The following is a 61,144-nucleotide window of genomic DNA, read 5'->3' on the forward strand; positions in this document are numbered from 1 at the left end:
GAACAAGACAATTTTTAGAAGTCTGTCGAATCAACTTGGAGCTTCCCTGCTTCGCGAATGGACAATTAGACGTCGTACATACAGTTTATGAGAAAGATTTAAATTAATTAACAGACAGTATCATAACAGTGTGTGTCTGTCAATATCAAATTTAAACCTTATAAATAGCCAATATTTCAGGAAAACTCTGTATCTAAATGAGCTTCTGACCCCCCTCTTAATATAACACATCTACACCACACACATCATACACACCACCTCTTCATCCTACACTACACAAATCATACTCAACACATTGGCATAATGTTGGTAGGTCTTGGCCGCTGGTTAGGTGAAACTCCTGCGACAGAGGCGAATAGTTACCGCCTCTCTAATATAGGTGACCGATCAAAATCCAGGCGCGACGGACTCAAAGTGAGCGGCTTCCTGGCGTTCACCATGTTAGGTGCGGCTGCAAATAAGACCGGTCCATACCGGGGCGCATAGGGAGTCCCTTAAAGCATCACCAGCTGTAATCTGGTGAAAAATCATGTAAAAGGAAATGGTGGTCTCTGTGATAACCAATATGGCTTTCGTAGAAAGCGTTCAACTCTTGATGCAATCAAGAAAACTTTCTTATAGCAGAAGGGGCTATTGAAGGAAACAGGTGGATGTATGGGAAAAAATAATACTGTGCGGTCGTCACATTTGATGTGAGGAACGCCTTTAACTCGGCCCATTGGCCCCATATAATGCGTGCATAAGTGCTCAAAAAAACACCGAGCTATTTGTTGTACGTCAAACAAAGTTATTTGGCCGGGAGGATCCTGGCCCCTCTACCGAAAGAAGTGCAAATAATTGGATACGCAGATGATATTGCTGTGACAATAGTAGCTAAGGAGCTCCATCAAATAAAAAGTATTTGTAGTGACACTGTACTGAAGATAAAGCAGTGGCTAACGAGTGCAAAACTAGAACTTGCCGGCCACAAAACGGAAGCAGTGCTTTATGAGCAGGAAAAACCTGGAAACCATTTCGCTTAACATAGACAGGTACATCATTACAACACAATCCGCTGTGAAATACCTTGGCGTAACAATTGATGCGAGGCTCAACTACAAAATGCATGTTGAAAAAGCGTGTGAAAAAGCGGCGCGTGTAAACATGGCCTTATCAAGAATAATGGCAAATATAGGAGGCCCGAAACAGAGCATCAGAGCTCTTCTGGCCAAGGTCAGCCAGTCAATTGTAATGTATGCGGCGCCTGTATGGGGACCAGCATTAATACATAAGACATACATATGCTGGAGTGGCACAATCGGTGTTCCGGTTGAGCGCTATCAGAATAGTCAGAGCATTTTGCACGGTTTCAGATGAAGCTGTTGGGGTTCTAGCAGGAATTATGCCTCCAGACATAATGGCTCTCGAACTTAAGCAAATATACGATAAAAGTAAAAGCGCAGGCCGGAGACTAACGGTGGCAGAACATAGAGTAGAAAAACAAGCCAGCTTAAACGAATGGCAAACACGCTGGGATAGATGGACATACCGCTTAATCGGTACAAGCATGGATGGAACGAAAACACCGGGAGGTAAATCATTACATGACGCAGTTCCTAACAGGACACGGATGCTTCAGGGAGTACTTGCATAAGTACGGTCACGAGGAGGGAGTAGCTTGTTCTTTCTGTGGTAGCAATAACGAGAACGCAGAACACATATTTTTCCAAGTCCAGAACAGTAGGTAATACTGACTGAGCGTGGTCCCGAATGAGGTGCTCCTAAAGCGGGCAGTATGAATCGTGCATATTTATATGTAAAACGACTAAATTCATGGGAGAATGAATAAAGAGAAATAGTATGCATATTCGCATTATTTCGTTATCATTTCTATATTTGCGCCAATAGAATATATGTATGTATTATTTCTTTGGCACATTTGTCTATATGTTTACGAAAGCAAATGCGAGCAACATACATATGTACATACATTCATAATAACAAGGTGTGAAAGCGAGGGACATGTAGCAAAAGTATGCACAAAAACACCGAGCTGCATGCTCTGCAAAGGGGAACATTCAGTTCTGAGTACACCTTGCCTAAAATAGGTGGAGTTGCTAAATACAATGAAAAAATGAGAATATTGCAGCTGAACTGAAACCACTGCGCCGCAGCACAAGCCCTGCTGCAACAAACCATAATAGAAAGCAAAATTGATGTCGCCTTCCTGAGTGAGCAATATGCCCAACGTTCGGAAAGTACTTGGATTACAGATATAAGTGGCAAAGCAGTAATATGGTCCTGCAATGGACAAGCATTCACGTCTTGCTGCAGAGTAGCAAAAACTGGTTTTACCTGGGCGCAAATAGGAGGAATTTACTACGTAAGCTGCTATGCTCGTCCCAGCGCGTCTGTCAGAGAATTTGGAGACTTCCTCCTGAAATTATCGTTAGAAAGCAGAGGCAAATCTCCGATAATAATGGCAGGTGATTTTAACTCATGGTCTACTGCCTGGGGTATCAAAAGTTCGAATCATCGTGGGCGCCTAGTTCTAGAATTCCTGAGCCAAACCAACCTCACAATAATGAATAGCGGCACAAAAAATACTTACCAACAAGGAAATAAAGGCTCTATAATAGACCAAATGTTTGCAAATGACGCACTAAGAGGACACATTAAGTGGGAGGTGTCAGACATGTTCACACATAGTGATCACATGGCTATCATAGCAGAAGTCTTATTCTCTCAAGAACAGGAACCCCCACGCAGTAACACTATACAAAAACGAAGCTGGAAGCAAACAGATTTTGATAAAGACTTTTTTGACACAGCCTGGAGTACAGCAATAGTGTCAGGCGAAGGCGCCATCCACTTAATAACCGCATTGCGAAAGGAACTGGTAACAGCATGCGACGCTACAATACGAAAGACAAAATGTCACAATAACCGAAGACCTATATACTGGTGGAATGAAAAAATTGCCACGCTGAGAAAGCTCTGTCATTCAGCCCGACGTCGCCTACAACGCAATCAAAATGGCGAAAACGGAAACCGTCTCAAAGAAGCTTTTAAAAGCCATAAGAAGCTTCTAAAGTCAGCTATAATCCGTAGCAAAAAAAAGTGCTTTGAAAAGATCTGTGAAGAAGCGAATATAGACCCCTGGGGGACAGCTTATAAAATATGTATGTCCAAATTCCAAAATAAGCGGCAGCAACCCAAATGCGCTTCGTTCATGAAGAAAATCGTGGAGGCATTATTTCCGACGCACGCACTGATTACCAGCGCTGTGCGACAAAACGAAGCTCCTGAATCACCCCTACTGGTTACAGAAGAAGAATTATTGGCCATAGCAAAAAAAATCAATAACAACAAAGCGCCTGGTATCGATGGCATACCAAATAGAGCTCTAAAGGTAGCCATAATTTCAAAGCCCGCTCTTTTCGCAAAAATGTACAACGCATGTATAAAAGAAGGGATCTTCCCCGATCCCTGGAAAGTCCAGCGCCTGGTTTTAATCCCAAAACCAAAAAAACCACCAGATGAACCCTCTTCGTATCGACCTCTGTGTATGCTCGACACAATGGGCAAAGTGTACGAAAGCATAATAAGAAACCGCTTGGAGTTTGCAATCCAGGAAGCCGGCGGACTATCAGAAAGACAATACGGCTTCAGGAAACAGAGGTCCACTATAGATGCACTAAAAGAAGTTGTCGACACTGCGAAAAGTGCAGTAAGCGGCAAAAGATGGAAAGGTGGTACAAAAGAATATTGTGCGCTGATAACCCTGGACGTGAAGAATGCATTCAACTCTGCTAAATGGACAAACATTTCTGCAGCCTTAAATGAAATACGCGCCCCACAGTACCTCATAAATATCGTTACGAGTTATTTTGAAAATAGAAGACTGTTTTACGACACCACCGAAGGCATCAAGAGCTACCCTATTTCAAGTGGAGTACCACAAGGTTCAGTTTTAGGCCCTTCCTTATGGAATCTAGTATATGATGGGGTGCTAAGAATTCCACAACCAAAAAACGTTAAGCTAATCGCATACGCGGACGACCTTATAGTGGTAGCAGTAGCTAAACAACTTGATGACCTGCAAAATAAAAGTAACGAATGCATAAATGGTCTGCACCAATGGTTTTCGTTCATGAGTTTGGAACTGGCTGAGCACAAAACGGAGGTATTGCTCGTAAGCACCAGGAAAATTGAGGAAAAAGTAACTCTCACTATAGGCGAGTGCGTGATTACTTCACAACCACAGTTAAAGTATTTAGGGGTAATATTGGACACCAAACTGAAATTCAAGCAGCAAATAAGATTTATAATGCCCTATCAAGAATGATGGCAAATAGAGGCTGTGTGTGCTCCAGCCGCCGACTTCTAATCGCAAAAGCGATGAGCTCAGTTATACTGTATGCAGCTCCAGTATGGATACAAGCACTAAACATAAAAGCGTATGCCAAATCAATAATTGCGGTGCATAGACTCACAGCAATAAGAGTAATAAGTGCTTTCCGAACTATTTCCAGCGAAGCAGCTGAAGTACTAGCGAGTATGCCGCCTATAGACATCCAGGGAGACGAGTTCGCGAGACTATATGAACTATCAGCGCCAATTACAGAAACCCAAAAGAGAGAAGAGCATAACTCTATGGCAGCAACGGTGGCAAACCTCAACTAAAGGACGGTGGACCCACAGACTCATACCTGACATCCACACGTGGATAAGTAGACAACATGGAGACCTGGATTTCCACCTCACCCAAATATTAACTGGGCATGGGTGCTTTAGAGGTTACCTATATAAATTTCAAAATGACGTCAGTCCGTATTGTTCGATTTGTACGGAGTCAATAGAAGACTGTGAACACGTATTTTTCTATTGTCCTCGGTTTCAAAAAATAAGGGAAAAGTTAGAAACAGCACTAGGTGGTAGTTTAATGGTGGAAAGTTTGACTGCACTTATGTGTCAGTCCTCTGAGAAGTGGAAAGCTGTTCGCGAAGCGGCAGTTTCCATCACGACAATATTAAGACAGGTACAGCGGAATAGGCGCCAGTCCATCTGTGCTGTAGAGGAGACGTAAAATGTCTTGTCACTCTTGTCTGGAGAGTCTTGAGTTGGGAGTAGGTTAGGTTTATCGGGTTAAAGTCCCGCACTTCGGCTTTCGATGCTTCCTCCTACTTAAAAAAAAATAATAATAATAATAAAAAATAATAACAAGTGTCGCACGCATCTTTCGCATCTCCGTTGTCACGGTCAACCAATGGCCGAAACAGGCGTTTTGTCAAAGAGTCAAGTGCGGAACACATTAAGCGTGACAGACTGCAAACGACATCTGTCAAATATTAAAATACTGTCTCCCTAAGAACATATGTATTCTAATATTCGTTTGCAGTCTGTCGCGCTCATTGTGTTCAGCACTTGTGTGATTATAGAAAATCCAAGCTGTGCCGAAAAAAATAAGCGAATGGCCGCCAATTGTCTCCGCTTCCCTTTCCGCTGTAACAGCTTCGCTCACAAACTAGCGTAAATATGTATGCATATGTATGAACTTGCAGACATATCGACGCAGATTTTTGCGAGTCACGGAAAAATATTTTAGAATGGACAAATATTATAAATCGACAACTCCGTTGTTGCCACTTTTCTGACTTCTTTCTGTGAAGAAGCATCAGAAAGTTGTCCAATTTATGATTTTTAGCTTTCGCCATCGTCGCGAACCGACGCTTGTAGGCAAAGGCATGCTCAGGGAGATGTTACGGCGTCTGTTTTTATGAATGACGCGAGGTCGTTGTAGAATTTGCGTCTGCGTTTATGAATGAAATCGTTTTTGTTGTAAAATTTACTACATTTGGGCTTCTCCAATTCGGCTGCCAAATTGACTTCCTGCAATTTGAGCAATTGTTGTTTTTGTAGAACAATACTTCAATTTTTTGTTGGCGACATATTCACATGTGTACGCATATGTATGTTTGCACGCTTGTGCCTTATTTGTTCGGAAGTGTATAAATTAGCACCAGCTAAGTTGAAACCAAAGCTAACACCAACACTATTGCGCTAAGTCAACAATTACAAAGAACTGGGAAATAGCCCCGGCGCGCGCTCAGCAAAATTGTCAATATCAGCAGCGCAATATCCGGCATGCGCCGATCAAAATTCTGGATCGACCTAAAAAAGGAATAAGCAAAATAAAACACTTGCAACAACACCCGGCATGTGCCGACCAATACCAATTGCTGACACAGGTAGAAATAGGGTATATTTAAGAGAGAATAAGTAGAATTAAGTTATTAGTATTAATGTTTTGGTGATTCAATAAAGGTCTTGCGACCAACGAAAAAATCTTTTTTTAGACTTGTACAATACAAGCCGATAACTGGCGCCCGAGTCAAATAAGCTCGGCGGAGTCTAGTCGTTGAAAGTGTTAAGAGCGTTGAAAGTGTCAGAAATAAACAAAGACCCTTTTTTTTAACGTGCAACAATAAAGTGCCACAAACTAAAGACTTTAAAAAAAGTGCCACATAAAAAAAAAAAAGCACCGCAGAAAGAAAGACTTTGAAAAAGTGTGCCACAATAAAAACGGCTCCACACAAAAAGTGAGATAATAACACTACAAAGAAATTTTTGAAAACAACATAAAATCAGCATAAAGGGGCGTGAAGAGAACGTGGAACTTCCTTGACGCCCCAACGACAGCACGACACCAGCCGACCCGGAGTAAAACAGCAAGGAGTAAGCAAGTGTTCCCGAGTACCGTAAAGAAAACAGGATATCAGCACACTTACTGGCATATCTATCAACAATGCAGCTGCTACTAATGTAAGAAAATAGATTATAAGTACTAATTATACCATATAAACCTTATTCTTAACTAAATTTAATGAGATAAAAATAGTTAGAGAAGGAATTTAGATATACGTCAGAAAAGTGAAAAATTTAAATAAAGAAAAGTTTTTGTGAAAAAATAGAAAATAGTGGAAAATTTAAAGAAAGAAAAATAAGTAGTAAAAAATTTGTTTAATAAAGGAAGTTTTGAAAAATAGGTACATAGCTAAAATCTAGAAATAACAAATTGGCTTGTACAGCCTATAAAATTAAATATTACTGAGGCTGCGATTCACCACCCAAGGGACCCTCCAGTGATTACTAAACAAAAATCTAAAAGGATAAATTAATTATAAAAAATAAAAAGCAGATAATAACAACAAAAGAAAATGGCAAATCCAAATAATTTAATAAAACCACCTGTGTTAGGGAATAACACAACTCCCCCACCTGCCCAACAAATTTCCCCAGACTTGGCAAACATGATACGAGCTATGGTTTCCCAGGCTTTAGAAGGCAGTGGACCAGAGCTAGTCAGGACTACTCTAGGCAATAACAATAACCCTATTATAAAAGATCAGACCATAGAAGAGCAATATAGGAATAATATGGCTGAAATGGATAAAGTCCCAGGTGTCGTACGTTCCTTGAGAGAATTCTCAGGAAACGCCTCTGAGTTCAGCTCATGGAAAAAAGTGTCGAGCGAATTATACAGATATATGGACCCTCAAAGGGCACCCCAAATTTTTTTTTTTTTTTTTTTTTTTTTTCATAGCGTTAGAATCATATAACACCCCCTTGGATTGGACAGCCATCTCCCGTTGTCTGACCACCCACTATGCCGATAAACGCGACATAGGCACTCTAGAATATCAAATGACGTGCCTTATTCAGCGAAGGTGCTCTATAAACGAATTTTATCAGAAGGTTTATAGTCAATTATCCCTAATACTTAACAAAATAGGATGCATGGAAATTGGCGAGGAGGCAGTTCATCTACTAACGGACAACTACCGTGCCAAGGCCCTGGATACCTTTGTGAGAGGACTTTCCGGTGACCTCCCGAGGCTTTTGGGTATAAAAGAACCCAAGACTTTACCAGAGGCACTACACCTTTGTCTAAAGCTGAAAAATCAAAGCTTTAGAGCACACCATGCCAACAACCAAGTGTTAAATGCACCATCAGTCCCCAGACATCAAAGTTTCAACTCTCTCATTCCTAGACAACAACCCCCCATGGTAAGGCAGGTACAACCATTAAACTCACGATTTCCCGAATCAAGATTCTATCCCGAATTAGCCCATATATTCAAAATCTTACCCATACCCTACCAGCCTTAAACAAGAGGTGGAAGACCAAGTAAACAAATTATTGGAAGACGGAATCATCCGAAAATCAAGGTCACCCTACAACTCACCTGTCTGGATCGTACCCAAACAGAACGACGCTTCAGGCGAAAAAAAGTTCCGAATGGTTATCGATTACAGAAAACTAAATATGGTCACAATTGCAGATAGGTACCCAATACCAGAAATAAATGAGGTTTTCTCTCAACTAGGAGAAAACCGAATTTTCTCTGTAATTGACTTAAAAAGCGGTTTCCATCAAATTCCTCTTAAGGAATCTGACATGGAAAAGACAGCTTTTTGAGTGAACAATGGAAAATATGAGTTCACTAGACTGCCATTTGGTTTGAAGAATGCCCCGTTTATTTTCCAACGGACATTGGACGACATACTAAGGGAATATATAGGACGGATATGCTATGTATATATAGATGACATTATTATATTTAGCAAAGACGAAAAAGAACACTCCGAACATATAGATTTTTTGACACCCTTACAAAAGCAAACAGGAAAGTGCAAGCCAACAAATGCGAATTCTATAAAAAACAAGTCGAGTTCTTAGGATTTGTAGTATCCTCCGATGGAATTTCAACAAACCCATCCAAAGTACAAGCACTAGCCAACTTCCCTTATCCTCAGACGATCAAAGACTTGAGATCATTCTTAGGCTTATCTGGTTATTATAGACGATTTATCAAAGATTATGTTAAGCTAGCAAAGCCGTTAACATCCTTACTTCGAGGTGAAGAAGGAAGAATGTCTAAGAGCAGTTCAAAAAAAATCCAAATACAATTAAATGAAGAAGCAAAGGCAGCATTCAATAAAATCAAGAACACGTTGACATCTAAGGACGTAATTCTGCAATATCTCGATTACAGCAAAGAATTCAACCTGTTTACAGATGCCTCAAAATATGCGATAGGCGCGGTCCTGGAGCAAAATGGCAAACCAATTACCTTCATTTCAAGAACATTGAGCAAAGCAGAAGAAAATTACGCGGTAAATGAGAAAGAAATGCTTGCCATAATTTGGGCACTCAACTCCTTTAGAAACAGCAAAAGTAGTAATACACACTGACCACCAGCCCCTTACATATGCCCTAAGTAATAAAAATAACAATTCAAAGCTAAAACGTTGGAAAGCAATACTCGAAGAGTGTAACTATGAATTAAGATACAAGCCCGGAAAATCGAATGTAGTTGCAGACACTTTATCTAGACCATTTGAATTAAATTCATTATCAGTTGCTACCCACTCCGACGAAAGCTCATCTCACAATCTAATCCCATCTGTGGAAGGACCCATAAACGCCTTCAAAAATCAACTTTGGATCTCTTTAGGAGAAGAAGACTGCTTTAGTTTAAAATACCATTCCCGACCTACCATAGACATCTAATTACTAAACCCAATTTTTCAATGGACAACCTAGTGGCATTATTAAAACGTTACCTAAACCCTTCAGTCATAAATGGCATAATTACCTCCGAAGAAATAATGGGAAAAATCCAAGAGACTTAATAAACGAAGACGCCCAAAACGAAGAAATTTTGAAAGAACACAAACTAGCACACAGAAATAGAGATGAAAATAAGAAACAACTCATACAAAAAGTCTACCTACTTCCCCAAAATGAAAGCAAAAATAGAAAATATTATTAAGCAGTGCAAAGTTTGTAAGGAGCATAAATATGATCGTCATCCCAACAAACCGAATTTACTCGAAACCCCAATTCCCCAATACCCCGGTGAAATAGTTCACATAGATATCTATACTACAGAAAAACACCTGGTCTTAACGGCATTAGACAAATTTTCGAAATACGCACAAGTTAAGTTAATAAGGTCAAAAGCAATAGAAGACATTAGAGAACCACTACGAGAAAGAATCTTTTCTTTCGGAGTACCGAAAACAATAGTCATCGACAACGAGAAATCGCTAAACTCAGCTTCCATTCAATTCATGGTTGAAGATCAACTTGGAATTGAAATATTTAAAACACCCCCTACACAAGTACAGTCAACGGTCAAGTGGAAAGATTTCATTCCACACTATCCGAGATCATGCGTTGCCCTAAAACAGAACAAACTCATCGCTCGTTCCAAGAACTTTTACATAGATCCACATATGAATACAACTACTCCATACACTCCGCAACAGGAAAACGACCGATAGAGACATTTTTCGGCAGACGAGTTTCAATAGACCCCGAACAATACGAAAACTCACACAGAGAAAACATAAACATACTTAGGAAAAGACAAGCGAAGGACTTAGAAACTCACCCTGGTGACATAATTTACGTCAGGATAAATAAACGATTAGGATCCAAACTTACCGCTAGATATAGGAAAAAAATAGTAAAGGAAGACAAATCTAGCGTAGTAATAACTGAAAAAGGACGGACAGTACATAAAAGTAACATCAAGACCTTAAAACACTAATAATCCTTAAATTTTCTTATAAACGTATAATTTTTTATTTTCAGACTTCTCGTACATTTAGTGTACGCAGACTTTAAAATTATAGACTATACGAACTCACAACTAGCAACATTTGACAGAGGACTGACGAAAATTCAAACTCGGACCTATAGGATAATACACAAAGTTGATCTAGATGCATGCCAAAATGCATTAAATGAAATAAGCACCACTGTAAAATCAAAGATTACTAATGAAAACCCCCTTTTACCCATCCTCATTAATGAATTAAATCTAGCACAAACTTATCTAAATAGACTTAAACCAAAAAGATTTAAGAAGTCTATAGACACGATAGGAAAAGTATGGAAATGGATCGCGGGAAATCCCGATCATGATGACCTAGTTACACTGGAGAGCCAAATAAATAACATAGTAGACAATAACAACAATCAAGTAACAATAAATAAAATAGTTTTTGATAGGATAAATAAGATAACAGCCGTTTCAAATAAAATTTTGAAAGCCGTTCAATCTAGCGAAGACATACAGCACAATGTTGCTATAGAATTTATATACAAACTTAGAGTTATAAAGGAAGAAATTATCAATATAGATTGTGCGATTCATTGGGCTAAAGCCGGAATTGTAAATTCATATATTTTATCAAACGAAGAATTAGAATTAGTTAAATCTGTAATTTTAAAGAATAATCTTACATTAAATTATATTGAAGAATCATTAGAACTAGCAAATATGAAAATAGCTTCAAATAACACAATGTTATTTTACATAGTAAGCATACCATTAACAAATGAAGAAATTTGTGATTCAATTCTTATTAAACCAATCAAAAAGGAAAAATATATTAATAAAATCCCTTTCGAGGACATTGTAACTTGTAATGATAATAAAATATTTGCCATTAAACTAAAATGTAAAGAAAACAACAATATTAGAATTTGTAATCATAGGTACATTATAGACATTAGTAACACTACCTGTGTTCCACAACTACTCAAGAGCGAACCAGCAGAGTGCTCATTAGTCAACAATCAGCACATCCCTTCAGTTGAAAACATCTCACCTGAAATAATTCTATTAAACCAGTACAAAGGTACATTTCAAATTGACAACCAAAAAATAACCCTTGAAGGATCATATGCAGTGCAATTCCACGGTTATGATCGACAACCAGAAATACTCTTTTAACGAGATACTAACCAGCAAACCCCTGACTACTATACTGCAATCAAATATCCCCTCAAACAAGGAAGAAGAAATTTTAAGCTTAGAAATGTTGAAAGAACTTCAAATTAATAACACCAAGCGGTTGGACGCATTGAAAACAACCCACACAGCAGCCCTAGTAACAAATTTTTCGCTAACGATCACTAGCATTATCTTCATAGCAAGTTTGATTATCAAGTTAATCATGAAAATAAATTTCAAGGCAGAACCAGAGCTATCGAGCTACAATCCGAACGCCAATCAGGCCGATATTAAAAAAGTCGCAACACGCGAAATGCCTTACTTAACAGAACCCACAAGCCCAGGTTTTTAATCCAAACAAACGAGGACGTTCGTTTTTGGCGGCGGAAGAGTTAGCACCAGCTAAGTTGAAACCAAAGCTAACACCAACACTATTGCGCTAAGTCAACAATTACAAAGAACTGGGAAATTGCCCAGACGCGCGAATTACGATATGATATGTAATTTATCGGAAATTACATATCTTTCGTTTGAATAATAAAACTCCGGCTAATTTACCGTACTGTGCGGCTTGCCGTCCAGTTTATTAATAATAATTTTATTCTTTATAAAAATCTTATTTGCTATATTTACCTGGAGCCGTTGTGCTGACTTGACATATTCTTTATAAAAATCTTATTTGCAAAATTTACCTGGAGCCGTTGTGCTGATTTGACATTCCTCAGCATCAACGACCCGGCATATCTTAAATAAACATATTGAATAATAACAGTGGCATTTGATTTCATTTTTAAAGGAATTTAATGCTTGCTTATGAATATTTCTTTATTTATATATTTTGCAATTTAATATGTATGTATGTAGTTGAATCTGAAGATTCAACTTACATTTTAGAGGAATGAAAAATATTTAGAAAATACTTGTCTTTTTTGGTATATCGACAGGTTTGGAAGTGGTGGAGTCGTTTGACGACGCAGTAGCTGGGGCATTTTTCAACCCGAAAGGCATTCGGACGTATTCATATAGTCCTGCCGGAGTGACAAAAGCTGTTTTCTGGATGTCCCTTTCTGCCATTAAAATCTGATGGCACTCCGGCAGGACTATATGAATACGTCCGAATGCCTTTCGGGTTGAAAAATGCCCCAGCTACTTTTCAGAGATTTATGAATGATAGAGCAGAACAATTAATAAAATATTTAAATGCCGAAAATGTAGAAGTCCATCACACAAAACCAAATAGCCATACAGGAAATGCAGACATTGAGAGACTGCACTCAACCTTGTTGGAAAAACTAACAGGAATTGAGGACTCTAGTCTTTCAACAGAAATGAGGGTACAAATCGTTATATGCAACTATCGGGTGATTTTTTAAGAGCTTGATAACTTTTTTTTAAAAAAAACGCATAAAATTTGCAAAATCTCATCGGTTCTTTATTTGAAACGTTAGATTTGGTTCATGACATTTACTTTTGAAGATAATTTCATTTTAAATGTTGACCGCGGCTGCGTCTTAGGTGGTCCATTCGGAAAGTCCAATTTTGGGCAACTTTTTCGAGCATTTCGGCCGGAATAGCCCGAATTTCTTCGGAAATGTTGTCTTCCAAAGCTGGAATAGTTGCTGGCTTATTTCTGTAGACTTTAGACTTGACGTAGCCCCACAAAAAATAGTCTAAAGGCGTTAAATCGCATGATCTTGGTGGCCAACTTACGGGTCCATTTCTTGAGATGAATTGTTCTCCGAAGTTTTCCTCAAAATGGCCATAGAATCGCGAGCTGTGTGGCATGTAGCGCCATCTTGTTGAAACCACATGTCAACCAAGATGCTAACAAACTTTTGTTGCCAAAAATGGAAGAACTGAACTTGGTTGACATGTGGTTTCAACAAGATGGCGCTACATGCCACACAGCTCGCGATTCTATGGCCATTTTGAGGGAAAACTTCGGAGAACAATTCATCTCAAGAAATGGACCCGTAAGTTGGCCACCAAGATCATGCGATTTAACGCCTTTAGACTATTTTTTGTGGGGCTACGTCAAGTCTAAAGTCTACAGAAATAAGCCAGCAACTATTCCAGCTTTGAAAGACAACATTTCCGAAGAAATTCGGGCTATTCCGGCCGAAATGCTCGAAAAAGTTGCCCAAAATTGGACTTTCCGAATGGACCACCTAAGACGCAGCCGCGGTCAACATTTAAATGAAATTATCTTCAAAAAGTAAATGTCATGAACCAATCTAACGTTTCAAATAAAGAACCGATGAGATTTTGCAAATTTTATGCGTTTTTTTTTAAAAAAAAGTTATCAAGCTCTTAAAAAATCACCCGATATAACGATAGGTACCACTCAACTTTTAAATAAGACACATAAGATACATACAATATTTTATTAATTTTTATTGAAGTCAGCACTTTTGCCACCTTCGCTCACTTAAATAGCGATTATTTCCAGCAGCATTAAGGATTTCGGATTGCACTTAACCCTCTCGTTCGAAAAGCAATAGGTGTGTTCGACTAGCTTCTATCCGTCTATTAATGAAATTATCACATTCACACTCGAATATGTCATTTCGTTGCCATAAACGTAATTCTTCCGTATTCATTTGAAAATTTGTTTCAGGTAGAGGTGCAAACAAAAAATCCATAATTTCCCTTTTATATTTCATATATATAGTGCTATAACTTTACACACATAATCTAAGTACGCAATTTTATATTTTAAAGGAATTTTAACAAATTAACTTCTGTATCTATTGCTGCTTTTTGTTTTTCTTTTCTCGTTTGTTCGTTTCTTTTTCTAATGCTATTGTTTTTGAATTGATTGAAACATTTAGTGAGTATAATTTCTGCGTTTTTTTTTTACAAAGAAAGTAATGGCTTCAAATTCTCAAATTCAACTTCTTAAATTACTAAATTATTAGTTGAAAATTATTTCACCTTGCTGTTGGTGCTGCTGTTTTGTTGTTACTGTTATTGGCGTCGTTGTTGTTGTTAATGTTGTTGGTGTTTTTTTTTTGCTGCCTTTGTTACTGTTATTGTTGTTGCTTTTGTTAATGTTGTTGTTGATGCTTTCGTTAATGTTGTTGTCGCTGCTGATGTTGCTTTTTATTATTTTTTTGCAACTTTCATTTATTTAGCAAAGTTTATTAATAATTTATTTTCAATTTATTTATTTAGCGTATTTTATATAGTTCAACGCACTGAAATTGTTACGATGTATAGTAGAAAAATGGGGAACACCGAATTACCGACTGCGCCAATTACGATATGATATGTAATTTATCGGAAATTACATATCTTTAGTTTGAATAATAAAACTCCGGCTAATTTACCGTACTGTGCGGCTTGCCGTCCAGTTTATTAATAATAATTTTATTCTTTATAAAAATCTTATTTGCTAAATTTACCTGGAGCCGTTGTGCTGACTTGACATATTCTTTATAAAAATCTTATTTGCTAAATTTACCTGGGGCCGTTGTGCTGATTTGACATTCCTCAGCATCAACACCCGGCATATCTTAAATAAACATATCGAATAATAACAGTGGCATTTGATTTCATTTTTAAAGGAATTTAATGCTTGCTTATGAATATTTCCTTATTTATGTATTTTGCAATTTAATATGTATGTATGTAGTTGAGTCTGAAGATTCAACTTACATTTTAGAGGAATGAAAAATATTTAGAAAATACTTGTCTTTTTTGGTATATCGACAAGTTTGAAAGTGGTGGAGTCGTTTGACGACGCAACTCGCGCTCAGCAAAATTGTCAATATCAGCAGCGCAATATCCGGCATGCGCCGATCAAAATTCTGGATCGACCTAAAAAAGGAATAAGCAAAATAAAACACTTGCCAATACCAATTGCTGACACAGGTAGAAATAGGGTATATTTAAGAGAGAATAAGTATAATTAAGTTATTAGTATTAATGTTTTGGTGATTCAATAAAGGTCTTGCGACCAACGAAAAAATCTTTTTTTTAGACTTGTACAATACAAGCCGATAATTTATACAAATATATGTACATATAAGTATAAATGAATGTATATGAACATGCAGATCAATCCGCGCACATGTAATATATTGATAAGTGATAAAATCATGATTTGCATTTCTGAATGCTCACATGCGTATACATATGTACGTACATGCAATCATATGGGCAGATAATATGATTAATATGATAGATGATATATTTATAGTATATTGTTGAGATAAATTCAATTTCTATTACTAAGAAACATAATTCAAAAATATTTATTAGTATAGTATTTTATGTAAAAATCAAATTAAATGATTAAATATACAAGTCCAAATTGACTGCAAATAGTACTATGCATGCATTCATACAAAATTATACTCATATCATAATTATTTTTACATGCCAATATGGAAATGCCGACGGCAAAACGCAAAAGCATACATATTTGCATACATTGCGAAAGCAAAATTGAAGCATGGAAATATCACAATGCTGTGTTGGGAGTATCATAAGGAGCATGCATATATGTATATATTTATGTGTCTTCATATTCTTCATATTTTTCTTCAATATTCCTTGATTGCGCATACATGCTATGGCATCATATGCCGTACATATATTATTTCTTTTCATATTCTCTGTCTGAGTATGTTAAAAATGTTAACATTTCACAGCGTGAATTCTGTAGTTGTGTGGTGAGATTCCGTGTCGCAATTTTATAAAATGTTCGCTGTCGAACCTGCACCTTCTCTATGTTTTATGTTCTCTGGCTAAGTCTCTCCCATGCTTGTCTGTCAATATAATCTGCGATTTTTTCCATGAAATTGGATAGCATCCGAACCCAGAATTGCATTGAAGAGCAAAGAGAGCGCCTGTACAGCAATATTTGGTAACTCAATTAGCATTTTTGGGGTAATATTGTCTCATCCTGGTGACTTTTAGGGTCAGTTCTTTTATAATTCTAATTATTTCAGAAGGTGAAGTCTTAAAAGACTCGAGTGACTCGTTAGCTGTGTTGGGTAAACTGGACAGCTTAAAGATGTTCCTTGGGCAATTAGGTTGAAATACCTTTTCTAGGTGATTTGCAAAACAATTAGCCTTTTCTTTGTCGCTTCGATCCCAATTTCTCCCCAAGTCTCGTATAGGCATGTTGGAGTCAATTGGTGGGTTTATAAACTTTTGGGCTTTCCAAAGGGATTTTCGTTTGCTTGAATTTGGACACAACTTTTTTACATACATTTCAGTGCTGAATTCTTCCTCGCGCATAAGCGCTTTTTTTAATTTATGTATAGCAGATTTCAATTGAAGCTGAGTGAAAGGGGAGCGATTTATCTGCTATTCTCGTCTTAATCGCCTTTTTTCATTTACAACGTTGCTAAGACAGCTGCCTTAGTTATTATATCATTGAGTTCTCTTATGCTTTCGTCAATATCTCTTCCTATATTTATTTTGTACTCAATATTAATGTGGCTACTCACGTATTTTTTTATATTTTAGCCAGTTCGTTTTATAAGATGTTAAATCCACTTTTGGTTCAGCGAATATGGGTGGTCACATATCTTTATTAGTACAGGAGAGTGATCAGAAGATAGGTCAGTACATGTATCAACTGTTATGTGCGATTTATCAACATTTTTGATTAATACAAAAGCAATTAAATCTGGTATTTTCTTACGATTACTAGGCCAATATGTCGGCTTACCAGGAGGTATTATGTCAAGGTTATTGTGCCTATTTATAATAGTGTGATACAGCTGTTGTCCGTGTAGTCGTGAGCCCCAATACGTGTGTTTTGCATTGTAATCTCCACCTACTAGAAATCTATGACCCAGTGTTCCAAAAAAGTCTTTAAATTGGATGTCTGTAATTTTAAATCGAGGTGGTCAGTATGTTGAGAAAAGTTGAAATCCGGTTGACTGTATGTCTGTCTGTCCGGCCGTGCAAGCTGTAACTTGAGCAAAAATTTAGATATCTCGATGAAACTTGGTATATATGTTTCCTGGAACAAAAATTTCGAGTTCGTAATTTCGAGTCGTAATTTTCGAGGCTTAATTGAACTACTGCCATGCCCACAAATCGTCATTAACCGAAAGCATGTAAAATCCCATAACTAAGCACTAAATTAAGATATTAACAGAGAATTGCAGCAGAAAGAGGCACTTTTGGGCAACTTTTTTAAAAAATGGGCGTGGCCCCGGTACTGTTCAAAATTACTAAAAGCACAATGAATCAATAACTAAATACGCCAGAGATATTACATTTTACCATCGAGATGCTGAGAGCTTTATTGGAGCCGATGTGTAATTCTTTCACTTTCTAGTACTCAAATCAAGAAGCAGTTCATATAACGGGATAAGACTTTGCACGAATAATGTCTTTAGTGTGTGCCACCTTATGACCAAAAATTTTTTAAGTCAAATAAAAATTGTTCAAGTCCCTAGTTACCGAATCTTTAGACTCCGGTACCTCTGACTGATTTTTGATCGAAAATGTCGGTCAATGTTTTATATATAGTATGTACATACATATATACAACATCTATTGAAATATATACCCCATCGACATCGGGTACAACTTAAATACAATAACTAATATAACAAAAAGTTTTTTATAACATACTTAAATATTTGTACAAAAGTGTATTGTCACATACATATGTAGATACGCATATTGCTTCAAAGTCCACATTGGCATATATTCCGCAATACCCATTGGGTTTTGGCTAACAAAAGCAAGCAGGATTGTGTAAAAAACCAAATACATATGTACATATATGCATATGTACAAAGTGCAGTGATCCCTAAAACGAGCGCTCATTAGCACGTAATAAATAAAGATCCACCTGTAGGTATACCCTATAGGACATTTGGGCATAAAATATATATAAAAGAAATACACGCAGAAAAATAAAATATATAAAATATTTCCGGTCATTAATAAATAATTAAATCAAATTTAATCGATATCCTTTATACGTGTAATTTTTTATTTTATTGGCAAAACTTAAAAGAGTTCGCGATTACACATACCATCAAATACGTAAAGCTTATTGTTATATCAATTTCGTTCAAAACACTTATTTTCATAAACGAGTTCTCGTCTAAACATATAAATACATATATATACGAAAATACTTTTGAAATCTCGGTTTATCGAAAAGCCATTGGTTTTATTGATTTTCTTTGAAACTCCTACATACGAAAGAGTCTTCTATTCAACATTTTATATACGAAAATTTTTCTAAACATCTACAAGTCTAGTTTCCACTAAGACGTTTTTGATTTATTCTATACATCTTTTAAATGAGCTCAGATTCAGAAAAAAAAACAACTCAGTTGCAAAGATGATTTCAGACAAAAAAAGTCCGTGTACACCTGAAGAAGCTACACGCTCAAAGTAATGTGCTACAAAACAAAAAAGGGTGAAAGATATTTCATACACCAAATTTATTTCTGAGAGTGACAGTCTAATTCGATACTGCACTCGATTCTCATCTTCACCGATTCAGGATAATTCTGAATCGGTATTAGAAATTAAAAAAGAAAATCTTGACAACTTCTGGACACGTCTCCGAGCGGCATATGACGCAAACGTAGAATCTGACGACTCAGATCTACCAGAAAATTTTAAATCCTCGACTTGCTCAAAATACGAAAATTGCTTAGACCAATATGAAGAGGCAAAAGCCATGATATCTGCTCAGCTAAAACTAATCGAATCAATTGCACCTATTCTACAACCACAAAGACAAGCCCAGGAGACAAGTTCAGACATTCATCTTAAAGTGCCAGTATACGACACAGATATATTTCATGGTGGTAATGAACAGTGGCCGTCCTTCCGGGACATGTTTACAGCAGTGTACACAAAAACATTCTAAATTATCACAAGCGCAGAAATTGTATCACCTCAGATACAAAACCAAAGGTCAAGCAGGCGTAATAGTCAAACAGTTCGCTCTCAGTGACGAAAATTTCAACTTTGCTTGGGAAGCTCTAAAAGCACGTTACGAAAACGAGAGAATATCGGTCGACAAACAAGTGACGATATTAATGAATTTACCAAAAATTCAGAAAGAAACAAGTGAATAATTTATAAAGCTTCAATCCACTGTTTAAAATTGTTTGTCGGTTTTATCGACATAGAATTTTTCCACAGATAACTGGGACCCCATTCTGGTAAATATATGCACAGCTGCATTACCAGAAAAATCGTTACTTTTGTGTGAGCAATCACTCTCATCACGAAGAAAGTGCCCAACGTGGCAGCAAATGAAAGAATTTCTCACTACCCAATATGAAGTTGCAGAAAGGGTAGACAAAAAACTAGTCAGAACGAAAAACGTTTAAAACGACCTCAGTAGAAGCTTCAATAGACCCCAATAGCCACAATAATTTAAATAGAAGCTTTTTTAAGAATCAATCGTTCACATCCGAACAATATAAACAAACGTCATGCGAACTTTATAGAGGAGGTCACAAGCTCAAATCGTGCGAAAAATTCCAAAAAAATGAATATTAGCGATCGAAACAATTTCGTAAGAACGAAAAAATTATGTACCAACTGTTTGTCACATGCGCATATGCTTAAAGATTGCGAAATCAAATTTAATTGCGTTTACTGCCATAAAAGACATCATTCAATGTTACATATAACCAATTATTCCAGCTCATCCCCGAACAGCACAAACGTAAAAAGAGCAACAGGTTTAGTTGCAACAACAAATTCTGAAAATTGCTAAGACACACAATGCTGCTCAAAGGCGTCAAAAACCCAAACGCTACATAGCGAGAATCACAGTAGGGTACTATTATCCACAGCAGTTGTCTCCATCGAACACCGAGGAGAACTGTTTAAACTCATAGCCTTAATAGACCAAGGATCACAAGGATCATTTATAGCGTCTAGGGCACAAAACAGGCTACAGTTGCCAACAAAACTGGCCAATTTTGAAATCACGGGAATGGGCGGAAGAGTTGTTCAAAACTCAAATAAAATCTGCCCCATTACCCTCTTTTCCCTCAAAGCGGATAAGCGCATTCAAGCAGAAGCTATTGTCTTAGCGCAATTAACCAATATGTTACCCAGCTATCATATAAATAGCAAGCATTGGCAAAAGGTTTCACACCTAAAGCTAGCAGACCCAAACTGCAACAACCCCACTCAAATAGATCTTCTATTAGGCAGCGATTTTATACCACAGATAATACTCGAAGGTATTGAGAAAATCACAAATACACTTCTGGCGCACTAGTTGCGAAACTAGTCACAACAATGACAACTCAAATTGAGGAAGTCTCAAGCGAGTACCTCAATTCACAATTGAAAAAGTTGTGGACTTTTACAAAACTGAACTCAAGTGAGTGAACTCTGAATATGATAGTGTGTTAGAAAAAGACCTCCATTTAGATCATATGGAGGAAGTATACCCAGGTAAGAAAATCGTCAACGGCAAATACTACTCCTTTTACCTTCCACATCACGCAGTAGTAAAGCCAGACATTAAAACAACAAAAGTAAGAGTTGCCTTTAATGCATCGAAAACCACTAGTTTGGGGAATTCCCTAAATGATATCTTATTTACGGGACCCACACTCCAACCAGATCTGATGCTTCTGGTATTAAACTGGCGTATATCAAATACGTATTCAGTGGGGACGTTGAAAAAATATATCGGCAAATAGTCGTACATAAAGACGACCAAGATTTTCAAGGTATTATGTTCCGAAGATCCCCCACCAGTCCTCTACGCGACTTCGAATTAAAAACAGTTACCTTTGGCGTTAACTGTGCATCATATCTAGCCATTCGAACACTCCACGAATTGGCAGACAGCACAAAGTCAGAATTTTCTCTTCCACAAGCATACGAGGCCTTATCACAGGTAATACTCGTAAAAGCCCTCAAATCCGCAGGGTTTCCATTAAAAAAGATTACGGCAATTAACCCAAATATACTCAAAAAAATTCAAAATTTGTTGAACACTAATTCCCTTACTTTCGAAAAGAAAAGTACAACAAAAACACATCCAATGGAATGCGATATCGGACCAGTTCTCATACACGACTGAGTCTATATCCGCATTATCAGCCATAACAATAAGACAGATTTTATCCTCGGTGGCAAAACTTTTCGACCCCGCAGGATGGCTTTCGCCAATTATGATATAAGCGAAAATCTTAATACAATAATTATGGCTAGATGGAACCGACTGGGACGAACAAGTGAAACCTCTTCGCTTAGAAAAATGGTCCCAGTTCGCAAACAGTCTGAATGACATTTCTCAGATACAAATTCCGCGATGGGTAAACTACTCCCCCGAACAAAAAGTCGAATTACATGGCTTCTGTGACGCCTCCGAAAAGGCATACTGCGCTACTATCTATGTGCAAAGCGACACCACGACCTTCTTCTTCTTTATTTTCCAATTCGTATTCGAATATTAGCGATCATATAACATTTAATAATATGTACAATATTAATAAGCTTAATAATAATATAATAATGTAATGTTTACATGTTAAATATATATATATTGTATATTGAAAACAAAAGAAAAAAAAATCACAGATTTTCAATTACCGCAGCATATTTCTCTCTATCTCTCGCCACATCTATAAGATTGCCAACGTTCTGGATTCCTGTCCATTGTCGAATGTTTCGAAGCCACGAAAGTTGTTTACGGCCAATACTCCGTTTTCCTTCAATTTTTCTTTCGATAATTATTTGTAGGAGCTCATATTTAGAGTGCCTCATAATATGTCATAACATTTTTGTTGTGATGTTGAGGTCATGGCTACATAATATGTTTTTGTATTTGAGAAAAGTTGTTCGCGCAAATTCGATTCGACATTTTATTTCTTTTGAACAATCCCAACTTTCATTGATCTGACAACCAAGGTACTTGAAATTTTTAACTCTTTCGATTGGAGTGTTATTAATCATGAGGTGTGTGTCATTATATATGTTTTTCCTACTAATAATCATGTACTTCGTCTTGTTTATGTTACTGCGTAGGCCATATTCGTCACTACGTAAGTTAACTCGGTTTACAAGTTCTTGTAATCCCATCAAGCTATCAGCTATAAGTGTAGTGTCATCTGCATAGCGTATATTATTTATGAAAATATCATTCACTTTCACATCGTGATCAATACTGGTTACCGATTCTTAAAATATTACTTCTGAATATATGTTAAATAACTAGGGTGACAGAATGCATCCTTGTCCTATACCTTGTAAAATAGATATTTCTTCGGGTATATCACCATTGATGCTTACATGGGCAGTTTGTTGCCAATATAGATTTCTTATGCAACAAATCTCTTTGTCATCTATTCCCATAGAATGAGGAATTTCCATAAGTTTATCGTGTTTAATGGTGTCGAAAGCTTTCTTATAATCAATAAAGCATAAAAATACATCTTTTTGGACATCTTTACAGTTTTGAACCAAAACTTGTTTACGGAACAATGCCTCGTGTCTTCCAAGATCTTCTCTGAAGCCAAATTGTGTCTTGCCCATTGACTCTTCACATTTCTTATATATTCTGGCGTGAATGACTTTTTGAAATATCTTAAGAGCATGTGACGTTAGACTAATTAGTCTGTACTCACTACAAAGTTTCGCATTATTTTTCTTAGGTAGTGGTATGAATGTGGATTTTAACCAGCCTTTTAGATATTGGCCATTTTCATAAACTTGATTAAAAAGCTTTACTAAGAGAGTCATATTTTTGTCAATAATAAACTTTAAAATTTTAGCTGGAACCTCATCCGGACCTGTTGTAATTTTTCATGGATTGTATAGGTCTCTCTATTTCGCCTTTCGTAATATAATTGCCAGTTGGTCTCTGATGAAGATGAAGATTCTGGTTCAATCTACTGTCATCCGAAAAAACGTTTTCAATATATTTCTTCCATATACTTTTGTTTTCATTTATGTCAAATACAACCTCATTGTTTTCATTTATGAGGATTGAGGGCGGATTTTTACGATGAATACCTGCGGCTTCTTTCATTTTTTTTGTGTAAATGGAAGGTATCATGTAAAAATTGTGGTCTTTCAATTTCTTGGCATTCATTGTTTATCCAGTTTGTTTTTGCATTACGGATCATCTTCCTTATTTTTCTATTCAGTTGTCTATACATGTCAGTGTTTTTATTTTTATATTCCCGTCGTTTTACTTATTAGTTTTAATATGTCATCTGTCATCCAATTATTTTTATTATTTACTTTTGTTTTTATTCCAAGAGAGTTTTTGTTGTAGTTACTAAATTATCTCTTTTAAGTCGCTCCATATACTTTCTGCATTTCCTGATGGGATATTATTTATTTTTGTCATTGATTTCATTTTCAAATAGGCGTTTCGCACTTTCGTCTCGCAACTTATCAACATTTAGCTTAAATTTAGGCTTACTTATTTTGTTTACGGCTAGCCTAATACGCAATTTTGCCAGTAGCAAGTTGTGATCCGAAGGTACATCTGCTCCTGGATATGTATTGACCTTTTTTATTGAGGAACAGAAGCGAATTTTTATCAGAATATAATCTATTTGATTTATAAAGTCTAAATTATTAATTTGTGTTCTTGACAAAATTGAATTAGTCGATCTCCTCTCTCATTTCTTTCACCTAAGCCGTATTGACCTGCAACTCCTACAACTCCTTCGACTTTTTCTCTTCCAACTTTTGCACGACCACGACCACCACGACCACAAGCCACTTATTAGTCGCAAAAGCAAAACAATAAGTCTCCCACGACTTGAGTTATGTGGCGCACTACTACTTTCCAAATTAGTAGCCATGGTGCAAATGCATTTCAACATGACAAAGTGCAAACTATATATGTGGTCCGATTCCGAAATTGTACTAGCCTGGAAAAACCACCACATGCATGGAAGACGTACATATATTTCAAATTTATCGAGCAACTCAAAAGCAAAGTCAAGGTCATAAGATCACATAATTTCCCATGCAACACTGTGACGCACCTAGAGTTACAAAAGACAAAAGTCGCATTAATCGCATATACAAAAACGCGCTTCTTCAACCGCGATATACCGCTACTAAGAGAATCGAAGCCGATTGATAAGAAAAAGCTCACTTTTAGTTCTAAACCCATTTCTGGACAAGAAAGGTCTGCTTCGATGCCAATGGTTGGCTTGCTAAGTCGAGTCTAACAAAAAACGCCACCCCATAATAATTACAGAGAGGTCACCATTTGCCAAGTTATTCCTCAGTTACATCCACATCTTAATGGAACACGCCGAACATCGCCTCATGCAACATAAGGTACGTCAGGAGTATTACTATATATCCCCCGTCTTAAGGCGCAAATCAAGAAGTGCATCTTCACGTGCTAGGTTTGCACTATGCACAAACAAAAAATGCGAACGCAGATTATGGCAGCACTTCCACCTGACGCTGCAAGTGTTGATTTTGCCTGGGCCTTTTCAGGTAAAGGCGTCCATGTTACGGTCTCCCACTCTCATGAAAGGCTATGTGGCTGTCTTTGTATGTTTCACGACAAAAGCAGTACACCTTGAGCTATGTAGTAATCTGACGACGGAGACTTTTCTCGCGGATTTGTGGATTTCCTCAAACAAGTGTCACCCGACATTGTACAAAAGTACGCCACTCAAGATATCAATTGGCAATTTATACCCCCAATCGCTCCTCATCTGGACAGTTTATGGGAGTCAGCTGTAAAAGGCTTCAAATCCCCTTTCAAACGGGTAGCTGGAAATTACAAATTCAATTACGAAGAGTTCACTACGTTATTAAATCGAATTGAAGCCGTTCTCAATTCACGGTCACTTACAGTACTCTCGCAAGACCCATCAGATTTCACCGCCTTAACTCCAGGGCATTTTCTAAAAGGAGCACCCATTCTGGCAATTTCTGAGCCAGGCGTGGAGTCGCTATGCCTATTAAATCGATAGGAAAGAATTAAAACTCTCCATTATAATTTCAGCCGCCGATGGAAGGACGATCGGTCACCCATTCATCGCGGCCGCGTATCCCGGCTTCAACCCGCAGCTCGTGACGTACACCAGAGGAGCGGAACCCCTTGCGGCGTCGACAGCCTAAACCACTACCACTTCAGTCAGCAATCACCGCAATTACTAAGCGGGCATCTAAGTGGCGCACAAAATTAAACGAAACCAAGCGAGCGAGCTTGATATGAATTTTGGCAAACTTTACCACCTAGTTAGCAGGAAATCCACGCTATCAATTCAAAAGAAACTGTTACTATATAATCAAGTTCTAAAGCCAGTTTGGGCCTACGGAGCCCAACTATGGGGTTGTTCAAGTCAAAGCTGTATTGCCAGCATTCAGCGCTTTCAAAGTAAGGTACTAAGGACTTTAGTTAATGCTCCTTGGTACATTAGATCTGCTGACCTGCACCGTGATCTAGGCGTGAATTCAGAGGTAAATGAAATTTTCTTAATAACAAAGTCTCGCGAACTGAGGCTTATACAGCACGTAAATGAGAAAAGTCTCCAGACTCATCGAAACTGCTGGGCGAGAAATCCGGTTGAAACGCAAGTAGCCTTTCGATCTAGTAAGACAACAGTAGCAGCACATGTATTTCTTAACATTTAGCTTTTAAGTATCTCTCCTAATTAATTAGACTAGAATTGTTGCTAGTATTTTATTTTTACATACTAGGCACAATGTAATATATTAATAAAAAATAAATAAATAATCCACTACCTTGCCGATCTACGGGTCTGAGCAGCATTGTAGCAATGCTGTAACAGCCGCAGCGCATTCTAGGCTAACCAGTCGCCTAGGGAGGCCGGGATGGCTAAATGAGCTTCTGACCCCCCTCTTAATATAACAAATCTACACCACATACATCACACACACCACCTCTTCATTCCACACTACACACATCGGCATCATGCACACCGCATCAGCATATACACCATACTTCCCACACCACACACATGAGGACACCAAACTTTAGTATACAGTGGTGTTGTGGAACCTGATAGTTGTCGGAATCAGAATTGAAACCGATCAAAAAACATAGTAGGTGTCATGAATTCAGATATTATTGGTTTGATATTCGATCGGTTTTGCTATCAAAAACAAAGCAAGAAGATAGTTGCTCACAGATTAGAAATGTAAGCTAAGGAATCAAGTTATTTTATTATTTCGAATTAATTTTTCTTTATTTCTATATGGGAAACATAAGTATAAAACACGAAATGTCTTAATTATTGAGTTTTTAGAAAAAAAAAATCCGGATATTTAAAGATGTTAGATTTACAAAACGTAATAAATGTAATTTAACACCCAAATGCGTGTTTATTCATTCGATAAATGTTATCTCTTAAAAACTTTCTTTAATTCAGAATTCATTAAAAACATAAATAGGATTGCTACCAAATGTATTCATTTGCAAGTTTTGTCACATTAGTACACAGCAGATTCGAATATTCGTTTTGCGTATGTTCGAAAAGACGAAAATCCAATCAGATTCTGTGACACCAATAAAAATCAGAATTGGTTTGCGATTCTGACAGCTAAGCAATTCTGGTTTTGATTCCACAACACCCCTGATATGCAGTAATAAACCTTTTCTTTGTTTACATACATATACTCAGCGTTTGAAGAACTACGCTACTCTCGTAGCATTTCATTTTACTCTTGCTACCGCTTTCACTTTGTCGGGAGCCGCAGCATAGCCTTAGCATAACAATGAAAAGTATGTGCTCTACTCTGCTCCGAGTTTTGTTAGGTAAAAAACTATAGCTGGAGCGGGAGCAAAAAATTAAATTCTGCGCTATGCTCTGGCGTAGCGGTAGCAAAAAATTGGGAGCGGTAGCACAGCAGAGCAAATGAAAATTTTCATGTGCTACAGCTCCCGAATGTGTTTGTTGTTTTTTTTCTTTTTTGCTATTTTCTGGCATTTACAAGTTGGTATATAAAAGAAAGTCGTTTATAACTCAAGAACGGCTGAACCGATTTGGCTTAAAAAATAAATACAAAAATTATATTTCAAATCATAAGCATTTGTTCAAAATTTATGTAAGAATCATTTGAAAATTTTAGTAATTCAAAACTAGAAAGAAATAAGTAAAAATTTTCATTTCCAAACATGCTTAGTATATGGGTTATACTGATTTTGCTTCTTAACCAGGTAGTTTTTTTTTTAAGACGAGCCCGTCCGATATATTTAATATCACAACAAAAAATGGCATTGGAATTTTCATCGTCAAGGTACTGCGGATACTTTGCTAGATTATTGGTCAACCGCAAATGCATTCATAACAAACCAAACGCGATATCTAACGTAAAGATTAAGCGGAATAATTGGAGTGTTGATAAAAAGGTTTATTATAATTTTAGAGATACAGAAATCTTTTCGATTCTTTGCAATATACATTGAAGTATGTATATGCGTACAATTTCAAACTGATTCTTTCTAAAAAATGATAAAATTACTAAATATTGGGAAGGGTAGAATAGAACTGCAAATACGCAGTGCAATGGATTAAAACTGGTACTGGTAATTAGTAGATGAATATTAACCACATGTATTCCAAAAGATAAAGGCCAGGTATCTAAACCTGATTTTTCCACGAAATTCGCATTTTTTTGTATAACTGACAAGAGCTACAGCGTTTAAAGTCAAAGCGATGCCATAAAATACCTCTGATCTGTACGAATTTAAAGATAAAAAACCAAGATTGTAGTGTATTTTCTATGGAAAATTTTTACAAGCCTCGGTCCAGTTCTTAATGTTAATATGTAGGGCTAAAATTTCCAGGGAATTTTTTTTGGGGTATTTCCAAGGAAATTTCGTGACGGGACCGAACAAAATTAATAATTCAAAAAAATAAAAACACCCTAATGTATATAAAAAGGGGGAAAGTATATGTAGTTAAAATTAATTTCAAAAATTCATAGTAATTGAGTATTGTAATACATTTGGAATAGATACATTTGGTAATATAAAAATGGTAAATATTTTACCTAATAAAAAAAAATTTTATAATTTATTCAATTATTATCTAATTCAGTTTATTAATATATTTCTTAAAATATTTGATTTTAGATTTTTAAAGTCACTTGACGCAACAAGTGCCAAAATGATTTGCATTTTTTTGTTTGAATTATTCAATTAATTCAAATATTATGCCAGAAAATAGCAAAAAAGAAAAAAAAACAACAAACACATTCGGGAGCTGTAGCACATGAAAATTTTCATTTGCTTTGCTGTGCTACCGCTCCCAATTTTTTGCTACCGCTACGCCAGAGCATAGCGCATAATTTAATTTTTTGCTCCCGCTCCAGCTATAGTTTTTTACCTAACAAAACTCGGAGCAGAGTAGAGCACATCTTAGGGTGTTGTGTAACACTTTTTTGCTACTTTCATGGTAATCAGGGTGTTGTGTTAGTATTTGAGCTACATATAAATTTTAAATTTTGATGATCAACACTTTAAAATATATTAAATAATGCAAGAGTTTACGTTATTTAAGTGATTATATTGAATTACTTTGAATATCTGTTCAATTTTATTGGGATATTACTTGTTGTTTAATCCAAACACATACTCCTCTGCATTACTCCCACAAATTACATAAAGTAATAGAGGCGTAATGCAGAGGAATATCAACCGCCCCAACTTCACACACAAGAACAGAAGGAGAAACAAAAGAAGACGATTTTCCCGCGCTTTTACCAAAAAGGCTATTATTATCCCGCCAGCAGCGAAAACACAAGCGAGCACGGAGACATATAACAAGTGAAGTTTTATTAGACAAGTGAAAAAACAAACAAAGTGAACAATTATTTTACAAAGTACACGTTAAATACAATCCTGAATTACTACATACAACAATACAGATTCAACATAGGAATCCACACAGCATTCTAGGGATGTCCGATATACATCGACGCATCGAAAAAATCGATGTTTCCTTTCCGATGCATCGAAAAAATCCGATGTTTTCAAAGGCATTCGATGTATTCGATGTATTCGATGCATCGATGTATTTTCAAGAAACATCGGATAACTTTTTTTGCCGGGCTTTTACTTGGAAACATTGTGTAAACGTTTAACAAAATAAAAGTGTGGAAAAGAATAAAATATAAATTTTTACTATTATCTTAATACGGAATTGATTGGAAAAGTAAGTATCGTAATGGAATAAGTTGATGTTTTTTTTGTATGGAATTTAATATTGTTGTTTTAGAAAAACAAACATTATGGCTCCAAAAAAAAGCGGCGTATGGAAGTTTTATGACAAAGAAGAAGGAAACAACTTGGCAAAGTGCAGACTTTGCCGAAAAAACATTAAATCATGCGGAAATACAACCAACCTGATGGGGCACCTAAAAAATATTCATAAGGCAGCTTTCCGAGAGCTTACCGATGATGGCTCAACAAAAATTACGGATTCTTTACCCTCAACAAGTTTTAAATCTATAAAAGAACCCACTAAAGAAACCGATAGAAGTGACGCCTTGAAAGAACCTGAAAATAAAACTGTTGGTCCACCAAAACGCCAAAAAACTATTCAAGCTAGTTTTGAAGGGATTTATGCTTTCTCGGCCAATGGTGACAAAACTATTAAAATTAATAATGCCTTAGTATATATGGTGTGTAAGGATAATCAGCCATTTATATTATAATATTTATATATTTTCATATTGTAGAGAACGAAGGCTTTCGCAATTTCCTTAAAGTGATTGAGCCGCGTTATAAACTTCCCAATAAAACAACACTCACTCGTTGGGTTGATGACAAATACGCCGCCCTATCAGGAATCATCCGTGAAAAGTTGTCGGGCATTGAAAATCTGACTTTGACAACTGACATGTGGTCAGAATCGATGTCCATGAGGAGCTTTCTTGGAGTCACAGCTCATTTCGGTGTTGGCAGTGAGTTGTTTTCTATCACTCTGGGAGTAAGCCAATCAAATGAACGCCATACATCACAACACATTGCTGAAATGCTGCTGAACACTTGCGACGAATGGAATATTGACAAAGACCAAATTTCGGCTGTGGTGACGGACAATGCACCAAATATGGTGAAAGCTGTAGAGCTAGCCTTTGGTAAAAAGCACATACCTTGTTTTGCTCATATTTTAAACTTGGTTGCACAAAATTCAATAGAACAATGCAAACCACTACGCGAGTTAATAAGCAAAGTCAAAGATGTTGTGACGTGGTTTAAACAGAGCAACATAGCAAGCAACGAACTCCGTAAATCAACCTCAGACGAAACTAAATTAATTCAACAGGTGCCTACTAGATGGAATAGCACATATTATATGATTGAGCGATTCATCAAACTTCGTGAGATTGTTAACAATATAATCATCAGACACAAAAATGCACCAGCTATGCTGCATGCGTCAGAACGTTCAGTTCTACAGGTACTACGTCCAATAGAAGCTGCTACGAAGGAGGTCTCAGGTGATAAGTATTGCACTAGCAGCAAAGTAATACCACTTATTCATTGCCTCGTTTTAAAAATTAAGCCTCTGAGCTTCGACGACTCGATTGCCAAAGAGCTACAGTCTCTGGTTCTTAAGGAGATTCAGAAGAGAATGGGTGTCATCGAAAACGTAACTCCCCTCGCTATAGCCACGGTATTGGACCCCAGATTCAAGAAAATGCATTTTACGGATCCGCTTGCATGCTCTGCTGCTGTAGGAAAAATAAAAGATCTCATGAAAGCCGCAGCCCACAACACGACCAAAGATTCGGAGTCATCGGAACTTTCTGATAAAAATGAGGATACCTATTCATTGTGGGAGGACCACCACAAGCTAGTCCATAAAAGTTGGAAATTGTCAAAGGCCGATGACACTATTTCTGATGAGCTGGCCATATATCTACGTTGCCCAGTGGGTAGACTCACTGAAAACCCATTGGAAATTTGGAAGGACTTGGAGATACAGCTCCCACAATTGAAGCCAATCGCATATAAATATCTGACCATGGTGGGAACGTCAGTCCCGTCAGAGCGACTGTTTTCAAAAGCGGCCCAAATCGTAACTCAGCAGAGAAATAGGCTTAAAGGCAAGAGATTAAACAAGCTTTTATTTTTGCAAACTATCCCTAAGGAATATTGGTATTAATAAAGAATGACATTATTTTTATTATTATAATTCTATTATTTATAATTCCATTTTCTTAAATTTAAAAAAAAAACACTCGATTTTGAAAAAAACATCGATGTTTCTTAAACGATGCATCGAACACCATCGATGTATATATTCGATGCATTGAATCGGAAAAAAAAAATCGATGTATTTCCGCAATGGACACCCCTACAGCATTCAATAGCGATACCCTACAGCGAGAGAATCAACAACAACAACACAGGATATAAAACAGCAGCAGGTTACAATAATTTAATAAATTAATATACATAGATTTACATGTTTCTATAGAGAACACAATTAACCCTTATTGATAATACACACACACCCATATATTTATATACATATACTTATATACCCAAAGTTATATTAAAGTGAATTTTATAACGTTTGAACTTAAACTAATATCTTTTAATTAAACGCAATCGGCCCCATACGTCGACATACCCCGACATTTATGGTCCTTCGAGCCGGATAATTAAAAGAAAAAGTCTTCGTGGGAATTTTACCAACAACATCGTTGGAGTTCCAGAACCAAACCCAAAAGTTAAAAGAGTACACCCAGCAAACAAAACCCCTATACGCTGACGCAATAAACACCCAACAAGTAATTAAAAACAAAAACGAACCGAACTTAACCAAAAGCGGAAAAAAGCTGTAAGTGCGACCCATATATTTTTCAATATAACAATACAATATAAAGTGCAAATCATATTTGTTAAAAAACACCCAATTGTCAAATTGTGTCCTTAAGAAGACTTAAGCATAATTTATTTGTTTTATTGGGTTGACAAAAATTTGATTTGCACTATTTAATTATATGTTCATACATATATACACACATAGTTACCCAAGAGAAGAAGTGCAATAATAAAATATATGCATATATTTTGACGTCGGCTATTGCATTCTTCTCGTTGAACTAAAATTACATATGTATATACTTAAATAAATATAAACCCGCTACATACCTAAATACGAATAGCGCACCCATTCGCTTATATTTGTTGGTGACGAAAATTGCTAGCGAACAGCACGTCAAAAGACAAATACCCAGTAGGAAATTAAAAAGGTGACACAGTAGGGAAAAATACAAAACCCTGCAAAAATTTTATTTATCGATTTTTTTTCTACAATTCATCGGAAATTTAATAATTTCCCATAAATATTAACAATCGGACACCATCGAGATAAAAGCAAGAAAATTAATTTGAAATTTTTAAAATAAATAAAGCACTATACAAAAAGTTTTTAAAATTTGTTTTCTTACATTTTCGTAACCCTACGCGACTTATTTTTCTCATTAAACTCAAAAAATCAAATATATCTTACCCAAAAATGGAAATGGAAGATTTCAAAATCACAACAACGGACTTAATTGAATTCGTGGAAGACCATCTTCAGACCCAAAGTGAAGATGAATCGGTCTATACCCTAGAAATTAAAAGGGTCGAACTAAATTCGCTTTATGAAAAAGCAAAGCGCTCATACGATGCGATTAGAAGAATTTCTCGCGAAAGTCATGAAAGCATCGATTTCTTTAAAGTGAAAGAAAAATACCAAAAAAGTTATCGAATGTACCTCTCTTCCTTAGCTTCCATCAACGAAGATGTAGATACGCGTAAAACACAGGTGTCAACCCAACCCATTAAGGAAAGGACTTCAGAAGCCACAATGATGGATTTCGCCCCTGCAGTTCACCTTCCACCATGCGACACCGACATCTTTTACGGAGATTACACAACCTGGCCCACCTTTAGGGATATGTTTACAGCCCTGTATATCCGTAACCCAAGGATTAGTAATGTTGAAAGACTCTTTCACCTTACTCAGAAGACCCGAGGAGAAGCAAGAGAGGTTATTCAAAACGCACCCCTTACAAATGATGGTTTCATACTTGCCTGGAAAAATTTAGTCGACCAATACGAACATAACAGGTTGGAGGTAAACACCCAATTAAAGACCCTTTTTAACCTACCCCAAGTAACTCAGGAAACAGGTTGTGCTATAAAAAGCTTACAACGTTCCGTTAATAACGTTTTAACCAATTTAAACAATCTTGAGATCGACACACAAAGCTGAGATCCGATATTGATATATCTTTGTAGTTCAAAACTACCTAAGCAAACTCTCGAAACTTTTGAATATACCCTAGCAGATAATTCAGATATACCGACGTGGTCAAATTTCGACAGTTTTTTAACCCACAAATACAAAACTCTCGAATCTGTTGGAAACTTCAAAGCTTCAGTAGCAAAATTACCCCCATTCCACACCGGTACAGTTAAAAGAACAGATGAAAAGAAATATAACACTTTTCATGCAAACGTGGCTGAAACGCCAATTGCTAGACCCTCTAACACCCAAAGAAATAATAATTTCAGCTTTACTCAAAATAATATAGATACAGAAAGCTGTAAGCTCTGCAAAAAGCAGCACCCTATTCGAGAGTGTCCCAAATTTCTCGCAATGAATGTAGAGACACGTACCTCCACAATCAAAAAATATGGTTATTGCTATAAGTGTCGTAAGTGTCACAAAAAACACAATACTCTGATACACAGAGACTCAAGCTTTCAACCTGAATCAACTCCGGAAATGCCAAACGTCACTAGTTCGAACCCAGAAAACGCTTCAAGTACCGCATTACCCACCCAAAGCACAAATACAAATCGGCAAGCCTACACTACAACTATACAGCCCACCATATCATCAACCCAAGACCCTCCCAACCCAAGTCGGAAGCAGATATTACTCGGTACTGCAATGGTTCAAATAGAACATAATGGCCAGCGATATTCCGCGAGAGCTCTTATTGGTTCAGGATCGGAAGCCACATTTATATCTCGAAGACTTCAGAGAAGTTTGGATATACCCACCCACTCTGTATCAGCCCAAGTGACCGGACTAAACAATGCAGTTTCAGCAACACCAACGAGTATTTGTGAAATCACGCTTTGCTCACTCTTAAACACAAATTATAAGCTATCAGCACAGGCATTTATACTAAATAGGCTAACTGATAATTTACCCTCATACCCCATAGATCCAAAGGAGTGTCTTAAAAATCTTGGATTCACGTTAGCCGACACCCAATTTCACAAACCCAGACCCGTGGATATACTAATCGGTAGTGATATCTATCCAAGTATTTTACTCAATGGAGTAAAGTGAAACACACTAGGTTCACACTTAGCTCAAGAGACAGAATTCGGATGGATATTGTCCGGACCCATCACCCAACCCACCCAAAATTCCACCATAGTTTCATTTCACAATAAAGTGAACCCTGAGAATCTACTCACACGTTTTTGGGAGGTGGAGGAAATCCCAAAGGAATCCGTAGTTTCCAAATCAGATCAAATTTGTGAGGAAATTTGCAAAAAAACTACCCGTCGTAATCCAGATGGGCGCTATATAGTAACCCTACCCTTCAAAGAACCCGACAATATTGATCGGATACTCTAGACATATAGCGTTGGCCCAATTCCTCAGAAATGAACGAGCTTTACTTAAAAAACCGGAAGTGAAAGCAGAATATGACAAAGCAATTATGGAATATTTGGAACTCGGACAAATGAAGAAAATAGAATATGACCCTTCTGTTAAAGCGACCCAATATTACTTACCACACCACGCAGTCATTAAACCCGATCGTATAACCACGAAATTGCGTGTGGTATTTAATGCATCTTGCCCCACGTCAAATAACAAAAGCTTAAATGACGTCTTACATATCGGGCCTACTTTACAGAAAGACCTTGTTATTCTGATCACAAATTCGTTTCTTCCAATTCGTTTTTAATGCGGATATTCAGAAAATATACCGGCAAATACTCGTAGACCCTAATCACACTCGGTTTCAAAGGATATTATTTAGGAAGTCCCCGGAAGACACAATAGAAGACTTCGAATTGCAAACAGTCACGTTCGGCATAAATTGTGCGCCGTATCTAGCGATCCGTACCCTCATGAAGCTAGCTGATGATATAGAAGAAACCCACCCATTAGCAGCCAAAATACTTCGCCAGGAAATGTATGTAGACGATGTTCTAGCTGGAACACATGACCTGACCACGGCAAAGTCAGCACGAGATGAACTCATTTCCGCTCTGAAGTCCCCAGGATTCGCTCTGCGAAAATGGACCTCCAATGACCCACACATTCTGAAAGGACTTCCACAGGATTATCTTTTAGAGACGGAAACACTCAACCTTTCGGAACCCGAGAACAACAAAACCCTGGGCATTCGATGGAACTCCAAAAAGGATTCATTTTTCTTCCTCGTCAACCCAATGGAGAAAAAACCCGCACACACCAAACGTGAAGTTTTATCAGCCATAGCAAAATTGTTTGACCCAGCCGGTTGGCTTAGTCCAATAGTAATCACGGCAAAAATAATTATGCAACAAATATGGCTAGATAAAACTGACTGGGATGAAAGCCTGAAGCCCCTTACCCTTCATCGATGGAACAGTTTCGTAAAGGATTATGAAAACATAAATAAAATTGAAATACCCAGATGGACCCATTTTGACCCAACAGCCACCATCGAATTCCACGGTTTCTCTGATGCTTCAGAAAAAGCATATGCCGCGACACTTTTCATAAGGGTTTCAGTTGGACACAAAATATGGACAACTCTCTTAGTCTCAAAAACAAGAGTTGCTCCCATTAAGACCGTATCCCTACCCAGATTGGAACTCTGTGGAGCGGTTCTACTAGCTAACCTTGTTAACTCTACCCTATCCCAACTACACCTAACCCAATATAAAAATTATTTTTGGACTGACTCAACCATAGTTCTCGCTTGGTTAAACAAACCACCCTGTTCATGGACCACTTTCGTTTCTCATCGAGTAGCCGCAATCACCGAGAAAGTGGGAGTCGATAATTGGAACCATGTGGAAAGCGAAGACAACCCCGCAGACTTAGCAAGCCGAGGATGTACACCCACCGATCTATTTAATTGCAACCTCTGGTGGCATGGACCCCAATGGCTACAACATGAAAAGGAGCGTTTTCCAGCATCGGAGAAAACATACAACACTACCGTGGAACTCAAACCCGTTAAGACGTTTGCGATAACCACCCAAGAGGATATACTCGAAAGGTTTTCCTCATTCCCCAGAGCTATTCGCGTTATCGCTTACCTATTCAGGTTTTGCGCAAATGCCTCACCAAGGAGGCGAGAAATTGATTACTCAAACCATGAAATAACCCCGGAAGAGTTCAAAACAACCCGAATGAAGTTAATTATTCACACCCAAAAAACACATTTCCGAGAAGAATATGATGCATTGACCCGTAAAATCCAAATACATAAGAAAAGTTCATTATTGACTTTAAATCCATTCATTGACCCTAAAGGAGTTATGCGAAGTGACGGAAGATTAACCAATTCCGCAGCGCTATCATATAATGAGCGCCACCTTATCTTATTACGCTATAATAGTCGTATAACAAAATTACTAACTCAATTTACCCATTTAGCAACGTTACACGGCGGAAATCAGCTAGTTCTCCGACTCCTAAGGACAGAATTCTGGATACCCAAAGCAAAGATGCTGATTAAAACAATAATTCATCAATGCAAAACGTGCATCATACACAACAAGGCTCAACAAACTCAAATAATGGCAGCTCTTCCAAATGAACGAACCATCCTAACCCGGCCGTTTGCTGCCACTGGTATCGACTTTGCTGGACCCTACGACATCAAAAACTACACTGGGAGAGCATGTCTAATCACCAAAGGATATATATGTGTATTTGTATGCTTCTCAACTAAAGCAATACATCTCGAACCCGTTAGCGATCTCACTACGCAAGCCTTCCTAGCAGCGTTCTCCCGTTTCTTCTCGAGGCGTGGATGTCCCGGAAATCTTTATTCCGACAACGGAACAAACTTTATAGGAGCTTCACAGTTGCTAATGAAAGATCGGCGTGAATTATTACAGACACTTCGAACTCAAATTACATCTCTCCATAGCCATCAAAATATCTCTTCAACCCACCAGGAGCTCCACATATGGGTGGATTATGGGAAGCAGGCGTAAAAAGTCTAAAAACCCACCTAAAAAAGATCGCAAAACTACAAAAATTCACGTTTGAAGAATTTGCTACCCTATTGACCCGCATTGAAAGTTGTTTAAACTCTCGGCCAATAAGCCCCATAAGCGACGACTCATCAAACTTGGAACCTCTAACTCAGGACACTTCCTTATAGGTACCCCATTGTTAACCCCTGCCGAACCCAATTTAGAGGATGCAAACTTAAGCATCGTTAACAGATGGCAGAAACTAAAAATACTCTACCAGCACATTTGCAAGAGATGGAAGGAAGAGTACCTTAAGGAGCTACACAAACGATACAAATGGAAACATCCACAACGTAATATTGAAGTTAACGACTTAGTCGTTATAAGAAACGAAAATATTTCACCCAACGAATGGAAGCTCGGTCGAATACAAAAGGTCTTCCCCGGCTTAGACAATAAAACACGAGTGGTTGAAATCCGAACTGCTCAAGGCACAATAACCCGCCCCATCACAAAAATTGTGATATTAAGTACAGAATAATTTAAAAGTTTTCTCTTCCTTTTCAGTGAAATGGCCCCAACAATCACCAACTCACCCAAACCTCGTCGTATGAGCTCGACCATTACCATCCGGTCCCGTAGCGCAACAAGCCAAGCATTACGTAGCATTACGCCAATTTCGGAAGACGAAACGATGTCACGACGCATGCGGCGTTTCAAGTCGACCCTTCCCACTATTCGTGAGGAAAAGGAATGTGATGATCGCACAACCCGAAAAACGATCTCACATCACAGAAAACCCACGTCACATCGTCATGTCGCCTGCGGAATATGCAAAAAAAGACCACCGTCTAGTGACTTGCGCTACATACTCTTCATACAACATAAATAAGAAATACGAAGCAGTAATAAAACACCACTACTGCGTTAATTGCTTAGCCAGGTCGCACAAGACAGAAGGATGCACAAGCAAAAATCGATGCTCCACTTGTCATGGGAAGCATCATTCATCCCTACACGGGACATCCGAGGCTATATCCGGCCAACGATGCAAATACTGTTGAGAAACATCCACTTGCGACAGAGACCCGACTACCATCCTTACTGGCTAAGCAGACCCTATTACCCACACTGAAGATCCGTTTAAGATGCGATGGCGAATGGTATAAAGTTCAAGCCATTTTGAACCCTACCCTCAAAATTACAAATATAGCGGCCGAACTCGTTAAAAAATTAAAACTGCCAATTACATACCTCAACACTTATCGTATTTGTAGCATCAAAATTAGTTCAAATAATGATACAAAGTTTTGTTTGGAATGTAACGCAGTTATAACACACAAGTTACCCAAAAAACCATATGAGCGGGACTTAAGTGACGATGTGCATATGCGCTTTGAACATTTAGTCCTCGCTGACCCTCAATTCCACAGCAACAAAGAGCTAACGTTGGAGATTGGAGCGGATATATACCCTCAAATTATCAGAAGTGGACTCTTTAAACCCGATAATGGTACAGTGGTGGCGCAGAATACAGCATTTGGCTGGACCCTTACTGGCACCATCTAACCCTAAGTATACTTCTGATAATTACTACATTTCATTTCAAAACCTTCAATCAATTACCCTGTTAATACTAAAATTATTTCGCAGATTCTGCAAGGTGGCCGGGATGTTTAATCCAAACAAATACTCCTCTGCATTACTCCCACAAATTACAAAAAGTAATAGAGGCGTAATGTAGAGGAGTATCAACCGCCCCAACTTCACGCAACAGTCGAAAAAGGAGAAACGAAGAAAACATTTTCCCGCGCTTTTTAGCAAAAAGATATTATTATCCCGCCAACACAGGAGTGAACATCGAAAGCGAAGCTGCGCCATAAAATAAAACATTTATTCTCAACTATAACAAGTGAACTATAAGTGACATATCGGGTGATTTTTTAAGAGCTTGATAACTTTTTTTAAAAAAAAACGCATAAAATTTGCAAAATCTCATCGGTTCTTTATTTGAAACGTTAGATTGGTTCATGACATTTACTTTTTGAAGATAATTTCATTTTAAATGTTGACCGCGGCTGCGTCTTAGGTGGTCCATTCGGAAAGTCAATTTTGGGCAACTTTTTCGAGCATTTCGGCCAGAATAGCCCGAATTTCTTCGGAAATGTTGTCTTCAAAGCTGGAATAGTTGCTGGCTTATTTCTGTAGACTTTAGACTTGACGTAGCCCCACAAAAATAGTCTAAAGGCGTTAAATCGCATGATCTTGGTGGCCAACTTACGGGTCCATTTTTGAGATGAATTGTTCTCCGAAGTTTTCCTCAAAATGGCCATAGAATCGCGAGCTGTGGCATGTAGCGCCATCTTGTTGAAACCACATGTCAACCAAGATGCTAACAAACTTTTTGTTGCCAAAAATGGAAGAACTGAACTTGGTTGACATGTGGTTTCAACAAGATGGCGCTACATGCCACACAGCTTTCTCGCGATTCTATGGCCATTTTGAGGGAAAACTTCGGAGAACAATTCATCTCAAGAAATGGACCCGTAAGTTGCCACCAAGATCATGCGATTTAACGCCTTTAGACTATTTTTTGTGGGGCTACGCCAAGTCTAAAGTCTACAGAAATAAGCCAGCAACTATTCCAGCTTTGAAGACAACATTTCCTGAAGAAATTCGGGCTATTCCGGCCGAAATGCTCGAAAAAGTTGCCCAAAATTGGACTCTTCCGAATGGACCACCTAAGACGCAGCCGCGGTCAACATTTAAATGAAATTATCTTCAAAAAGTAAATGTCATGAACCAATCTAACGTTTCAAATAAAGAACCGATGAGATTTTGCAAATTTTATGCGTTTTTTTTTAAAAAAAAGTTATCAAGCTCTTAAAAAATCACCCGATAGAAGTGAACAAAATCAAGCGAATTCTATAATTACATAAAGCGATACAAGCGAACACGGACAACAAATTTACGTTTATTACAATATAGTGAACACGGAGAGTGAAAGTGTGTCATCCGGTCATATTTACATAAAGGAAAACATTTGGTACCTTTTCTTCAACAACAACCCCTTGATCAACAACAACAACACAGGAATCATAATCCACAACAGGTTGTAATAATTAAATAAACTAACATAGAATTACATATATATTATATCTCTACAAAATAAACCAATTAACCCGTATTGGAAAAACACACACACCCATATATTTATATATACACACAATTATATTTGTATATATCCTAATTGAATATTAAACCAGAGTTTTATAACGTTTAAACTGAAATTAATTATCTTTTAATTATTCGCAATCGACCCCATACGTCGATATACCCCGAGAGTATGAATTGCGTAAACTTTGTCTTGCCACGATACGGAAAGAATTGCTCATCAATCGTTACATTTTCATGCGGCTCATCGTTTCTGGCGAGGTTTTCATTTAAAAAATTCCATATATCGCGAATTGCGACAGCCTTATCAGATTGTAGTCGGAATGAACGTGTGCGGCCATCATCGAAACGGATATATCGCCTCAATAACTTGAATCGTTTGAGTGGCATCTGTTTGCCACAAAAATGATGGTTTGCGATTACATGAAGCAACTTTAGTTGCTAATTCTCGGGCGATTCTCTTTTGCTGTCGCCCGTTACCTTCACACGAGCAACTTGTGTTGCGCAATTCTGCTCGAGTTTTTTTCTCATTCCCTTTCACTTTACTTTAACCCATTGTCGTTTCTTTTTCCTTATAGGTATTTGGGCCACTCTATCACATATATTAATTAGCTCTGTCAATTAAGAAATACATTTTATTTATTAAAACCAACATATATCACCCTTTTCACTATCGTCTGAATCAATTTGTATGGCTTCCTCCATACATTTCACAATATCTTTAATTAATTCGATTTTTTCCTCATACTCCATTTTCTAAAATATTTATATTATATTATGTGTATTTGTATACATATTTGCAAATTAATTACCAAAAGATGAAATTAAATTTTTTAAATATATTCAAAATATTAATTTCAAAAAAATATACGCAAATGCAACTATGTACTACGAAAGAAAGAACACGAATGCCGAAAAACTTCGCAGCGAACTGTTACGAATAAGAACACAAAGCGAGTTGCTGAACACTGGAAACTTGGCGCGATTCCCCTCTCCTCGTCGCCCCCTCGCCAATAAACCAAGAGTTGCCGCAACAAAAGTTGCTTCGTGTGATAAGGCTCATGTAAACTGCACATTATTGTGCGGTACACCAGAAGCAATAAGAATGCCAATAAATGCATCAAGTTCGGTGCTAGTGAAGTCCACCCAAACTTTAGGTTTTCAATTTAGATTTTCTGCATTCCATTTTGCAAATTGGTCTCTTCCATAACGATTTGTTTGACTGATGATAATGAATGAAATATTGGTAGTAAAAAACTGTTTGAATACCTCAATGGGAACAGATTTTTGTTGCTTTGGTCCAGGCCTAAAGCGCATAATATTGTGTGCACGAGTACGAATTGATTCATTAGGCTTTTTTTTCCATTCTGTCCCATCTTTACCGTAGTAAGAAGTTTCAGTAGCAGCTGGAGTTTCACGCTTTTCTTCCTCTACACCATCGATTACTTCCTTTTCGTCGCTATCTAATATTTCATTCGGCTCGACTTCAATTTCATTGTAAATATCCGATGCATCTTCAAATGGCACATAATCGACATCTCTATCATCGTCATCGCTTTCGAATGGATCCACTTCTTCACGCTTAACATCATTCTTTTCATTTTGAATGTCATTTACCAATGCTGATGTTAAGCGATCATAAAAATCTGCACTGATGTTTCTAGAACGTAATCGTGTATTATACACATATTCCACTTCATCACTCATTATTATAACCAAAGCGAACAGAATAATAAAAATCAAGATCTGGCGCGAAATATGCGTATTTTCATTGTCATCAACTGACTTGCATAATACAAAAGAATACAGAAAACGAATTCATTAGAGAGAGAGAAGAAGAATACTGTAGCAAAAATAAACACACAAAATCCTGGTTTTGTTTGTAAACACACTCTTCTTTTGAAAGTGTAAACACAATGGCTACGACAGACTGCAGCGGCACGACAGTGAACTGAAAACGTCGTTGTGCACCTTACTGCATGTACATTTGTGAGAAGCAACAACAACACAATGGCCGACATGTACACAAAACAACGCAGTTGTCCATTTTGTATGTACACAATTTCGTTGTGGCCATACTAATTCCTTTCACTTCAATGAAGTTTTAATATTTTGTTCAAAATGAAATTTTTTATGCAAAAAATAAGTAAATAGGTAAATATTTTTGCTTTAAATTATCACTTGTTATTACAAATGATATAATAGAGCTATAATATAGCTATTTTATGCTTTTATTTGTAAAATAACATCAAGTTTGTTAGAGCTGTGAATAATTTTACATTTTACATATTAGTGGCATCACCACTCTACCACCTCTTTCTATTTTCCATTCTACTGTCAACTCTACTGTCGTCGTACTGTCGTTGGCAAAAATAGGAGGATATTGAAGTTAGCGAGAACGACAACTGTCGGCCTGCAGTCGTGTAGTCGTGCAGCTGTCAAAATAACACTGCCCATAAGAACGTGTGTATTTTAATATTTGACAGATGTAGTTTGCAGTCTGTCGTAGCCATTGTGTTTACACTTTGACTGTTTCCCTCTTTTTCTCTTCTTTCGCACGAACAAGTCGAGCGCAAATAGCTCGCTATAGACCCGAATGAACATATGTATTTATGCATGTGGGTATGTTTATATGAGTGCTAGATAAACATACAAACCAATTTGGACACGTAACGAACATGAAAACAGAGAAATCAACCGTGCGAAGTGATAGAAACATACCAAAGTTCATATATTTTCATACAAAAGCCACGCACCATTGGTACAAAAATGAAGTTCTTTATAATAAAATCTATATTAAGGGCGGGAATGTCATTGAAAGAGCCTTTGGGGTTTTCAAGTCTCGTTTCCGGTGCCTATCCAAAAAGCGGGTACTGAGGTATACTACACTTACACCTTCAAGCGCCGCGTCCTTGGTATACTTGCGCAATTCTTGACAAACATAGTATTTGCGACCTCGATGAACACGATATTGAAAACTTTGAAGACTCTTCTTTCGATAATATCTCTACAGTTCAAACAAACACCGCAGAAATAAGTGCACGACGTAACTGCTTAAATTCTCTCTCACACTCTTTTTAAATACTTATCTTAAACTTAATAAATTTTTAATTTATATTTTCATAACAAATCTTAAATTTACTTCATTTACTTCAATTCTCTTCTTCATCATAGCTATCATATCTGCAAACATTTCTTGTGATGTGTGCTTTCGGCCACATGAAGTTGATTGCAGGTCGTTGACTACTGGATTCTGCGGATCGATCCGGGTAACTTCCAACTCTGACGATTCAGTTTGCTGCATGGGCCCTTCTTTCTACTTTTGCTTTTCTTGCCCTCGATCGTATTTGGTTTTTCCAAAGGCTTAAACACTGTAAAAAAAGACAAATATTTATTACAATTGAAATATATGTACATTAGGGTGTGCCATTTTGAGGAAACCTTTTTTTTCAACTGAAAAACAGGCTCAAAACTTTCGAAATGTGTAAAAAAAAGTCACTCAAAAGATGAGCTCTTAATATTAATATTAGGAGGTGCCTCTTTCAAATTTTCTGTTTTCCATATAAATTACATGGAAAAAAAATCGTTTTTTTTGTGGTGGTTATTCTGCGGAGGTTATTATATGTGCACGCGATGGCTGTCAGTTGGGATAATAAACTCGATTCGGATTCTACTCGAGAATCGAGTTTTCTCGTAAAATAATCGCTCTAACGAAATTAGTACCATTGTCCGAATAGAGATCGGCGGGACATCCGCGCCTGGAAAAGAAACGTGCGAATGCATTGTTGGTAAGATCATTTACTGGCTCTAGATGAATTGCTTTGGTTGCAAAACAAACAAATACGCATACATAAACTTTTGTGATCAGACATGCTCTGCCGGTGTAATTTTTTATCTCGTAGGGACCGGCGAAATCGATTCCTGTTGCTGCGAATGGACGGGTTAAGGTGGTACGTTCTGCGGGTAGTGCTGCTACAATCTGAGTAGTGTTGCACTTTTTTTGCGTTTTGCACTGATGAATGGTAGACTTGATGAGGGTTTTCAGCTTCGGTATCCAAAATTCCGAACGCATAAGTCGTAAGACTAGCTGGTTGCCGCCATGAAGGGTTATTAGATGGGAAAATTGGGTGAGTAGTTTGGCTAATCGACTGCTATAGGGTAGTATAATCGGATAACGCTCATTGTATGATAATGCCGCTGAACTGCTCAACCGACCATTAACTCGCATTATTCCTTTGGGATCGATTAGAGCGTTTAGTGTCAAAATTGTACTTTTTTTGGGTATGCTGATTTTCTGGGTAAAGGCTTCATACTCTTCCTGGAAATCTTCTCTTTGTCTTCTTTTGGGATAAAATAATTAGCTTCGTACGGGTAGTGTTGACCTCTTCTGGAGTTATTTTCAACGTTGTGTATGACTGTTGTGATTTATTGGATGACGCATTCGAATAGAATCTGAACAAATATGCTACAACTCGAATGGCATTGGGTAAGGATGAGAATCTATCCAGTATATCTTCTTGTGTTGTGTTCACGAAGGTCTTGATTGGTCGGAGTTCCAGTGTTGTATCGATTGATTTTTTGGTAACTGGACAGTGTTTCGGGTCGAGTGTTAGCCATTGGGGTCCGTGCCACTAGAGGTCATTGTTAACCATTTCCAGAGGTGTGCTTCCGCGAGTAGCTAGATCTGCCGGATTGTTTGACCTTCGACGTGAGTCCAATTTTCGGTTCCAACCTTTTCTGCGATTGTGGCAATTCGGTGGAATACAAAGGTTGCCCTTGTGCATGGGGGTTTGCTAAGCCATTATAGAACAATTGTGGAATCCGTCCAAAGGTGAGTACGGTATTGGGTTATACTTAGTTGGGGTAGTGTTGCATCCACTAGATTCGCCAGAAGAACAGCTCCGCAAAGTTCTAGCCTTGGTAACGATATAGTCTTTATTGGGGCCACACGAGTCTTGGAAACCAAAAGGGCCGTCCAGGTATTTGTGTTTGTGAAACACTGACATATAGGGCTGCTGCGTAAGTTTTTTCGGATGCGTCAGAGAATCCATGAAAATTGATGATCGCCGATGTCGACAAGTGGGTCCATCGAAGAATTTCAATGAGATTCAAGGAATCGTAGTCCTTCATAAATATTTTCCATCGATGGAGGGTTAAGGGTCGCAGACATTCATCCCAATCGGATTTATTAAGCTATATCTGTTGTATTATTATTTTTGCTGTGACTTCAACGGGGCTGAGCCAACCAGCTGGGTCAAACAATTTTGCTATAATCGATAGTACTTATCTTTTAGTATACGACGTTTTATCCTGAATAGGGTTGATGAGAAAAAAGAACGCATCTTTTTTTGCATTCCATCTGATTCCTAGTGATTTTGTGTTATTGGATTCTGGTAAACTGAGTGAGTTGGTATCCAATAGATGTTCTTGTGGGATTCCAGATAAAACTTGTGGGTCATTTGAGGTCCATTTGCGTAGAGCGAATCCTGTGCTCCTGCAAGTACATCCTCAACATACATTCCGTTTCGAAGTACCTCTGCTGCCAGTGGGTGGGTTCCTTGTACATGATCCGCTAATTTGAGGAGGGTGCGGATAGCTAAAAATGGAACATAGTTAATACCAAACGTAACAATTTGTAATTCAACATCTTCTATAGGGTCGTTAGGGGATTTCCTAAATAAGATTCTTTGAAACGGAGCGTGTCTGCTGTCAACGGTATTTGGCGATACATTTTTGAATATCTGCGTTGAATACGATTCGAAACATTCGCCATTTTACTACTAGGATTACGAGGTCTGCTTGCAAAATGGGTCCAGTACGTAGTACATCATTGAGGCTGTTCCTGTTCGAGGTGGGGCATGATGCGTTGAATACTACTCGGAGTTGAGTCGTTATGCGATCCGGTGATTCGTGATGTGGCAGATAATACGTTTTCGTATTATCCTCAGGGTCGTATTCTACTTTGGTCATATGACCGAGTTTCAAATACTCGTTGATGGCCTTGTCGTATTCCGCTTTTATTTCGAGTTTTCTCGACAATGGTTTTTCATTTCGAAGAAATTGAGCTAGAGCTATGTGTCTTGACTTGCCCAATTCTATGTTTTCCGGAGTTTTAAAGGGTAATGTTACCACATAGCGCTCATTTGAGTTTCTGTGGGTTGTATTTTTATAAATTTGCTCACAAACTATATCTGAAGTTGATGGTAGAGGCCTCCTTGGAACTTCTTCAACTTCCCAAAATTGTGTGAGCAACTTGTCTGGGGTCATCTTATTGAAAAATGACATTATTGAGGGTGATAAGGGTTTTTCTGGTGTGGGTCCGGATAAAATCCATCCGAATTCCGTTTCTTGGGCTAGAAGGGTCCCGAGTACATTTTTCCGTACACCACTGAGAATTATTTGTGGGTACAGGTCACTTCCGATCAATATGTCCACTGGTCTGGGTTTAAAAAAGTGAGGGTCAGCTAGACTAAAACCGAAATCTGCATTGGTGATGATCGTACTAAGTGAGTGAGTGGGTAAATTATCGGTTAACGTTTTTAAAATAAACGCATGTGTTGTTATCTTAAACTCCTTTCTTGTTGATGAACGAAGGGTGAGTTCACAAATTTTGGAGGGTGTTGCCGAAACGGTGTTGTTCAATCCTGTTACTTGTGCATTTTTCCTGAATGTGGGTATGTCCAATCTTCTCTGGAATTTCTCTGAAATAAAAGTGGCTTCCGACCCGGAGTCGACTAATGCGCGAGCTTCGAATATTTGCCCTTTGTATAAAACTTGGACTACAACAGTACTTAACAAAATCTGCTTCCCACTGAAGTTTTGAGGGTCTTGGGTTTTATTTTTAGTGGACTGTAAGAGGGTTGTGTAGGCTTGCGGATTTATATTGGTATTAAGGGTTTCGGAGATACTACTGGTGTTTTGGTCAAGAGGCGGGTTTGAGGCTCTTGATTCTTGCTGGGGGGATTGGGAACTGTTTGGTGTATCCCTATGCAGAAGTGTGTTATATTTCTTTCTGCATATTCTACAAGAATATTTGCTCTTGCAATCTCTGAAATTGTGAGATAATGCAAGGCAAATGAAGAAATAACCATTATTTTTTATTGTGGCTATTCGGGCCTCAACATTCATTTGTAAGAACTTTGGGCATTCTCGAATGGAATGTTGAGTTCTACAAAGCTTTCAGCTTTCAATGTCTTGAGGTTTTTTTGAAAAGTTGTTGCCTCTAACTGGGTGTGCACTAGCGTGTAAAAATTTCAGGGTCGAAGTTCCGGAAACATTAGCGTGAAATGTGCTGAACTTCCTGTCTTTTCTATAGGATCCACAGTCGTATTGGGTCACTGGAACGGGGTCAGTTAGATTTCCTACTGCTTTCAAAGATTTATATCGATGAGTGAAATACGCGTCGAAAGTTTTTCAGGATGGTATTTCCGAGTTATCTTCTAGGGTGTCCTCGAATTGATGAAGTAGGGTTTTGGGTAGTTTCAAGCCGCATAAGAAGATTAAGATGGGGTCCCAGCTGCTAGTGTCTATGTACACGTTGTGCAGATTTGTGAGACAATTGTTGACGGTTCTCTGAAGGCGTTTAATCGCGCTCCCACTTTTTTGGGTTGCTTGGGCTAGGTTGAATAAAATTTTCAATTGCGCGTTGACCTGAACTCGTTTGTTCTCGTATTGGGATACCAGGTCCCTCCATGCCACCAGGAAACCATCATTCGTTAAGGGTGCGTTTTTAACAATTGCTCTTGCTTCTCCTTGGGTATTTTGAATCAAATGGAACAGTCTTTCCACGTTGCTGATTTTGTGATTGTTTACATATATAGCCGTAAACATGTCTCGGAATGAAGGCGAGGTTGCGAAATCTCCATAAAATATGCCCGTATCACAAGGGGGTAGATGAATTGAGGTTCCTATGTCCCGCGATGTATACTCCTCTGAAATTCGTTCCTTTATTGTTGGAGTTGGGGTCTTGAGATCATCAATAGCTTTATTGATGGATCCTAAATATTTCAAATACAATTGATGACCTTTTTTAAATTTTTCTTTGATTTTTGCAAAATCAATAGTTTCACCGGGTTTTTGTGGGGTTCTACGAAAGGCATCGTACGACTTGTTTGCCTTGTCGTACATCGCGTTAAGTTCAACCCTTTTTATTTCCAGAGTATAAATTGACTCATCTTCGGGTTGGGTGTCATAATGTTCCTCAATGTATTCGAATAAATCGGAAATACAAAATTGAACTCTTCCATTATTATTAAAAAATCACTTAACCGGGTCGAAACAATTAATTAAATTGAAATAAAACACAGAATAAATTTGAAAAAACAGTTCTTTATTTAGTTTTGAATTTTAATAAGTTAATAAGCAATGAATTTATTTTTTTTTTGTTTTATGTGTATATTTTGTACCGCAAAATATAATGGGTGAAATACCGAAGAACGAAAAATTTCCTAATGGGTCTTTTGAAATTTTTCCTACCGGGTCTGTTTTTTGCTTGCTCACACTGCACTTGCAGTCAATGTTATTTTGTTGTTAGTTGAGTGGGTAATGCAATAAATCATATGTACGCGTAGGTACGGGTGGGTGTCAAAGCGACGCTACTTGGCTCTCAAAAAATATATGCGTATGTATGTATGCAAGTGATCGGGTAAAGTGCAAAGCGGAATATGGCAATAACAAATTTTGCAAATATTTTGTGCTTAATACCGGTTAAGCAAAAGATTTACTTTGAATAGAATATTATTATATCCTGAACAGGGTATATTAAGTTTGTCACGAAGTTTGTAACACCCAGAAGGAATCGTCGGAGACCCTATAAAGTATATATATAAATGATCAGTATGTCGAGCTGAGTCGATTTAGCCATGTTCGTCTGTCTGTCCGTCTGTCTGTCTGTCTGTATATATACGAACTAGTCCCTCAGTTTTTAAGATATCGTTTTGAAATTTTGAAACGTCATTTTCTCTTCAAGAAGCTGCTCATTTGTCGGAACGGCCGATATCGGACCACTATAACATATAGCTGCCATTCAAACCGAACGATCAGTATCAAGTTCTTGTATGGACAACTTTCACATTTGACAAGATATATTCACGAAATTTGGTATAAATTATTTCCTAAAGCAACAATGTAATCTCCGAAGAAATTGATCTGATCGGTTGACTATAGCATATAGCTGCCATACAAACTGAACGATCAGTATCAAGTTCTTGTATGGACAACTTTCACATTTGACAAGATATATTGACGAAATTTGGTATATATTATTTCCTAAGCAACAATGTAATCTCCGAAGAAATTGATCAGATCGGTTGACTATAGCATATAGCTTCCATACAAACTGAACACATAGTTACTAACGGAAATGCACCTGTGAAGGGTATTTAGCTTCGGTGCAACCGAAGTTAACGTTTTTTCTTGTTTTTTTTGCCGTTTTATTCCGATTTCCACTAATAAATTTATATTTTAAATAAATTTAGGTATGAGTACTTACAATTTTTCCACGTATTTGTTTGCTGATTAAGTAGTTGATTGGGTGGGTGAATGTATGCGTATATTATTAATGAGTGTGGCTGGTTGGGTTGGTGAATATATATATGTATGTATGAATATAATCCTGATGTGAACGATGATTAATTGGGTGGGTTTATTTTATTTTATTTTGCAGGCGATCCGGCTCGAAGGACCAAATTGTCGGGGTGATCGACGTTGTGTTTGCCGGTGTGCCAATTAAAATAAATATTATTTGAATTTGAGTGACAATTCAATATGTGTATTTGAGTAAATATACAATGCGTGTATGGGGTACTAAATACTAGTGGGGTATTATATGTGGGTGTGTATAATTGTATGTTGTTTTATGAATATAATTACAATTATAAGAAATTTAATTATATATTTAAATGTAATCTGATGTGGTTTTTTACTCCTGCGTTGAGACCTTTAATTCTGCTGCTGTTGTTATTGTTGTTACTGCTGGTACTGCTGCTGGTTTTGCTGCTGTAGAGTTTTGCGCCAATTTGTCCGTCCACTGTGGTCAGTAACCAATCCTTCATTTTTCACTAACACATACGCAAAAATCTGCTACAAATAAGACACTTGGTACGGGTTGCCCCAAATATTCTACTACAAATTAGGCACTTGGTTCGGGTTGCCCCCAAATATTCTGCTACTAATTAGTCACTTGGTACAGGTTGCCCCCAAATATTCTACTACTAAAACGTTCAAATGCCTCAAATCTGCTATAGTGTGTTGCCGTGTTAGGTTTTAAAATTTATAACTTTAACAATATTTTTATAAAATATTCAAATATTTTTCGATTATTTAAATTCCTAAATATTAAATTTAATCAGTTTTGTCCAAAATATTAATTATTGTATCAATATATTATTAAATGTTTCCAGCTATGTATTTCGTGCAACCGTGTAATGTGTCAAATCATTTGAACGGACATTTTTTTAAGCTTAACATGCTCAGGAAAATTTAAATAGTTATTTTAAGTTTGTTTTTAGTAAAAATTAAATCATCATTGGTGGTATTACTGAAGAAGATTTTTTCTTCACTTCAGAAAAGCCATATAGTAATTGCCAAATAGTAAAACCACCCCTTCAATTTATAGATTTTCTATCAAAAATCGAAGATATTTATACACAACATTTTGATTCTACTTGCCATAGGATCGGGTTTTCCCAAATATTATTTGAAAAAATGGTTAACGTAGAACCGTACTATTGTTGTGAAAATTGTAATTCTGATATTATAAAATGTCTATTCATTAGAATTAGAACATATTTCCTAGTAAACACTTTTAATAAAAAAGTAAAACAAAGTGATTTCAAAAACGTAAAGTTCTTGTGTGTTACACATAAATAGTAATCACGTCCGTTTGTCTGTCTATATGAGTCGGAATTTATATGTATATATGTCTGTCGGTCTGAATTATTTTATATTTGTCAAAAAGTTTATCTGTCGAAGGCCGCATTTCCATAGTTACCTTGATCTGTGATTTTGAAATGAGATTTTTAGCGATTATGTTTGAACGCTTATTATCAATATTTATACCCTGAACAGGGTATATTAAGTTTGTCACGAAGTTTGTAACACCCAGAAGGAATCGTCGGAGACCCTATAAAGTATATATATAAATGATCAGTATGTCGAGCTGAGTCGATTTAGCCATATCGGACCACTATAACATATAGCTGCCATACAAACTGAACGATCGGAATCAAGTTTTTGTATGGACAACTTTCACATTTGACAAGATATATTCACGAAATTTGGTATATATTATTTTCTAAAGCACCAATGTAATCTCCGGAGAACCGAAGTTAAAGTTTTTTCTTGTTTTTTTGTTTTGTTTTTTAAGTGTTTTCGTGTACCAGGTATAGGATCCTTCTTTGCACCACTATTCCTTTGATAGGGTTTTTAATAAGTATTTCGCTGTGGGTGATTTAGAATATTTTGTAAATATTATTTATTACTAAGTTGATTGTTTTGAATATTATTGTTGTTGTTCCTGAATTGTACCTGATTTTTTATATTAATTTTTGTTTTTGTTAAAATTAACACAAGCCGATTGTTATGATTTGTATTGTTAATGTTTACAATGGAATTGTACCCGATTTTTTTATATTTATTTTAGTTTTTGTTTGAATAGTTTCCAGTTGATTGTTTTGACATATATTGTCAATGTTATATTTTTAATGTAATTAATATTCATGAATTGTTCCTGACTTTATATATTTATTTTTGTCGAGTCATATTTTTTATAATAAGTAGATTGATTTAAAACTGTATACATAAAAATGGTGAAAATAGGCCTCCTGGGGAACCGAACACCCAAAAAAGATCGGTAGCGCGCCTACATTGCAACCTCAGAGGTGGTGAGGTTACAAATACTTTTTCACAAAAAAGTTGATCTACTACTTTTCTTTAAATTACATATCTGTGCCTAAAAAAGGCAGATTTCGATCAGGTGATCTCAGCTGTGAAAAATTCTTGGAAAACAGCTGATTCTTTTGTTACTTGTAGGGTTATACAATGACTGTGGTGATTGGTTTTATTGTGTGTTTCTGTTTGTTGGGTAACTCGTTGTTATGTTGGCGCTGTTGGGTGTTTTATGCATTGTCCTCTAATTCATATTTAGATGAGTTAGCAGGACAATGCAGGGATGTGTTCATTTGGTATGAACAGGGTCTGTTAATTTACTTGGGCGGCTATATCTAACAGCACTTACCAAAACTCTTTAATTCCGGGGCAATACTTTCGCATTAAAAACAAAACACAGAACTACTTGTTAAATTCGCTTAAACGCTTTTATTCATTTTTAAATTATTTATTAATACAATAAATAAAACTTTTATTTGATACTATTGCAAAAAGTATGAATTCCATACTCGATATTAGTAAATTCTAAAGTCATTATTGAATAATTCGATTAATAGTCTTTAAGAAATCTTATTATAATACTTTTAACAAAAAATCTTAAATATACAAAAGGCAACATTATTTATCAAACATCTCCACAGTATTCAAATATGTATTAAATATTTATGGAAATATGAAAGCTTTTTATAACACCGCCTTAATTTAAAAAATATGTAAATCGTAAGAAATAGAAATACAAATTTATGTGCTTGCAGTCTGAAGTGCTCATAACAATTTTGGCATTGTTGTTACCTTATAAGTTTGATGTGTAATGCTGTAAAATATCATTATTTAATTAATTTTATATTATTGAGTATTTAAAAATTCCTTTCAGAGAAAACAAGCCCTATATCATATGTAGGCCTTAATACCATAAGAATTATTTCACTAGCACAATATTTCATATGTTATTATTACGCCCATAAGTACTTAGGTATATATATGTGTATATATCTGTAAATTCCATAAACCTTTTTAGGTATTGACTTATGTGTTAATGTTTCATTTCGTTTTTAAATAATATTTGCTGTTGAAAGCAGTCTAATTAAATACATGCGTATATATATATTGTAAATATACATATATATATCGGCTGCATACAAATACATAGTTATTTATGTACACATACATACATATGCACTTGAAACATAACACCTCGTGTCAAGTACACCATAGCCTTAAATAATCGATAAGGTTATAAAAACTTTCAATATACGTATGTACTATGTTTAACTTTATTCAAAACATGGTCGAATTTTACAAATGGCTTTGTGTGTTTCCATTGCGGTTTGTGTTATTCTATCTATTACTCTAAAAACTGACAAATACTCGTATTCGTAAGAGTTTCATGTATCATAAAAAGTTGCGTATTCGGTTGAATTATTTTAGGCACTTTTGTTTTTAAAGAGTTATTGATTTATTGATGAAATTTTGCATATGGTTATTGGTTGCGTCCATCCAAGCGTATGTTATGCATTTGTAGCTCACTTCTCATTTTAAATTATTTATTAAGATCAAAAAAGTAACTATCTGGTTCCATTTTCCAATTAATGTTTTTATTTTTATTTCTATAATTAATGTTCTTACTATAAATAACGTACAATATTATTGGCTTTCTATATTTAAACATATGTTTGCATATGAAGCTTTAATACATATGTACCATATGTAATAATTTCATTTTCATTTTACAATGGACATTTTCATCAACTTATGGAAATTTTTATGTAGATATATGAAAACAATAAAAACACTATATTTTTGTAAATATTATTGTTACCATTTATATATCCTTTAGAAATGCGGCCGTAATTGTTCACATCAGCGCAAATATAGTACGTATATATACATACGCTATTCAACATTATTATTTACACTTCCAATCCACATACGCCATACAAATATTCATACGAATATAGCGGTATATATGTATGTAACGGTATATTTTGTTTAAGGATGTAGTCATGTAGTTCACACAAGAGAAGCAAGTAAGAGAAGTAAAGAAGGTAGCTCTGGCACAACGGTCGGCAAATTCAGCCTCCACTATGAAACATCCCCAAATAGGTTGAGGGTGATCGACTTCGCCGGAGCCCGAAATATAGTTTACTGTAGTACCAAATTTCAGCATAAGCTAATTCATCAGGCTACCTGGCTGCTCCGCATCGAAGAGCCGGAAAATACATCTCTAAAGTTTTAGACGTGCATGCGCTCCGAGGTCCTGGCATCGACTCGGATCTTTTTTATTGTTGCAGCCAAAATACGCGCCCGCCTCTGTGCAGCAAAAAACGCACGTCAACAAACACTAGAAAGGTTTAACAGACATAACTGCGGGACGGCATTTCAAGCTCTTTACGTACAGCTGCAAACGAAACTATTGGTTTTCGGAAAAGGCAAACGGACAGCTGGTACGATGAGGAGTGCCGTGTCGCAGCGGAGAGAAAACAGACTACCTACCTCACAACATTACAATCGACCACAGCACGCGAGAAAGGCCAAAATGGGTAGATATGAAGAGCTTGACAAGCTGGCCGGCAGGAGTAATTTTTGAAAATTCTACGAAAAGATTCAGTGACTAACAGAAGGTTTCAAGACCGAAGCATACTCTTCTAAAACCCCCAGATGTCATCTAGTGACTGATGCCCAAAGTATACTAAAACTATGGAGGGAAAACTTCTCCAGCCTGCTGAATGGCAGTGAAAGCATAACGCCGGGAGAAGGCAAACCAAATTCCCCAATCGATGACGATGGAACAGACGTTCCATTACCCGACCATGAAGAAGTTCGAATACCAAATACCCGTCTGAAGATGGATTACCGGCCGAGCTATTCAAACACGGCGGCGAAGAACTGATAAGGAGCATAGAGCAGCTTCTTTGTAAACTATGGTCGGACGAAATCATGCCCGATGATTGGGAATTCACAGAAAGGGAGACCCCACAATCTGTGCCAACTGCATTGGGATAAGTCTCCTTAACATTGCCTATAAGGTTCTATCGAGCGTATTGTGTGAAAGATTAAAGCCCACCGTCAACGAACTTTAAAGAAGATCGACACACACCACCTCTTCTTCGATTTCAAAGCTGTTAAAACAGAACGATAAGGAGTTGTGTTTATGCCCTTTATCTGAATTTGGTATCCCCGCAATGCTAATACGACTGACGTTGATCAAACCAAAAGCTTCATCAGGATCGGGAAGAACCTCTCCGTTCCGTTCGATACAAAAAGAGGTTTCAGGCACGGTGACTCCCTTTCCTGCGATTTCTTCAATCTGATCTTAGAGAAAATATTTTGAGCTTCAGAACTAAATAGGGAATGTACTATCTTCTATAAGAATGTACAACTGCTGACTTACAACCGTGCCGTTAGTTCTGCTTTCTCCAGAATGGATAAGGAAGCGAAGCAATTAGGTCTGGTAATGAACGAGGGCAAGACGAAATATCTTTTGTCATCAATCAAACAGTTGTGGCACTCGCGACTAGACACCTACGTCAAAGTTGACAGTAATAACTTCGAAGTCGTAAATAATTTCATATACCAGTAATAACATCAACAGCAAGGTCAGCCTCGAAAACCAACGCAGAATAACTCTTACCAACAGGCGCTTTTTCGGACTTAGTTCGCAATTGAGAAGTAAAGTCCACTCTCGACGAACAAAAACCAAACTCTATAAGTCACTCAATATTCCCGTCCTGCTGTATGGTGCAAAAGCATGGACGATGACAACAACGTTACGAGTTTTCGAGCGAAAGGTCCTTTGCGCGTAGGCCACGGCGAATATCGCATTCGATGGAACGATGAGCTGTATGAGATATACGTCGACATTGTCATAGTTCAGCAAAATAAAAGACAGTGGCTACGCTGCAATCTTCGGACGAAAAATCCACATTTATAGGCGAATTTGAAAAAAGAAGTTGGGATGTGAATAATAATGTCGCAAAGAGTATATGTTGCATTTGTTTAATACAATGTAGGGCAATAGGTAGATTGGCCAGTTATTTCCCCTTTTTCTGTACATTAAATTTAACCGAATGAATTTTTTATTGTACCAATCTATCGATTACGAGCCGCCCCATGTGGACAAACGAAACATTTTATGGCGTTCTGCGACAGGAGCAAATCTCGTGTACCAATTTAAAAGCGTTTAACTAATACTGTTTTCATAGTTCAGGTCCTCTTTCTGATTCGACCAAACACGAATCTGTAATCTTTAAAATTCGTCGATGTCTATGCAATGCATACATTATTTGGATTTCCGTTATTTATTGGTTTGAGTTCACGATTACCATATGTTGATGAATTGACTAGCGAAGTGATTTTTGAGCCGTGTATAATGTTAAATTTCCTTCTTGGATTTGGCACCAGTTTTCGTTTGTTAACAAAAACTGCTTAATTGCCTGATAAGTCAAAAAAGTTTCAAGCTGCTCTACTCTAAGTAGAGTGAAGGCAAGTTTATATTATATATTCAACCGATTCATAAGCATACATACACAAAAAAGTTTCCCAATGGACGAGTACCCTACAAGAAACTGCTGATCGTTTCACTAATACACGCAGATTTTTTATGTCAGAGCTGACGAAAAAATTACACTCAAATGACTGTCAATGCTTATGTTAAAAAGAGAAACCTATGAATGATATTGCTTATATATGTAAGAATGAAATAGCTTAATTATTCAACACTGTCATCACTGACAGTAAAATGAAATTTAAAATGACTGTCAATGTTGATTTTTTTTTTAAATAAACACTTTTCAACACTAAACATCGTTTATCAACACTGATCTGTATGCAGAAAAGCAACCCTGTAAAAAGAGATACATACAATTCCATATATGTACGTTTATAAAATGTTGCGCAAAAAAATGTTTACTATTATTCTTGCCACAAACGAGAAGTGTTGCGCGTTAATTCAGTGAATTCTAAATCGAATTATTATATTTCGTTCGTTGTTTAAGTGATTTATGTTTTGTGATTAAATCTACAGTTCCCTGATTAGGGAATGTAAGGTGCATTTAAGAAAAATTGAGCGATCGGTGTGCCTCATGACCGGAGAGGAAAAAGACGAGGCTCTCGACCAGGTAGCAAGCCTTTTACCTATTTAAAACTTTGAGGGATGTTTGGAAGTGGAAGAAATGTTAGAGAAACCTGAGTACGCACAATCTATGGTAAAAAACATTATTTATAATATCAACATCTTAAAAATTACTATTTACATTTATATATTATTATTTTACAGATCAGTTATGTCCACAAACTTAAAGGGACATCGGACAATATTGAAAACTCTTTCAAATATATATTTGCAGACAACCTACTAGAGTATTTCAATTTTGATGGAAGAGGAGAAAAACAAGCATTATGTAAGCTAAAAATCTTCGAAGAAGTTTTAAGAGGTAAATAAGTTTAATGTAAAAGCAATAGAAAACTATTTTTAATTAATTTAAATTTTATAGTCGTTTACCAGCCACAAGGATCTTTCAATTTGGAAAAGAGTATACGGAGGTCTATTGAACGGGGTCACCACCGAAATAACCAAAAAAAAAGATATATTAATAGAAAAAGAAACAATTAATATAATTTTTCAATAATTTAATTTTATTTTATTACCATTATGATTTTGAAACATGAATTATATGATTTAAAATTAATGAATTATTGTGATTTAATAATAAGATATGTAAATATTTAAATTTTGAAACATGAATTATTGTGATTTGAAATATGGATTATTATGATTTAATATATTATAATGTAAAATGGATTTAAAAAGAAATTTTATAAGATATCGAATTTAATTCTGATGTAATTAATTTTATTATATAGAGTTATATTAATTTTTTACAACATTTTTGACATAAATGTTATTTTAATATTCAGATTATAAATGAAAAACGATAAAACTAATTTGAACAAAAAAAATGTGTCATCATTGAAAGATTTACAGTCATAAATGACAAATTGCAGCTATGTTAGCTTTTCAGTCATTATTGACAATTTTCAGCTTTGACAGATTTGTGGTCAGCAATGAACCAAGAAAAAGCATGAGAGTAAGCAGTAGAGATATATACTGATTTAATTCCGAATACCAGTGTGTTAAAGAGAGATGCAAGCTCACACGCATGCGTTTGTTTACATCAGTTTTTTCACTAGGCCCTTAAGAAAATGATAGAAACTTTGTTCTGCGCGCTGACTGAATTTCTTTCAGCTCTGACAGTCAAATGTACGTTCAGCTGACTGTCAGTGTTCTTGTAGGGTATATGCTTACATATATATGTATAGGAAATACTTATAAAACAGTTATATACAAGTAATATAATGATAAGAATGTGTTTACTGAAAACATTATAAATACCCAGAGACTGCTGCTGAAAATTCGAAATTGGACAGAAGGCATCAGAGTCGAATCATGGCCTAAAGTTGTATTTATAGACCTAATCGTAGTTTTACTATATTATCATTTTTGAAACTAAATTAACGAATTATGAGTGAATGTATACTCAAAACAAATGATCAAGAAAATTCATTTAACGAGACTGCCGAAAGGCGTCGACTAGAGCTGCAAACTAATTAATGGAATTTCGATAATCTTTGATGTATTCATTTTTATTCAGTTTTCAATAAATAAATAATTAGCCATTATTATTAATAACTTCAAAAAAATTGATAAAGACGCCATTTATCAAATGAATAACGCTGCCATTCATGGTTCTAAAAAGATTTGAGGAGCGCAATGTCACACTTACAAAGTGACCTTTGGGGGTAAATATCACGAAAAATTTATGAACAAAAAACTAAAAATCAACTTTATAGGGTTGTATTAGAGCTCAAGTTGGGCATTCAAGATGCTTGAGAAGATTTTGATCATATGAAATAGCAAAATTTAGTGAATTCGATGTCAAATGTCGTATTTTTGAAGTCGTTAATTAAAATGGAGATTCCTGTATTTATTGAAAACTTGTTAAAATGAACACACTATAAAGGTTAAGTTGGTACGTTTAATAGAATATGTACCTATTTTTTACCATATTCATAAACGAAATTGAATTAAATATAACAACAACAACAGCAACAACAAAATAGTTTTTTTTGTAGTAGATACAAATTCACATTCAGCCTTATCGTAAACTTTGCGTGAATAAATCATTCCCATGTATTTTTATTTTTACGTGAATGAGAAATTCATATCCCGAAATTCGTATGAAATGTTCGAATTTCGATTATGCTATTGTGAACTTCGGTAACTTGTCACATATGGTTTTGCTTTGATTTAGTGGCATTGAAAAATTTTTTTAAGCTTATAAAGTTAATTATGCGACTATTTAAGCTTAAACACGTGCTTTTATTATATATCGTACATATTTTTTTGATCGAGTCGGTGCTAGCTGCATAAACTACGCAGATAACAATTTTCGGTTCTTCTGGTATATTTTGAGGAATAATGGATTTAAAAAAACTTATATGAACTCACATTGGGTAGCAACTTTAAAATCGATGACCTTTTTTAGTCTGAAATCGATTTCGTTGTTTGCCTTATGCTATTGGAGGAATCACATAACTTTATTCAAAAAACATAATATACTTTCTGATTGTTTTCTTTTTTAGAACCATTTGCTTTATCAGGATTATCGGCTTTCTGTTACCCAAAAACGTCAAATGTATTTTGTTAATAGGTCGTAGTTTATATAAAAAAGTTCTTAAAATCAAAGAAATAGTTAATAAAGTATGCTAACATTTTTTTAAAAGTTGTTCCCAACTAACAATTTTGTGAACAAATTTCATGAATTCGCGTGAAAAATAATTCGTTTGCGCTTAGGAAAAATTTTCACATATGAGAGAAGCTGAAGTTGACAAATTTGTGAATTTTTCCATGAGGAATGGCATTCACGCGAAATTAACGATAAGGGTGATTATCTTATCAAGTAATATAACATAGAATTAGTTTTAAGTAATCCATTGACAAAAGGGAGAGAAGGAAGCAAAATTAAAATTAAGGCTGATTTTTAACGAATTAAATTAAATGTGAAGTCTAGCAAGTCACAGTTACAAAAATCCAAAACTTGAAGAAATTAACGCGGAAACCAACAAGTACACACCT

At 36.6% G+C, this 61,144-nt stretch overlaps 2 protein-coding genes across 2 annotated transcripts; both read left to right on the forward strand.

Annotated features, from left to right (window-relative positions):
• Positions 1 to 32,109: 32,109 nt before the first annotated feature.
• LOC120779905 lies at positions 32,110 to 38,902 on the forward strand. The gene is made up of 2 exons (XM_040112252.1): positions 32,110 to 32,150; positions 38,518 to 38,902. The coding sequence occupies exon 2, from the start codon at positions 38,522 to 38,524 to the stop codon at positions 38,840 to 38,842; it is 321 nt and encodes a 106-aa protein (XP_039968186.1). The 5' UTR covers positions 32,110 to 32,150; positions 38,518 to 38,521; the 3' UTR covers positions 38,843 to 38,902.
• LOC120779562 lies at positions 35,792 to 38,491 on the forward strand. The gene is made up of 2 exons (XM_040111905.1): positions 35,792 to 37,366; positions 38,139 to 38,491. The coding sequence occupies exons 1-2, from the start codon at positions 35,881 to 35,883 to the stop codon at positions 38,489 to 38,491; spliced, it is 1,839 nt and encodes a 612-aa protein (XP_039967839.1). The 5' UTR covers positions 35,792 to 35,880.
• Positions 38,903 to 61,144: the final 22,242 nt, after the last annotated feature.

Source organism: Bactrocera tryoni, unplaced genomic scaffold (genome assembly GCF_016617805.1).
Source record: "Bactrocera tryoni isolate S06 unplaced genomic scaffold, CSIRO_BtryS06_freeze2 scaffold_11, whole genome shotgun sequence".
NCBI lineage: Eukaryota > Metazoa > Arthropoda > Insecta > Diptera > Tephritidae > Bactrocera > Bactrocera tryoni.

What these genes read in the sequence shown, in the direction of transcription:
- LOC120779562 (XM_040111905.1), top strand. Translation starts at nt 35,881, where the DNA reads ATGAAGCTAGCTGATGATATAGAAGAAACCCACCCATTAGCAGCCAAA. An exon ending in CTTATTACGCTATAATAGTC is followed by an intron (nt 37,367 to 38,138) that starts GTATAACAAAAT and finishes ACTTCCTTATAG; the next exon opens with GTACCCCATTGTTAACCCCT.
- LOC120779905 (XM_040112252.1), top strand. Translation starts at nt 38,522, where the DNA reads ATGGCCCCAACAATCACCAACTCACCCAAACCTCGTCGTATGAGCTCG.